The 72089-nt window shown below is 37.4% G+C and overlaps 3 protein-coding genes across 3 annotated transcripts in view; 1 reads left to right on the top strand and 2 right to left on the bottom strand.

Moving 5' to 3' along the window:
- Positions 1-38592, bottom strand: part of LOC127864087 (spectrin alpha chain, non-erythrocytic 1-like) — a 54141-nt gene extending 15549 nt beyond the window's left edge. The window contains 30 exon segments of the mRNA XM_052403784.1: positions 1-136; positions 2827-2991; positions 4636-4752; positions 5276-5512; positions 6119-6226; positions 6913-7111; positions 7619-7764; positions 8803-8937; positions 9509-9751; positions 10148-10338; positions 12245-12371; positions 13361-13477; positions 14625-14693; positions 18482-18496; positions 21403-21577; positions 22187-22329; positions 22933-23088; positions 23558-23746; positions 24325-24462; positions 25701-25802; positions 26122-26295; positions 27009-27125; positions 27391-27535; positions 28776-28948; positions 29878-29985; positions 30252-30392; positions 32818-32943; positions 33603-33705; positions 34314-34468; positions 38438-38592. The exon segment at positions 1-136 is cut by the window's left edge and continues 56 nt beyond it. Of these exon segments, the coding sequence (XP_052259744.1) occupies positions 1-136; positions 2827-2991; positions 4636-4752; positions 5276-5512; positions 6119-6226; positions 6913-7111; positions 7619-7764; positions 8803-8937; positions 9509-9751; positions 10148-10338; positions 12245-12371; positions 13361-13477; positions 14625-14693; positions 18482-18496; positions 21403-21577; positions 22187-22329; positions 22933-23088; positions 23558-23746; positions 24325-24462; positions 25701-25802; positions 26122-26295; positions 27009-27125; positions 27391-27535; positions 28776-28948; positions 29878-29985; positions 30252-30392; positions 32818-32943; positions 33603-33705; positions 34314-34456 (4138 nt within the window). The 5' untranslated portion in view covers positions 34457-34468; positions 38438-38592.
- Positions 38593-59770: 21178 nt separating this feature from the next.
- Positions 59771-65082, top strand: LOC127864089 (uncharacterized). Its single transcript, XM_052403786.1, has 3 exons — positions 59771-59975; positions 61183-61481; positions 62617-65082. Exons 2-3 carry the CDS (start codon positions 61208-61210, stop codon positions 64287-64289), a joined length of 1947 nt encoding a protein of 648 aa, XP_052259746.1. The 5' UTR covers positions 59771-59975; positions 61183-61207; the 3' UTR covers positions 64290-65082.
- Positions 65083-67432: 2350 nt separating this feature from the next.
- LOC127864088 (ribosome-recycling factor, mitochondrial-like) lies at positions 67433-71223 on the bottom strand. Its single transcript, XM_052403785.1, has 3 exons — positions 71132-71223; positions 69806-69956; positions 67433-68017 (listed from the first exon to the last, which is right to left on the bottom strand). Exons 1-3 carry the CDS (start codon positions 71185-71187, stop codon positions 67925-67927), a joined length of 300 nt encoding a protein of 99 aa, XP_052259745.1. The 5' UTR covers positions 71188-71223; the 3' UTR covers positions 67433-67924.
- Positions 71224-72089: the final 866 nt, after the last annotated feature.

The following is a 72089-nucleotide window of genomic DNA, read 5'->3' as shown; positions in this document are numbered from 1 at the left end:
GCAACTGAGTAATGCCGTAATGGCTAACGATCTCCGAGCTAAACATCTGTAAATTTAACGTAGGTTGTGAAGCAGAGGTCGCCTTTCGCAATTCGATACTCTCACACACGGGCAGAGGTGGGGTAGCTCCTAAATCCTGGAAAGTGGGTCAGTGGGGGCGTGTCAGTTCAAATATAACTTGGAATACAGTCGTCCCTGAATGCTCTCACAGAGCATATTAGACACTCTGTTGTATATCTCATGTACACAAAGCTTTACTATGCGTACGCCACGTGTATGCAACAAATACACAGTTACGAGGAACAGACATCCAGCAAATGTGTACGCTTGATTTGACACCACATAATATCTTTGAAAAGGTCACTCTACGTGACCATACATAGATAGGAGTTGGGACAACCAGCAGAATATGGTGCCTTCACATGACTACACAGATTTTAGTGTTAAGATATCCTGCATAAAGGTAGTGTAAGCATCTACGCACAGATAGAGGGGTGACAACAGTAAGTGTTATGCAGCCTTCCACCAGGGAAGGGGTGGATCTCTAGAGGTCAAGAGACTACATTGTGTCGGACACTCAGACAAACCTAACACTGAACATACAGCATTTAGACACAGAACTTGCAGAGAACATTTTAAGTGGCTTCTTTTAAACAGGATAGTATTACTGTGTAATACATATTCATTTGTTGTTTCTTTGTTTGACATTTAAGTTGAACTTGAAGAGTGTGTCTATATAATTTTTTGCAACTTTATTTGTTTAAGGTTCACATGACGGACGGACGAATGAAAATAAACAGATATATTACACTTTGCAAAAGCTTTGGGAGTGAACAACATCAATTTTTGGGTACAGCAAACATAAAGTACAACATCGCGAGATGTCTTGCAGGGGTATACAGTTGAGAATCACAATACCAACAAACCAGCAGGTCTAGTCATCAAAGGTACAAGAAATATGAACCTTCACTTAACCATTTCTCAGCATTTTACAAAAATAAACCTATTATGGCCAAAACTGTTATAGTTTTCACAAGTCAACATACAGCATATTGATACCCTAAAGGAAAACAGCTTATAAACATGTGGAAACTTGTCTCTGTATGCTCATGCACCGTTCTCAAGTAATCGCACTACACATTTAATGTGCATCTACCAACAACAGATGAAAAACATACAGATTATGAGATATCTGCATTTATTTCAAACTGGAGACTTTAAGTTTAATGGTTTCACCCTAAGACATTGTGGTTATCAACAAATTGTATATAAATCCAAGTGATTTGCCAATTTTGGGGGCCATGAATGATACATTCGTATAACAGATAACAATGTTTAAGTTCTTAAATGAACAAGAGACTTTCTCATTATGTAATTGTGAGATGGAGAATTTCGAAAGGCCGACCTCAGTTTCATGTAGTATCTGGCACAAACATCAGTGCCAGACCAACAACAGCAATTCAAGGAAAGCAAGTTAGGGTGTAGTAGCCACAAAACTTCAAAACAAAACACAAGGCCTAATACACTGCAGAGCACAGCAACATGAAGAAGGTACTGTCAAATACACCAGGGCACATTCTCAATCCTCAATGAATAGGGCCAAGGATCTTTCAGGTGAGAATTTGTTTGTACCGTATTACGTAAAAATAAAGAAAACACTAACTGATATTAATTAATTTAAGCACAAAATTCTTAACTGAAATACATTAATATCAAAATACTTTAAATATATATATTTTTGAAAAAAAGTATTAGATATTTTTTCTTTCTGAGACTAACTTTAATAATTTTGACAATGGTTTCCTCTGGAATCGGTATTCAATAAGTCTGTTTTTTTTAAAACTTCATGGTGAGTATTTTTTTATTTCCAGGGCCATATATTCTTTTGACTGGTGAGAATGATACCCAATTAATTGAAATATGAAACTAAGGTGACTAGAATAGAAAATAAAATATTTCACAAGAAAATGAATAGCTAAATAGGCATTGTTATTTGATAATTGGGGTTTCTATTCTACTGGAATGTAACAAATGGTGGTTATGTTCAATCTAATCTATTCAGTTATTAAACATGTATACAAAGTGTGTAACTACATAATACATATTATAAACACTTTTTATACATCAAATAAGCAGAACTATTCATATTACTAACTGGTATTATAAAGGAAACTTCAACTTATTCCACCAACAAGTTAAACATTTTTAAAACCTCAATGACAAATATTTATTGACAAAATTAAAGATATACGACTTGAATACCTTATGGAGTCTTGCTTTAAAGCATGATCTTAAACCCAAACGATAATAACATCCTTTTAAGATTTTTTTTTATTTCTCAGGAATAAATTCTGAAAAGGCACACATTAAATACTGGCCAACATATTTCATTACTTAACTAACTTACCAGACAAAAAAGACACAAGTGACAAGAAGGCTTCCAGCTACAGTTTAATAAATATTTATCATTTTTCCAATCACTTAAATGATATTTGTGAGTTTTTTAACAATGTTATCAAATTACCAGTTCAATTAGTGCACACTGGTAAACATATGACAACCTTTTACTTATGTACTCCAGAATTTACTAAAACAAGAATCATATCACACTAAACCTAAGATCAAATTGATTCTGTTTTGTCAAACTATGCATAAAAACATTTTAATTCAATCTTTGAATATTAAAATCTATCAAATTAGGGGATTTTTTAAAATTTCCCAGATTTTGGTGCATTTTCTTTGCAGATTCACAAATAACACATATGGAATGACACAGTCCCCTACGTGAGCTAGTTTGGCCCCTACTTGAGCCCCTATCCTGCTCACCTGGTGTCTCTCCAGCAGAGCCTCGGCCCCGGTGACGTCCCTGGCGAGCTCGTCAGACGAGACCAGCGCCATCATGCTGTTGATCCAGGATGTGAGGTCGCGGTAGTCGCTGAGGAAGCGCTGTAGGTCGTAGCTGTCCAGGAGCTTGGCCTTCCTGTTGTTGGCCTGAAACGAGGAACATAGCATTCAGTTTGGCTGAGGATTTGTTTTGATTGTTTGTGGTATTTAGCAGTATTACAGTCATTTAAAGGCAGTCTTTTAATTTATTCCCCCTACTTATTTATCTATGAAAAATACACTGTTTAAAGTGGACAATACACACATCTGATCTCTATAATAATGTTTGTTGGACATTTCTTCAGACAAATTTGTTATCTTCACAATTGGCACATAAGAACTGTAACCAACAAAAAGGAATGTGTTTGTTTTTGAGCAAGATACAAACTGATTATCACCAAACACACTGCCATAAAGACATCATTGGATATACAAGATTGTATCATTTGAGCTCTGGAAGATAGGCTTGATGCATGTGCGTAAAATGGAATGTACAACATGCACAGGCTAATCAGGGACAACACTTTCCACTTTAACTGGATTTTAGTTTAGAGAAGACATCCTTCACACACAAAAATCGATAAAAGCGAAACATGTCATCCCTGATTAATCAGAGCCGACTACACATGTTAATCTGGGAAGACACTTTACGCAAATGCATTAAGCCCAGTTTTGTTTCTATATTTAACTAGAGCTTTGTCACAGACGTGACGTATACCCCCATGTGCCGCATTGACACATACTATTTTGCATGCTGTCTTCACAAAACAAGAGAATCTAATTTATGGCGATTTTTTAAGAATTATTATGCCATTATCATTTATGGCCATTTTTTACCTTTGAACTCAAAGTGTGACCTTGACCTTGAAAATATCGACATAATTCTTTTGTGCGACACACCGTCCAATGATGGTGAACAAATGATTTTAAAATGTCACAAAAAAGTTATGGCCCAGACAAGCTCATTTATGGCCATTTTTTACCTTTGAACTCAGTGTGACCTTGACCTTGGAGATATTGACGTAATTCTTTCGCTCAGCACACCGTCCAATGATGATGAACAAATGTGCCAAATGATTTGAAAATCTCGAAATGAACGACATAGTTATAGCCCGGACAAGCTCATTTAGGGCAATTTTTGACCTTTGAACTCAAAGTGTGACCTTGACCTTGGAGATATCGATGTAATTCTTTCGCGCAACATACTGTCCAGTGATGGTGAACAAATGTGCCAAATGATTTTAAAATCTCACAATGAACGACATAGTTATGGCCCGGACAAGCTCATGTTTTGCCTTTATTGACCTTTGAACTCGAAGTGTGACCTTGACCTTGGGGATATCGACATAATTCTTTCGCGCGACACACTGTCCAATAATGGTGAACAAACGTGCCAAATGATTTTAAAATCAAACCATGAGCAACAAAGTTATGGCCAGGGCAAGCTCATGTATGGCCATTTTTAACCTTTGAACTCAAAGTGCGACCTTGACCTTGGAGATATCGACATAATTCTTTCGCGCGACACACCGTCCAATTATGGTGAACAAATGTGCCACATGATTTGAAAATCTCACAATGGTAATGGGGGTATAATTATATCACCAAGCAGACAGCCTAGTTGTTACAGACCGCGGCTCATATCAACACACTGTGAGAGGCCTACCTTAGCAGTGAGAGCGTTCCACATCTCCAGGATCTCAGTCTGGTGTTCATAGATCTGCTCATATCAACACACTGTGAGAGGCCTACCTTAGCAGTGAGAGCGTTCCACATCTCCAGGATCTCAGTCTGGTGTTCATAGATCTGCTCCCCCTGGTCAGGGTGGGTCATCATCAGTCGCTTGGCAGTCTCATCCAAGTCTCGCACCTGCAACCATGGACATGGTCACGTAACACTGCACACAATTAAAAACCTTGAGGATACAGTGCACACTTTAACAAAAACTTAGTATTGAAACAATGTAATCATCTGGTCAGGGTGGGTCATCAGCCACTTGTCCAATTCTCATTCCTGCATACTTCTTTTTTTGTGAAGCATACACACAATAAGCTTTCTCCAACTTATATAGTTTGAAACTTATTTAAACTCTGAACTTCCTCATAGAACCAGATATAGGCCCGTATTCACCAATCAAATCAAGGCTCAAGTCTACAAAAAAATAGAATATTCTTAAACACGAAATGTTCTTTAACTACTTGGAAGTTAGGTCAGGCATGGCACTTAACACCTATAATTATACTTTTTTTATTTGGAACAAGATATTAATGATATACACTTTTTGTAGTCTGTATATAAGCAAACTTGCAGGTATTTGCATTGAGTCTAAGACTATTTTTTATCCTTAAGTCTAAGAATGGGTTGATGATTGCAGGCCTAGATCTGGTCATACCTTGGTGTTGAGTGCGGCCAGGTCCCTCTCTAGGCCCTCATGTTTCCTCTGTAGAGCCTGCACGCTGGCCAGGTCATGCCCGTAGTTGTCGTTGTTCAGAGCCTGGTTCTTCTCGTTGATCCAGTCCTTGGTCTCGTCCACATCGCGGTGGAAGCGCTGCACCTCGTGGGCACTGCCCAGGGTCTGGGCGCGGTCTGCAGTCACCTGCTGTAAGGTCGCCCAGCGAGTGTTCAGTGTCTGAAGTGGAAATGTGTTGTCATTGTTAAACTGAGTATCAGTTTCTGCTTTAACAGGTCTACTATGCAACATATATGCAATCAGCTCTTTTTCTTCTTCATAGTACCTTTGAAAGGCACTTCTTCAATCAAGTAAAAATTACAATATTTTTAATGGCCATCCTAAAAATTCTCAAATGGAAGGAAAGTTGCATAAATGTTGTTCCAAAAGCCCATAATCTGCAAGTAAACAAATAAAATGAGCACTTAATCTGAACACTTCAGCAAAAAGGCATGTACAAGAATATTTAGATGAGTTTGTGCAGTTATGTACCAAGCAATTGTGAAGACAAGCTATTCACCATCTGAAGATTTATTTATTAACCCTTCACTACTTAGAAACGTATTTTGACGCATTTGTAGTCCATTAGAAAGTTACATTTAATTAAATACCTTTCTTACTAAATTCAAGTTTTAAAGGCTTCATTTCTAACCCTTAGAAACTGATGAGCAGCAAACAGCATAATACCTGAACAGACTGTGAGTTACTCGCAGGCTGTTCTGGTTTTATGCTGGTTGCACATAGCCATTTTCACCTTGCTTCTTATGCAGGAAAAGGTTAACTCACAATGATTTGTTCCCTGATCTTCTCAGCAGCCTCTGTCTTGCCCATGGCTGTCAGGCGGTCAGCAATGCTGTTCAATTCTTGCAGCCTGGCCTCGTTGGTCTTCAGGTCCTGTGGGAGGCGGTGGTGACAGAATGTAAAAGTGTGTGGGCCATAGGGAATAAATAGTACACAAAATGAAAGTGTATGGTTACATTTTGGTAACAAGTGGACTAGTGGAGAAATGTTGAGGTTTATTGTACACACATGTGTAAAGTTATGACTCAAATTTGATGACAAATTAGAATGAAACAACATTATTTGAGCATAAAGCCAAATTGTAGTTGTTAATCGTTAAAATTATCTTTTCTTTTCAACTACAAAAATCAAAAGGGAGCTGTTTCATCAATGGTTTCCTAACATATGATCCTCCCTCTGGGACAACTGGGCTTAATTCATGTGTGTAAAGTGCCATCCCAGATAAGCCTGTGGAGATAGACAACACTTTACACTTTTATGGATTTTTCCTTTAAACCACAACCCTTCTAAACAAAACTAAAGTATAGGCAGCAAGTGTTGTCCCGGAGTAGCCTGTGCGAACTGCACAGGCTTATCTTTTGCAACGCTACACACATGACTTTAGGCTCATATTGTAAATGGTTCTAAGGACACAGCTTTCCCCGCAGCAATTATAAACTTCTGCATTATTTTCTTGATGTCTGGGACAAACACAACGCACATGCATTAAGCCCCATTTTCCCATAGTGAGGGTCATTTGATGACAATGGTTTCAATGACAAACAATGAAAGCCCATTACCTTCTGGAAGTCGTGGAACTTCTTCTGCATCTCCTCGACCTGCTCCAGGTCATCTCCCACGTCCTCCCCCACCATGATGCCCTCCTTCTCCGTGATCCAGGCCGCCAGCTCCGCTGCCTCACGCACCAGCTGGTACGCCTTGCACGACTCCTGGATCTTTTCACGGCGCTGGTTGCCCAGGTCCAACAGGTTGGCATACCTACAACAACAGAGTAGACAATAGTACAACTCAGATACACAATTGTAGGTGTTTAACAGTCGCTAAGAAAATAAAATTTAAAATTCAAGTTGTAAAGGCTTCATTTCCAACCCTACAATACCGATTACCAAGGTCCAATTAGTTGGCATACCTACAACACCAGAGTGGACAATTGAGCAACTTTTTGGGAACACTGGGCTTAATGCATTTGGGTACAGGCTGTCCTAAATCAGCTGATCAGGGACAAACAACACTTTCAGTTTTATGGATTTTTTTGTTTAAAGGAAGTCTCTTCTTAACCAAGGTCCAACAAGTCGGCATATCTAGAACGCCTGAGTAAAGAATAGTACACAAGTTTAATTATCCCTTTACCAATCAGATACTTGCATTTGAAGACCCTTTGAAATCAAATCTAATTTCAGAGAATACTTAACGTGCATGACTAAGTCCAGTTTTCCCACAACAAGGCTCAAATAATGGAAGGGACCGTTCCCACTGAGTACTTACTGAGTCTCAATCTGGTTCTGCCTGACTGAGATGGTGAACTCATCCATCAGGTTGTTCCTGCTGGCAGACAGGCTCGGGTCCAGCTTCTTCACGTAGGCCGCGGGAACGAACCCCTGACGGTCGTTCACCTCCACCTTCCACCAGTCCTGCAATACAAAAATTACACATACACCTTCCACCAGTCCAGCAATACAACAATCATACTCACACCTTCCACCAGTTCAGCGAAACCTTTACACATTTTTAAAAGTGCAAAACTTACACTTAAGTTTACATTTAGGGGTACGATTTTAGAAACACCTGATGGGACGAAAATTCCCCAAACAATTACAAGGTTCACCATAAGTCATCACATTAAAATTAAGAACTACTGTTAAATCATTTATATTCGACAACTTTTAATTGAATGGTTTTTGAAAATGACTTTCATGTTAGGAAAAATTGGCCATGATCATTTCCCAGATTTTTTATTAAATTCAAGGTCAACACCCGAAATCAACAATTTCACAATAAATTTCCCAATAAAAACAATAAGTTAATGGTATTTGCAAAGAACTCTTAGCATTCAAATGAAGGCAAACAGCTGCAAAGAGCAGAAATCACATACCTGTGCATACAGAATCATATTAAACACAAGATTTAACGTTAAAAATCTAGAATCAAAATGTTTCCCACAAGAACATGACTCCTCCACAGTGCATTTATGAGCTGTGCTATAGGAAAGTTGGCTATATTTATTTGAGTAAAGTGTTGTCCCAGATTAGCCAATGACGTCTGCACAAGCTAATCAGGGAACACATTTCTGTCTAGACTGAAATTTTGTTAACCCTTCCAGCGCTGGAACCGAATTGTAAAGGCCTTTGCAAACAGTTTGGATCCAGATGAGACGCCACAGAACGTGGCGTCTCATCAGGATCCAAACTGTTTGCTATTCTGATAGAATTCTCTGGAAAAAAATCGAAGAAAGTGCTTATTTTAGAAATTTAGCAGACGACAATTTAGCAGACAACAAATTTCCCACCATGCAAAGGGTTAAGCAAAGTCTTCCGTAAAACACAAAATTCCATAAAAGCGGAAAGTGTTGTCCCTGATTAGCCTGTGCAGCCTGCGCTGACACTTGACACACAGACATGAAGCCCTGTTTTCCTACAACCATTCTCATACTTGTAACCCCTACCCCGTACCTTGTTGGTGCTGTTAAGGAGAGTGAGAACGTCTCCCTTCTTGATGGACGTCTCACGGGGAGACTTCTCCAAGTAGTCATACAGGGCCATCACCTTCTCCGTGCCAAGGTCGTCTATAACCGGCGCTTCTTGTTGCTGAAAATAGGGGAAAGGGTTCTCAAAGAAGGAACAGAAACTGTTCTATAGATCAAGCTCTGTTATAGATTAAAGTCCTTGAGCTGAAGTGTACACCTATGGAGCAAATCAAGCATGGTCAAATTATCACAAACAATGTCTCTGTCTTTGCTGGCATTTAGGCCAACAATCTTAATTAAGAGGCTATCTTTAAGAATAATGGCAAGTGGCGGCTTTTGCTTTTAAAAATGGCAATGCTGCGCTTCAAAATGGCGCTGCACATTCCACCGCAAAAAGGCCTTGGTAAAACACTTATCTTGACTGGGAAACAAACGTAGGACGTGAGCGTGGATTACCATGAATATAAATGTCTTTCATCCTTGTGCAAATCCATCATAATAATTAAAACATATGGCAAAACTATTTGCATGGACCTTTGATTCATTGATATGTCTACCCAAGAAATCAACCCAAATTTATGTCCCACATTTAACAATGATATTGCAATAAAGCATTAAAACATCCTATAACATCACCGAACTAAATGCAGTATGACCCTGATCCAACCATAGTCACAGTCACACTTCCCTACCTTGCAGGCCTGCGCCTGTTCATGGAGCCCCTCTATCACAGTCCTGTAGGCCTCAAGGTCAGACATGAACGCGTCGTGTTTTTTCAGTAAAGCCTCAGCGGAGTCCTCATCTTTCCCGTAGTCTGCGTTCGAGGCTATAGGCTCCTTCTCCCGCATCCATGACTCAGCCTCGTTAGCATCTGCAAAGTACTGCTGGGCCTGTAGGGAGTCCTCTAGGTCCTGCTTGCGCTGACCGGCCTTGTCCTGCAGGGGTCAAACAGTAGGGGTCAATTAGTGGTAAATGAGGGAGCTAAATTAAGGTTGTATCTGATCCAGGTCCAGCAGACTGTATTGTCATGTTTGTGTACCAAACTATCCTGGAGATGATTGTCTGTTATGACTTGTAAGCTTGTGATATTTGTTTTAATCTCAAAACAATTGAGCCTAGCACTGAGAAAACAGGGTTTAATGCATGTGGTAAAGTGTCGTCCCACAAACTTTCTGCCTAAACTTGATTTCATTTGGAATGAAAGCATCGTCCCTGATAAGCTTGTACACATTGCACAGGCTTATCTGGGACGAAACTTTAAGCATATGTATTAAGCCCTATTTTTTTAGAGCAAGGTTCATATGTATTATCTTATTACAAAAACTAATCACCTTGAGAGTCTGCCATCGGTCCTCCAGTTCGGAGATCTTTCCCTGTATCTCGTCTGCAGCAAAGTGTCCCTCCTTGATCATTGCGGTCCCCTGCTGGCTGACATTGTTGATGCGAGGCTCGTGGCCAGCAAGCTCGGCCTGAAGGGCCTGGTGCTTCTTCATCAGGTTCTGAACGCCAATCAGGTCTCGACCTGCAATGAATTGGGTTGAAAGAGGAATTGAGTTGGATGGGAAATTGCGTTGAAAGAGGAATTGGGTGTAAAGTGTTTTTATCATTAAAAATCGGGTCCAGTAATCGGCTCTGTTCCCAATGAAAAAAAGTATATATTTTTCCCAAATGGGAATGGGAGCTAAAAATTCTCAATAGAAGGTTTCCAAAAGATTTTTTTTTTTTAGATCTCAATATTTTGTTAATCTACCATCCATTTAAGTTCAACCTTAGTAAATATAATACTTAAAACTAGGGATGGCAAAATTATTCGAATAATCGAATATTCGATTGAATGATCAGCATTCGAATAATAAAAATGATATTCGCATTTTTTTTTCAAACATAATTTCACCAATATTTAAAGACCTGCGAACCGCTTACTAAAAAGCAACCGAAATCACTTGGGAGTAACATGTTTGACGTGACGTTCTTCGTGTCAAACTGATAACGCGGCCCGTATCAGTGTTGATTGCGCAATGCAATATACACGTTCTAAGAAAGGCCCCGACTGTTGTTTGCCAATGGGGTGCCAATTAACGGTTTCAATTGACTGGCGAATAATTATAAAGTTTTGTGATCACAGTATGTACAGGCATTAAAATGTGTGAATTACTCAAATCGAGCAATGCAATATACTTACTATAAGAAAGGGCCCGAACTGTTGTTTGTCAATTAGGTACCAATTAAGGGCTTCACATTACTTGCGAATAATAATTTAGTTTTTGTGATCACAGTTTGAACAGACATTTAAATATATGAATTACTCAAAAGTAACAGATGATATAAATTAAACAATCATCAAAGAATCATAATTCAAATGTTAAAATGCCACCAGCCCCTTCTGCAGTATGGAATACTTTACACGGTCTGTGGATAAGAAGACCGCAACGTGTAATGTGTGTAAACTTAGTTTTACATATGCGCGGTCTGCTACAAATCTGTGGAATCATTAAAAAATAAAATTCTATGACACGATTTGTTACATTCTAGTTGTGCCCGATCACAGTATCGGTCATAGTATTAGTCGACAGCGATAGCAACGTTAATTAACAGCCTCGTATTTAGCAAACGGATATAACTTGCAAACCAATGGAAATTAACACATAACAAGGTAAAATCAATCCAGCCGTTTTATGCGAATATTCGAATATTCGATTGAATGAATTTGCGAACATTCGAATACCGATATTGGTATTCGATGCCATCCCTACTTAAAACACTTGTATTCTCAATTTTGAAGCATTTTTTAGCAAAACAATAACAACACTAATTTCACAATTTCAGTCATAATGCCGATAATTTTCCCAATTCAAAGGGACCTGGCCCATTACCAAAGGAAGTGGGTTGAAAGAGGAAGTGGATTGCAAGAGGAAGTGGTTTGAGGTCGAAAGAGAATTGGTTGAATGAGGAATTAAAATGAAAGAGATATTGGATTGAAAGAGTTGAAAGGGGAATCGGGTTGAAAGAGGAATTGGGTTGAAAGAGAAATAGAGTTGAAAGAGGAATTGGGTGTAAAGTGGAAAAAGATAAGAGCCGCTCTCTAGGAAAACTGGGCTTAATGAACGTGCGTTAGATTTTGCCCAGGCAAATAAGGGATAACACTTTCCGCTTGTATTGACTTTTAGTTAAAAAGAAGTCTCAACCTGCAATGGATTGGTTTGAAAGAGTAACAAGATAAGAGGCGTAAGAAGTCTCAACCTGCCATGGATAGTAACAAGATAAGAGCCGTGCTCTGGGGAAAACAAGACAAAATGCATGTGCAGTAAGTGTCGTCAAAGATTAGCCTGTGCACTCCGCATAGGTTTATCAGGGACAATGCTTTTCACTTTAAGGCATTTTTTTTGTTTTAAGGAGGTCTCTTCTTAAATAACTTAAAGAACACGTACCTCTGTTAGTAGAGGCTGCTATGGGCTCCTTCTCCCGTATCCAGTCTTCCTCGTCTTCCACGTCTCTCAGGAACTGCTGCAGCTTCAGGGCGTCTTCAAGTTTCTGGTGGCGGGCTACCATAGGATCCTAGAGAAATAGACCATACATGGTTACCATGGTTACAGAATATACTGGTGGCAGGCTACCATAGGCATGGACCATACATGGTTACCATGGTTACAGAATATACTGGTGGCAGGCTACCATAGGCTCCTAGAGACATAGACCATACATGGTTACCATGGTTACAGAATATACTGGTGGCGGGCTACCATAGGCTCCAAGAGGCATGGACCATATATGATTACCATGGTTACATAATATACTGGTGGCGGGCTACCAAAGGCTCCTAGAGACATAGACCATACATGGTTACCATGGTTACAGAATATACTGGAGGCGGGCTACCATAGGCTCCTAGAGGCATGGACCATACATGGTTACCATGGTTACATAATATACTGGTGGCAGGCTACCAAAGGCTCCTAGAGACATAGACCATACATGGTTACCATGGTTACAGAATATACTGGTGGCGGGCTACCATAGGCTCCTAGAGGCATAGACCATACATGGTTACCATGGTTACAGAATATACTGGTGGCGGGCTACCATAGGCTCCTAGAGACATAGGCCATACATGGTTACCAGGGTTACATAATATACTGGTGGCGGGCTATCATAGGCTCCTAGGGACATAGACCATACATGGTTACCATGGTTACAGAATATACTGGTGGAGGGCTACTGTAGGCTCCTAGAGACATAAACCATACATGGTTACCATGGTTATAGAATATACCGGTGGCAGGCTACCATAGGCTCCAAGAGACATAGACCATACATGGTTACCATAGTTACATAATATAACTTATATATTCTGATTGGCTAATATTTTTAATATACCCCAAGTGTGAGCTGAACATAGTAGCACAGGTTTTCTGAAAATTAGCTTCAAACTAAGTATTGGTACAGGTTTCTTGAAATGTATTAAACAAATCCATGTTGATGAGCCTTTTCTATTCGTGTTTATGTTCTTTTCTGTGGGTTCTCACCACTCATGGAGGCAGTCCTACCTTGAGGGCCTTGTATCTGTTGTGGAGTTGGGTCTGCTTAGCCTTGATGTTGTCTGAGTCGAAATGGCCAGACTCCACGAAAGATTTGGCCTGCACTGCTATGTTCTCAATACGGTCCTGAAAAAGACATTAAGGGGCAATTGTCAGACACTAGGTCTTTAAGTGTATGTTGGAATGGGGGGCGGGGGGATCTTTACAGGTTGTTTTTGAACAAACGCTCCCCCGACATATAATTTCTAAAGACTACAGTTAGTTTATTCTTTATTATATCATTGTTATTAAAGTATAATTTTCCCGTTAAGTGAATTATAAGCTAAATGTTGCTATTTATAACCATTGGAACAAGTGCCTTATCAGACCAATCAAAGAAAGCAAGCATTGCACTGGTAAATTCTCATCCGATCTTGCTCAGATTCTCTGTTTTATCTAAGGGAGATTGAAACATTTTCTGAATCTCAAGTTAACCCTTTCCGCATCAGAAGCAAAGTGAAAATGGCTTTTGCAACCAGCATAAAACCAGAACAGCCTGCGAGTAACTCGCAGTCTGTTCAGGTTTTAAGCTATTTGCTGCTCATCATTATCTTAGTGTTGGAAATGAAGCCTTTCAAACTTAAATATATTAAAAAAGGACTTAAATTTAATCTGATTTTCTTAAGAACTTCAAATGCTTTAACATGCGTTTATAAGAGGTAAAGAGTTAAAATATACAACAGCTATTCCGGCTCTCTCGGTCACACTGCTTTATTCTATGACTGCTATGTCACTGGATAGACCAATAAGACTCTGAATATTGCTTGTTTTGTTTCACAAACAAAGTTGTTATGATAGAAGCCTTGTTCCAGCAAACTGGACTTAATGCATGTGTGAAAAATGACGTCCCATTTAAGCCTGTGCAGTCAGGTTCGACACTTTCTGCTCTTTTTTTTTCGTTTTAAGGAAGTCCCTTCTTAACGCTGTCAGTGCGGGAACCCAATGTTAAAGGCCTCTGCAAACAGTTTGGATCCAGATGAGACGTCACAGAACGTGGCGTCTCATCAGGATCCAAACTGTTTGCTATTCTGATAGTATTCTTTGAAAAAAAATCGAAGAAAATGCTAATCTTAGAAATTCAGCAGACGACATTTTAGCAGACGACAAATTTCCCAGCATGCAAAGGGTTAACAAAAATCATTGAAAATTAAGTTAAGGCAGAAAGTGTCGTCCCTGATTTGCCAGTGAACACTCCATTAGGTCCTGTTTTATCAGAATGAGGCTGATAGCATACCTGGTGTGCAGCCACATCTGCCTCCAGGAGGGCATGTTTCTTCTGTAGATTCTGTACACTGGTCAGGTCCTGGAATACATGTACACATGTGAATACACATCTCACATATGATTGCCCTACTGCCATACACAACAACTGTCCACTGTAAGCAGATATGACAATAATCAGAGCTAAACAACAATAAATGTATCGTGCAGATATACAATTTATGTTAGTATGCATTTTGTGACTTATTTACAGATATGGGATTATACATAATAGTAATACACTGGAGGTATACACCTTAATTTCTGGATAACATATAATTTTGTTTTATGTAATTATTAGTTTTTATTGTAAAGAAATCGGTTCTCCGATTAGTTGTTACATTTTTTAATCATGTTTGAATAATTATTAATTATTTAATTATAAATCATTTGTTGTAAAAATTGTAGTGAAATACAAATAACAGAGTTTGTTCCCTATTTATGATAAGTGGAAAACATTTGCATAGCTGAACCCAGCACCAGCTGTGTACAGAAGTAGCCTAGCCCTGTCACAGTATTTGCTATCTATGTGAGTCTTGCTAATAGAACAAGGGGCTTAATCCATGTGCATAGTGTCGTCCCAGATCAGCCTGTGCAGTTTGCACAGGCTTATCAGGGATAACACTCTTTGCTTATATGGTATTTATGTTTAAAGGAAGTCTCTTAGCGTAAATCCAGTTTAGGCCGAAAGTGACGTCCCTGATTAGCCTGTGCAAACTGCACAAGCTGAACAGGGACGACACTTTACGCACATGCATTAAGCCCCGCCACAGTATCTGCAATCTATATGTCACAGGCCAACTCTCATAATGCTCCTTCAACACTGCATACAGCGATTTCTTAGACCAGAACCTCTGAATAAACTTAACATACACCTTACACAGAAATTGGAACATTGATAAAAAGGCTAGAAAGATATCACAACACAGATTGAGCCTAGCTCTAAGAAAAGGGGGGGGGGTTAATACATGTGTGTGTCTTCCCTGATAAGCCTGTGCGGACTGCACAGGCTAATCTGGTATGACATTTTACCCGCATGCATTAAGCCCCGTTTTCCCAGATTATGGATTATTTAAATTGAAAGTGTTTTCTCACATATATCTCTATTTTGTTAAACACGCATGTTAAGATAACACCAGGCTCATGTTAATTACTGCAGAGCAGTACTTAGTAAATGAAATAAGCAACAAAACAAAATGTCAGAGAACAAAATGTCACAGAGCGCAGAGAACAGTAAATGTAGCCAGTGTCCATGTTTCCCACATCACTCCTTGTTGTGCTGCTCAGTTTACTCACCATGTGTAGCTGTACTCAAACAGAAGAAATCTCCTACTGTTAAAACACTTGCACACATTGTACTTTTAAATTACTATAATAGCTATACAAAGAAAAAGTTTTATGCAGAAAGATGTAATTTAGCTAAAAAAAAAAACATGCCACAATTTCACAGCACGCCACACTGGCACAGACTGGCATCAAGAACATCTAGAACAACTATGGATTATGAATGCAAGTTACAGAATACTAGCAAGCAATTAAAAGTGAAACCATATTGGATTGTGTCATGCAAAAATGGGTCCTACCCCATATGAGGCCAGCGTAGCCCCAGATCAGCCAGCTCATAAGCAAACACTGGTCAGTTATTAAGTCAAGCAAGAATTCAGTGTCTCAATAAAGGACATGGTAACTTCCGCCATTCTGTTCAAAGGCGCAGGCTGGTCCAGAGGTATGTTTACCACATATAGTTAAGACCCATTTTTGCAAGATGCAGCTTATTTAAATGGCACAAACTGTCACTCATTCAAACCATAAATACCATATGCACAAAGTAAAGTCTGCCCTTTAAACAACAGCATATTCATCAACAAGGTTTGATACATACAACAAACATTTTGTGCAAAATTATACGGAAGGCATGATTCTTAAATTAAATGTTAACTTAATCAGAGAAAATTTTCAAAAAAGGCTTATATAACCATTTCAGTGATGTCCATAGCAAGATTCCATTTAAACTGTTTTAACACCAACAACATATTCTATTTCAAAGAAAATGAGCTAAGCTAAAAAAAGTGCTCAATATTTTGAGTGAATGAAATAATTTTTCTCGAAGGATCAAATGTGATTACGGTTGTAAAAAGAAATGAGCCATGGTCTGTGAAAAAGGGGTTTAATGCATGTGTGTAAAGTGTCTGCGGACTGCACAGGCTAATCTGGGACAACACTTTACGCACATGCATTAAACCTACTTTTCACAGAGCACAACCCAAATATAAAATGTAATGAAAAAATATTTGAAGATAAAACAAAACAAGCGCTCACATAGATATTGTCAAGATAAAACTTGTGAAAGTTTCCTAAAGATTGAGTTTTAATGTGGTCTCAATGTGGTAGCTAGGTTTTTCTAAGATTTGACCTTTAAGACTTTATTTTTGGAATAATGTTACCCACATTCCGACTCATTCTATATATTGTTAAGTTTCATCAAGATTGACTGATAACTGTGACTTCTTGAGTGGTAGTGCGGTTTTTCTAAGACTACCTGGTAACCTTGTTTTCAGACAAACGTGACCCCGATTCAATCTCCAGCTCTATGGGGTCAAGATAAACATGGGGACCAAGTTTCATCAAGATTGTCTAGAGTGGAAACAAGGTTTTTCTAAAATTTGACCTGGTGACCAAGTTTTATGACGCATGTGACCCATATTTTAACTTGGTCTTAATATCGTCAAGATAAACATTAGGACCAAGTGTCATTTAGACTGAGCCATAAATATGGCCTCTATAGAGGTAAGTAGGTTTTTCTAAGATTTGACCAAGTGACCTAGTTTTTGGAAACACGTGAACCTGATTAAGACTTTGGCCTACATAATGTCAAGATAAACATTCAGACAAATATTCATCAATACTGAGTCATAAATGTGGCCTCTGGAGAGGTGAGTAGGTTTTCCTAAGTTTTGACCAGGTGACCTAGTTTTTTAATACACATAAACCTGATTCAAACTTTGCCATTCTGACCAAGTTTCATCGAGACTGGATAAAAAATGTCACCTATAGAGAAGAAACATTTTCAGATGAGGTTAAAAATGATTATTTGAATTACCAATCATTAAAATAACTAATGTACATATGTATCTATATTTAAAAGTCCAACAAAATCTCAAAATGTCACAAGTACAAGACATTATTTCTATAGTAAATTTCTTGAGTCAAATATAATCTACAAATAAAGTGCAAGATATTTTGTGTGTGAGCATTTTATATTGCATGTGAAGGCTTCACTTAATTCATGTGTAGGCACACTTATTTTGCGAAATGTCTAGATCTAAGCTTTTCACTCTATTGACAGCAGAAAGCAAAAGCTGAACTTTGGCCTGATTTCAAGAAAAGCTTTCACCATGTCCGATTTGTGCTTGGACAATGTCAAAATGATTCTCTTTGCAGTCATAATTCAGCTACCAAATCGTATTCTAATGTGTAATAATTAAGTTCATTTAACATTATTTTTTTGAAAAAAGTGTACATCTTTTAAGCTAGCTATTGGCTTTTGCAAATTAACACACAATTAATAAAATCCTCTAAGAGGCTTTTTAAAATAAGTTGAAAGTAAAATGTATTAGTTACACAATTTATGGTACGGATCAAAATGAAGTACATTTTCCTGTGCAAAAAGTGACTGATAAAACTGGATGCAAGAAGAGGCACAAAGATGCATCTTTTAAACAGGTTTTTATCAACGTTTGTGCGAGATAAGGATAAGTGTAAGATCTACAAGATTGGAGGGCCGTGATGGAGCACACACACACACAAAGCAAATCATAAAACAGAACTTACTTGACGTCTCAGAAGCTATCAAATCAACCAGAATAACACGTAAACAAGGCATAAATAAGATAAGAAGCCATGCCACTGAAGCTAACAGTACAATTATTAAGATAACCAGGGATTATACAGTTTGAGCCTTGCTATGAAATACGAGACTTAATGCATGTGCGTAAAGTGTCTTCCCAGATTAGCCTATGCAGACTGCGCAGGCTCATCAGGGACAACAAATTCCCCCTCAACTGGATTTTGGCTAAGAGAAGACTTCTTTTAAATGAAAAGTACCATTAAAGTGGAAAATGATGACACTATGCACTTGCATTAAGCCCTGTTTTCCATAAGCAATACTCATTACTATTCTATGTTTAAGGATACAACAAGTTTATGGGGCACCAAAAAAATAATTGAAAGCAATATTTTATTGTGTTTTTATGTTGTTTCCATGTTTTCCAAAACTTGCCAGGCACCCAACCACAGAGCTCCAGATAAGCATAGTTTTATCGTTATTACGATTTGTTTCAAAAGAATAACGAAAAGAAAATCAAAATCCATCGTTTAAAAACTAATTGAGACAGACGGATCCGAATAATGACCGGCCGTTTGATCGTACTGAATTTCCGAGTTTTGCGCAGCGAAAGTTAAATAATAACGAGGTTTCTGATACCATTTCAGTGAATAAGTTGATTGTCTCCAATAATATTCGCATTTCCGTTTCCGCTCTTCTGTTAACAAAATTAAACATGTCGGCTGCAAAGCGTGGACGAGTTCAAAAGAAACTTCATTTCGCGACAGCGCCAAGTATACTTGGTTTCATTTCGTATCGAGAACAAAGTCCAGTTTATTGTTGGCAGTATATTATATAGTGTCAAAAGCGGTTGATGAGGTGGTATCGACGATCTCAAAACCCAAACATCGCGGTGTCATGCAAAAACAGATCTCGGCACGGAAAAATGACTTTCCCTGGTTACAGATTGAAGGCTTTGATGCCGATATTCATTTGAAATGTTCTTCTTGTATTAAACACAATCTGGCGAGAGAGCTTTTAAATCCAGAAAGGGACCGGTATGCACACAGTAGCTCATGCAAAGGTCAATGGAGTTAAAAGTTCAGTTTGTTATTATATATTTTTCATTGTAAGAAAAAAACTAATTGAAAATGATGAACTTTGGAAAAAAACTAATTGCGAAAAAAATCTTGTAGTGAAAACTAATTGACCCGAAACCTTATCTGGAGCTCTGCAGCCAGGTATCAATTAGCATTATGTATGTATGCAGTTATACTAGAAACTTTCTATAGTCTGTTTCCACAGAAATATATGATTCAGGCATTTTGAAACAGATTCTTTTTTAATTCGAACATCCACTGATTAATTTGTTTTATGACCAGGAGTGCTCAAATAAACCCTCAAATAGCCAGAACAAAAAAATATAAGTGTTTTAACCTTTAAATTATATATTTGATGTGAAATTGCACTTAAAAATACATAAAATATTTTTTATCACTATAACACAATTTTTATCCTCTTCTGAAAACATCAAATATGTTATAAACAACTCCATGCCATCATCTCATCAAAGTTCACTAGACGATGTTATGCAAATGATATAAATGAAGCATCACAGAAAGTATTTCATGCACCTAAACATTCTCAATATCAATTATAATGTATCACCTCAAAACTTCAAAAAAAAGTATTCAGCACATACATGATTCTGTTTTATACTGCCCCAATCTATTATAATACTGCTGAAATGTATTAAATTATTATGCATTCACCGAATTTATTATACTACTAGTGCTGAAACTTGAAACAAAATGTTCAGTTGTTTGCTTTTGTTCTTTTTAGAGTTAATACCATTTTTCTCCTGGGACATGTATAAATCTATAATATGAACCTTTAAAAAATCTGACCTTGACCTGTCAATTATCTATTACTGCCTTATTACCTGTATTGTTTTGCAAATGAATCAACAAACATAGTGATATAATTAACATAAATAAGACATGTCTTTATGATGACAAGACATTGCAAAACAGAAAAGACATGAAACTACACACAATAGTCAACAAAATGCAGCATACACATCTTTCCACACTTAATACAGTGGTCTACTGGTAACTAGTTTTACAACAAACTTCAACCCTTGCCACCACATACATGATGGATCCAGCACACAGTGGGTCCACAGGATGAATTATAGCACCTATATGGTTCCATCATTATGGTAAATATTCATTGAAAACATATAACTGTTTAGAAAATTGAATCTATCAATATGTATATTGTGAAGAAATAAGTAACCATTGTGGTTTCTTGCAAAACAGGTCACACACAACTTTATCTTCTGTTCTGCTCACCACTGCAGAGCAAGGGTTCAATACAAAGATCTTGCCATCGAGGGTGAGTCATGTAACCCATATTTAACACAACCACACCTGAGAAGTGGGTAGGGCTTTATCTCCTCACCTTGCAATAGTCCTCAGACATGGGATGACCCTCCACATTTCCCAGCCATGACTCTATGGCCCCCCAACCCACAGATAGGTCCCTATCTCCTCACCTTGCCATAGTCCTCTGACATAAGCTGTCCCTCCTATTCCCCAGCCCTGACTCAATCTCCACCCACCCACAGATCGGTCCCTATCTCCTCACCTTGCTATAGTCCTCTGACATAAGCTGTCCCTCCTATTCCCCAGCCCTGACTCAATCTCCACCCACTCACAGATAGGTCCCTATCTCCTCACCTTGCCATAGTCCTCAGACATAAGCTGTTCCTCCTATTCCCCAGCCCTGACTCAATCTCCACCCACCCACAGATAGGTCCCTATCTCCTCACCTTGCCATAGTCCTCTGACATAAGCTGTTTCTCCTATTCCCCAGCCCTGACTCAATCTCCACCCAACCCACAGATAGGTCCCTATCTCCTCCTCACCTTGCCATAGTCCTCAGACATGAGTTGTCCCTCCACGTCTCCCAGCCAGGACTCCACATCCTCCACACTCCTGTTGAACTGCTGCTGCTGACTGGCCTCTCTCAGCTTGTTGCCCTTGAACTCTGTGGCCTTCTGAAGGGATGCCCACAGCTCCAGTATCTCCTCCATACGCTCCCTGAAATACACATTTACCCATTTATGCCTAGTGGACTCTCTCATCCTTCTAAATTGGATTAATTTATTTACAAAATAAGGGATGTCTAGTATATTTATTTCTATATTGAGAATATTTCTAACAATAATTCTTGTAAGCAAACAGCACAAACCCTGATGAGATGCCACATCATGCGGCGTCTCATCAGGGTCTATGCTGTTTGCCAAGGCCTTTTTTATAGACGCTAGGCATAAATGGGTTAGCAACACAATGATGATAGGCTATGGTCATGAAATATCTTAAATTTCAATTCAATTGTTCGAGAAAACATGGATGCAGTTTGCACAATACACTTTAAACATTTTGTGCTTAAGACTAACAAACAGAGTGGCTCTTTTGTTTACTTTTTCATGAACTTTGTTTTCAAAAGTCAAACACTGGATCAAATGTTTCGCTGCATTATTTAGAGTGTGATTTAAGAACCACCTTAGGGGTTCAATTTAACTCTGAACTTGTACATAGATCCAGCAAATACATTAATTGTTTGTAAAATAAGTCTGACATAGAAAGAGAAGAAATAAGCTCAAAGGGGTAGAAACCACACCCCTGATTATATGCTTGCACATTGACCTGATTGTTTCCGAGGCGTAGTGTTCCTCCATCAGAAGTTGCTCTCCAGAGGTCTGTATAGCCCCAATGCGACCTTTGTTAGCCTCGACCTCAGCCTCGAAATTCTGGTGCTTTTGAACCTTTGTCTGCAGGTTGGTCGGGTCCTAAAAACACCACACACATAAGTGATTTCAGCTCATGCAGAATTATGCATTTTGATGCAAGCTAATGATGTTTTTTTCCTATTTTTTACTAGAGTTAATGATTATACTTGCATTATTTCAATACACTTCAAACCAGTTTGTATGATTCATTGTGTGTATTTCTTAAGTAATAAATTTTTATTAACAGAAGAAAATGTACAATACATTCAGCTCATTTCAGCTATTTTGTAATTTTAAACATCTTTACGTATTTACTTTCCTTAATAAATTTACATACTATGGGCAATTAATAATATCTATAGTAACTTAGTTTTTCACACTTTCCCACTGAAAAGCAAAGTGACAATAGCTATATGCAACCAGAATAAAACCGCAACAGCCTGCAAGAAACTCGCTGTCTGTTCATGTTTTATGCTGTTTGGTGCTCATCAGTTCTTAAGAGTTGGAATTAAATCATTTAAAACTGGAATCTAGCAAGAAAGATCTTATAAACTTTAATAGGATTTTCTAAGGGACTAACAACGCATCAAAGTGCGTATCTGAGCAGTTAAAGGTTAATCATGGTGATTTGGCCCCAAATAAGATCCTATTTCCCACAATTACCAGGTAGTTGGCGTCGGATGCAGTCTTGAGTTTCTCGTTGATCCAGCTCTTGGTCTCGTCACAGTCTCGCTGGAACGTCTGGAACTTGTATGACTCCTCCAGCAGGTGGCGCCGCAGCTGAGACGCATCGTACAGGCTGTCCCTGCGTCTCAACAACTGAAATAGGAAAAATCATTGTATGGTAAATGTTCTATGGAGTAATATGTTTTTTCAGATCATAAATCAAACTGTTTAAGTATATGATACTCATGTGTATGCAATTTTTTTATGGAGTTTAAGAATTGTTTCATACAATATTCAGACATAAAACATTGATACACATGTGAATTCCATTTTATGGCAATGAATGGGACTTTTATCAAATAATACATATATATAATCATGATTCATCGGTTCATACAAGAACTCTCTAGATGAGACAATGCCTTCCACCCTACATTGGATTATATTTTAAAAGATACTACCTATAAACGAAAAAAGAAAGTATTTCAAGCAGAAAGTGTTGACCCAGATAAGCCTGTGAAGACTGCACAGGCTAATCAGGGATGACATTTTTCGCACAAACATTTTGACCAGGTTTTTCATAACAAGGATCAAATTATGATGTTATTAACATATCCCCAACCTGGTCACGCCTGGCAGCCACATCATCGGCAGCGTAGTGCTCGTTCTCGATGAGTTTTGTTGCAAACTCGTCCAGGGCCTTGATCTTCTCCTCCTGGGCTGCCAGGGACATCTCAAAGTCATCGTGCTTCTTGAACAACGCCTCCACAGAGTCCAGTGAGTCACCCAGGTCCTCATTGGCCAGGAACGCCTGGGGGCACAAAGAAATAAGCTCATTAAAAATATTGTTGGGTATGGTTCTTCTCATTGATATCTATCCACCCATACATACAGATTGGAGTGAGTAACCCAGGTCCTCATTGGCCAGGAACACCTGGGTGCACAGAGAAATAAGGAAACCACCATTTATACAGTCATTAGTAGGTGTTTTTTTTTAATTGGTGCACAGGGAAATAAAGGAGTCACCATTTATACTGTCATGAGTATTTTGTTGTTGTTTTGTTGCCTTTGTTAATTGGGTCACAGCCTAGCTGAGTTCTGAACACTTTAAGAACTTGATCTGTAACATCATATGTTGCAATTAATAATTCTAACTTATGTCTGCAATCCTTATGTCAATCTACTTCTTTGGTTGTAAGAAGTGAAGTGCAATACAGGCTCAACATTATTTATCGACATTCAAATAAAAATGGTTGCATGCCAGGAAATATGGGCTTAATGCATGTGGAGAAAGAGCCTTCCCCAAATACTATACACACATGCATAAAGCACAGATTTCACGCGTCTCAGCTCAAATAAAAGACTCCCAACTGTTCCACTTCACATTACCTCCTGTTTGGTCATCCAGGCGTCGGCCTGCTCTGTATCCCTCAGGAAGAGCTGCAGGTCCATGCACTGCTCATACAGGATCCTCCTCTCCTCCCACAGCTCATGCAAGCTGGACTTCTCAGAGGACAGGGTGTGCAGCTGAAACACACAGGCCCATGGGTCAGGCAAAATCGTTGTACGTAACATGTGCTGTTGTTTTTTTTTTTTACATTTTTCTGATAATGTGTATTTCTTTTGACCTTGCAGTGAAGGATAACCCATGAAAGTGCTAGCACTTATTTCCAATGGAGTCCTTTGTTTTTTGCTGAAGAGACAGCAAGCAGAAGAGACAGTATTGAGATACAAGGAATCTGGTGCGATACCCTAGCTCTTTGCGAATAGATCCCTTGGTTCTTTTACGTTCTCAGTGTATAGCTCAGATACACGCGAGAAGTACCTGGGTTTCATACCAGTACATCTCTAGTTAGGTGGGAAACACTTTAAGCATTTCTGAAATTTCCAGTGCCCCGGCCAGGAATTGAACCAAGGACCTCTGGAATGGTAGACCAGTGTGTTACCACTCGACTACCGCACCACCCTATCATATTACATATGTGTTGTATTCTTTACTTTTTTCTTTTGGTCATTGCAAATGTAATTTGTTGTGTCCTTTCATTTTTTGTTTTTGTGCTAAGTCAGACTGTTTGGCAATTTGTTGCAGGCAATAAGTAAAGGACAACCTTCTATACAAAAGGTTTCTCTCCTGCTGGTGCAGCTGAAGTTTCATTTTGTGTATATTTGAGGATATTATAGTGGTTTCCTGTGTGATTATGCTTATCAATAGAATAGGACACAATGCTTCCACTAAGGCATGTGCTAGTACTTGTGTCTGAAATATCTCCGATTGAAGAGATGATATTAGGCAACGAAGTAATGGTATTTTGTTTTAAAAATCCTGAATATCATCAAATAAATTGTTTTCTACCATACTGACAAAGAACAACAACAATTATGTCCACCTATTTTATAACTTATATCGTGTTATTATAGTTGCAAAGGCAATATGATAAATATGTGCAAATTTAGTGTTGTTATATTATCAAACATAGATGTATATTTGGGCTGTGCTCTGTGAAAAGGGGGTTAAATGCATGTGCATACAGTGTTATCCCAGATTAGCCTGTGCAATCCGCACTGGCTAATCAGGGATGACACTTTCCACTTTAGTGATATTTTCTGTTTACAGAAAGTCTCTTCTTAGCAAAAATCTAGTTTAGTCGGAAACTGTCGGACTGCACAGGCTAATCTGGGACGACACTTAAACGCAAATGCATTAAACGCCTTTTTCACAGAGCACGGCCCAGATATATATACATTATGCTTCACCAAAGGCGTACCTTTTCCTTGACCTCCTCTGCAGCGTAGTGGTTGGTCTCCACCAGTCTCTTGCCTGCCTCCATGGTTGACTTGTAGCTGTCTTCTCGGGCATCTATCTCACCCTGTAATACATGGTCAGAGGTTCAAACCTTGAACTTTGAGTAAGGGACACTATGTTACATGTGACATGTCTTCACAAGATGTCGTACATGTATTGTAAGTTTTTTTTTTAAATATCAAAATGAAGGACAAATTTATCAAAATCACATCAGAAAATGACCATTACAAATTCCTTTTTCTCCAAAATCAGACATCAACTAATTTACTTGTCAAACGAACACATTTTATTAAAGCACAAAATTGAATGCAGACAAACATTAAGATTTCACAATACACCATACGTATATGATACTGTAAGGACACTCAGATATATTGTCTTGCCTTGTGTTCCTGGTGCCTCTCCAGCAGGGCCTCAGCCCCCGCCACGTCCTTGGCGAGGTCGTCTGCAGAGATGATGGCCTTCATGTCGTGTATCCAGGAAACGAGGTCACGAAAGTCTGCCAGGAACCGGTGCAGGTTGTACGAGTCGTCCAGGCGCGCCTTCCTCTCCGCACCCTACGGAACATACATTGAGATTCTGTTAAGCCTTCAACACTCATATAACCAATATTGACGCAATAGTAGTTCATTATAATATCTAATTCATTTTAAGACATATCTTACTAGATTCAAGTTTAAAAGGCTTAATTTCAAACCCTAATATACTGATAAGCAGCAAACAGCATAAAACATAAACAGTTTTTTCAAGGCTGTTCTGGTTTTATGCTGTTGCATACAGCCATTTTCACCCTACATAACATATATTTTGCCACTGTTTGGCATTTACAGCAGCATAGATTGGGGGTGGACGGGACGCAAAAACAATATTTCAAGACGCTCGTCCGATAGAACAAGTGTCTGTAATGTTTGTCCTAATCCCAGTCCCTATAATTAGTGTCCTCCAAAAAACTTGCAGCCGACGTTTTCACCGGTTACATTGAATCTAGACGCTGGCTACTTTTCCCCAAAATATAAATAGCTAAAAAAAATAATGTTTTATTGCTTAGTTGCCGGCTACTTTAATAATATAACTAGCTGCTCATTTTTTTCTGGAGAACACTGCTATAATGTATAACTCAGGTTTATTTTATTGACATTTAAACTGCATTGTTTCTCATTTCACACATGAACGAATTATGTACATAATTTTTTTTACGACACATGCATCAATCCCAATCATTCCAGAGCACTGCTCATATAAAAGTCTGAACTTCTCATATATGTTTCACCTTCTCCTTGAGTTGCATCCAGTTGTCCTCTATCTCTGTCTGCTTGGCATTGATGGCATCCTCGTGGTCCGGGTGGATGTCCTGGAGACGCTTGGACTCCGCACCCAGCTGGGAAACCTGCGGAACAGAAACCAGAGGGGATTGGTTACACCAGCCTCGGGCATTACAGAAAAATTTTACAAACTTAAATCATGATTATTTTCTAATGTCTGATGTGAGTTCATCATGACCTTTATTATCGTTTGTTATACAATACATTCAAATAATCTTTTCACCAAACAAACAATTTGAAATGACCTGGGTGTTTAAAACATTTATTACAGACAAAATAGCATTTAACTAAAGGGTTACAAAGTAACAAGGCCTCAATTGCCATGGTTACCTTCTCATTGAGAGCCGCCAGGTCCCTCTCAACTCCCTCATGTTTACGCCTCAATGCCTGCACACTGGCGAGGTCTCTCCCGTAGTCATCTGTAGACAAGATGGCGTCCTTCTCCATGATCCAGGCAATTGTCTCATCAGCATCTCTGTAACACAAGGGACATGAATGGATGGATTACACCATTATTTTAGAAAAACAATGTTTACTGCATGTACATGAAGCTTTGTCCCAGATGAGCCTATGCAGTCACCACAGGCTAATCTGCAACCACACATTCCAGTTGCTTGGAATTGATTGTTTATAGGAAGTATCTTCTTAAGGAAAAACTAGTTTAAGTGGAAAGTGTAATCCCTGTTAAGCCTCTTCGAACTGCAAAGGATAATCTGGGATGACACTGTGTCTTGTTCTGAGAAAATTGGGCTTAATTCATGTGCGTAAAGTGCCGTCCCAGATGAGCCTATGCTCAGGCTAATCAGGGACGACACTTTCCGCTTTTATGGTATTTTTAGTTTCAAGGAAGTCCCTCCTTGCCGAAAATCAAGTTTAGGCGGAAAGTGTCGTCCCTGATTAGCCTGTGCGGACTGTACAGGCTAATCTGGGATGACACTTTACGCACATGCATTATGCCCAGTTATGCATAAAGCTCAATTTTCCCAGAGCGAGGCTCAATTGTTTGTCTTTTTATTTTAAAAATTCACCGTTTTCAACACTAGGTCATATTTCAGTGTATATCACGGCAGTCGGCATTAACTGCATTAACCTACTTACATCCCCTGGGTTAGCTGACTGACAAGTAATAAGTATTAATTACTAGTAATTGTTTTGTAAGAGTGGGCCACATTTATTATGTCAACAACAGTTACCGCAATCAGGTTCATTATGTACACAATAGACACACAATAAATGCTAAAAGGTCTGAGGAACGCATCAAACAATGCGGATTGATTTGCAAGTTAACCGGTCCAACATTGGAATAACTTATTATGACAGCTTAACAGTGGAAAAATGATTTTCGTTTTCAAATATATTTGCTGCTTGACGTATACAGCATTTGACCATTTAATTCAGATGTCAAATCTCTATATGGATCGATAAATGAGCAGCATGCTGCAAAAACTGGGCTTAAGGCATAAGCATCAAGTGTTGTCCCAGATTGGCCTGTGAAGTCCTCAAAAGCTAATCAAATACTAAACTATACGCTTTTAAAGCATTTTTTTAAAAAGTTTTTTGTTTTTCTTCCAAACAAAAATCCACTTCAGGTAAAAAGTGTCGTCCCTGAATAGCCTGTGCATACCGGGATGACACTACACCCATGCATTAAGCCCTGTTTTCCAAAGCGCATCTCTTATTATTATAACTATCATAAACTCTGCAAAGTGTCTCACCTGTTGAACCTCTGTATCTCGTGAGCCCCGAAGAGCCTCTCCTGTCTGAGCAGTGAGAGCTGTTTGAGGCGGGCCCAGGCCTCGTTGACCTCGTCACGTTTCTGGTTGATCGTGTCCTCGTCTGGGTGGCCGTCCTCCAGCAGCTGCTGGGACAGCGTGTTCACCTCCGTCACCTGAAACATGGTTGTGTGTAGCCTACTAGTGAAAAATGGTTTGTGTGTAGCCTTCTAGTAAAACATGGTGGAATTAAGCCCACTGAGTCATGGTGGTTTGTAGTCTACTGAAATGGGCTTGTGTGTAGTCTACAACTAAAACATAGTGGTATTAAGCCAATTGAAACTTGGTGGTTTGTAGACTGCAGAAATATGATGGTAAGAAGTCCAATGAAACATGGTGGTGTGTAGACTACTACTGAGACATGGTTGTATTAAGCATATTAAAACATGGTGGTATGAAGCCTATTGGGTCATGGTGGTGTGTAGCCTACTGGAACATGGAGGATTGTAGCCTAATAAAGCCTAGAAGACACAAACTGTTTTAGGTACTTTCATAAGTACTTATTTCTCTGAATGTTTACACATAAAACTCTTACAGTCTGCTGCTTTTGTTGATTTAGAATAAACTTTAACAATAAACACACATTAAACTAATAGCTTTTTAATTCACTTAAGTGATGTGTTTACATTTTGGAAAGGAATACATTTTATAACAACCCGAAAAACAAAATCTCAGATAAATCTACCGGTCAATTTTGTGATTATCATCTCAATTATCCAATCAAAAAAGATTTTCAATTTCCACATTCTTTACCATAAAATAACATATGAGCAGTGTCCTGCAAAACCTGCGTTTAATGCATGTACGTAAAGTGTCGTCCCAAGTTAGCCTGTGCAGTCTGCACAAGCCAATCAGGGATGAAACTTTATGCCTTTATGGTATTTTTTTGTTAAAAGGATGGCTCTTCTTAGCAAACATCCAGATCAGGTGGAAAATGTTGTCCCTGATAAGCCTGTGTAGACTGCACAGGCTAATCAGGGACAACACTTCACACACATGCATTAAGCCCCATTTTTCCAAAGTGAAGATCATGTAGAGTCCCTACCTTGTCTTCATGGTTCTGCAGATCTTTTTGGAACTCATCAAACTTCTTCTGCAGCACTTCCACATGTTCCAGGTCCTGACCAAACTCCTCTGAGGTCACAAACGCTTCCTGAAACATAGTGCAGTGTTGCCATGAGACTATAGGTTACAAATGATGCCTGACACATAGTGCAGTGTAGCCATGAGACTATTGATCACAAATGCATCCTTTAACATAGTGCAATGTAGCCATGAGACTATAGGTCACACATGCTTCCTGAAACATAGTGAAAAGTAGCCATGAGCACTTCCATTTTACAGAACAGTTGAATTCTTTGTAAATTCTTCCATAATTTAATCTTATGCAAGTTTTTTTCTCCACAAAACTATTCATACCTTGTCGTGTATCCAGAACATGACCTCGTTGCACTCCCTCATGAACTGTACCAGCTTGAGAGCCTGCTGCAGCTTGAGTCCCTTGTCCTTGAGCTTGGAGAGCAGCAGCTCCCAGAGTCTGTGCAGCTCGTCAAGTCTCTCCTAGGTAAACATATAGCATACATGAAAACTGGGCTAATTGGAGAGCAGCAGCTCCCAGAGTCTGTGCAGCTCATCAAGTCTCTCCTAGGTAAACATACAACATACATGAAAACTGGGCTAATTGGAGAGCAGCAGCTCCCAGAGTCTGTGCAGCTCATCAAGTCTCTCCTAGGTAAACATACAACATACATGAAAACTGGGCTAATTGGAGAGCAGCAGCTCCGAGAGTCTGTGCAGCTCATCAAGTCTCTCCTAGGTAAACATACAACATACATGAAAACTGGGCTAATTGGAGAGCAGCAGCTCCCAGAGTCTGTGCAGCTCGTCAAGTCTCTCCTAGGTAAACATACAACATACATGAAAACTGGGCTAATTGGAGAGCAGCAGCTCCCAGGGTCTGTGCAGCTCATCAAGTCTCTCCGGGGTAAACATACAACATACATGAAAACTGGGCTAATTGGAGAGCAGCAGCTCCCAGAGTCTGTGCAGCTCGTCAAGTCTCTCCTGGGTAAACATATAGCATACATGAAAACTGGGCTAATTGGGGAGCAGCAGCTCCCAGAGTCTGTGCAGCTCATCAAGTCTCTCCTGGGTAAACATACAACATACATGAAAACTGGGCTAATTGGAGAGCAGCAGCTCCCACAGTCTGTGCAGCTCGTCAAGTCTCTCCTGGGTAAACATACAACATACATGAAAACTGGGCTAATTGGGGAGCAGCAGCTCCCACAGTCTGTGCAGCTCATCAAGTCTCTCCTGGGTAAACATACAACATACAAGAAAACTGGGCTAATTGGATAGCAGCAGCTCCCAGGGTCTGTGCAGCTCATCAAGTCTCTCCGGGGTAAACATACAACATACATGAAAACTGGGCTAATTGGAGAGCAGCAGCTCCCAGGGTCTGTGCAGCTCATCAAGTCTCTCCTAGGTAAACATACAACATACATGAAAACTGGGCTAATTGGAGAGCAGCAGCTCCCAGAGTCTGTGCAGCTCATCAAGTCTCTCCGGGGTAAACATACAACATACAAGAAAACTGGGCTAATTGGAGAGCAGCAGCTCCCAGAGTCTGTGCAGCTCATCAAGTCTCTCCGGGGTAAACATACAACATACATGAAAACTGGGCTAATTGGAGAGCAGCAGCTCCCAGAGTCTGTGCAGCTCATCAAGTCTCTCCTAGGTAAACATACAACATACATGAAAACTGGGCTAATTGGAGAGCAGCAGCTCCCAGAGTCTGTGCAGCTCATCAAGTCTCTCCTGGGTAAACATACAACATACATGAAAACTGGGCTAATTGGAGAGCAGCAGCTCCCAGAGTCTGTGCAGCTCATCAAGTCTCTCCTGGGTAAACATACAACATACATGAAAACTGGGCTAATTGGAGAGCAGCAGCTCCCAGGGTCTGTGCAGCTCATCAAGTCTCTCCTAGGTAAACATACAACATACATGAAAACTGGGCTAATTGGAGAGCAGCAGCTCCGAGAGTCTGTGCAGCTCATCAAGTCTCTCCGGGGTAAACATACAACATACATGAAAACTGGGCTAATTGGAGAGCAGCAGCTCCCAGAGTCTGTGCAGCTCATCAAGTCTCTCCTAGGTAAACATACAACATACATGAAAACTGGGCTAATTGGAGAGCAGCAGCTCCCAGAGTCTGTGCAGCTCATCAAGTCTCTTCAGGTAAACATATAGCATACATGAAAACTGGGCTATTTGGAGAGCAGCAGCTCCCAGAGTCTGTGCAGCTCATCAAGTCTCTCCTAGGTAAACATATAGCATACATGAAAACTGGGCTCATTGCATGTGCGTACAGTGTCGTCCCAGATTAGCCTTTGCAGCCCGCACAGGCTAATCAGGGACAATACTTTCCATCTAGCCTGGATTTTCATTTAAAAAAGACTTCCTTTAAAAGAAAAATTCAATAGTGCGGAAATTGTCATCCCTGAATAGTATGTGCAGACTGCACAGGCTAATCTGGGACGATACTTAACACACATGACCTAATTCTGTTTTTCCTTGAGAAGAGCTCAAATATTGGTAAACTAAGAGGCCGGCAATAAAGCCCTAGGTTGCTAAACAAAGATGACAATGACATATTTTGGGTAAGTTTCAAGAAGATTTGGCTTATGTGACCTTAGCAGTGTTTACAAGCTTTTTCTTATGACAATTATTTTATTCAACATGTTTTTTAAAATATATTTTAATATCATTGGGTAATTTGCAATATAAACATTTATTTATGTTTTCCTTTTTCTACACGTAAATGGCACTGCTACAAGGAAGCCACAACTGCCTTCTAAACTATTTTGCTGTTTTTTTCTAGCAGTGGTATCAATGACCCTTATGTTCTCAACACAAACTGTAAAACACTTGTCCAAACAAGTCACACACAAAATTGTCAAGTGATAGAAGACCATGCTACCTTGATGGTTTCAGAAGCAAAGTGTCCCTGGTCTATCATCTCCGTTCCAATGTTGTCAAGGGTAACGATTGCGTTAGCGTGGGCGGCCACCTCTGCCTCGAAAGCCTGGTGCTTCTGGATCTTTGCCTGTGAATTGTTAGAGACTCGGCTTGTAAGACTGGCAACAAACAAGGCCTACCAAATGAGCCTTGTTCTGGGAAAACAGGGCTTAATGCATTTGGGTATTGTCCTCCCAGATGAGCCTGTGAAGTCTGCACAGGCTAATTAGGGACAACACTTTCCGCCAACACTGGATTGCCAATTAAAAGACATCTCCATGAAACAAAAATATCCATACAAGCAGAAAGTTACGTCACTGATTAGCCTGTGCAAGGCTTATATGGGATGACACTTTATTAAATATCAATTAAGTCCAGTTTTCCAAGAACGCAGAACAAGTGATGATGATAACGTTTGTATTTTTCACTGCATTCACTCAGTACTCTTTTAATACCAGCAGTTTCTGTTCTCTGTTTTTAAATTAAGTTTTAACCTGGTTTATATGGATAAACTATTGCACTATTTATTGAAATGTGATTATGTATAAATCTGCTTTTCAATAGCTTGAACAAATTCACAGACAACTTATCTGTATGCTGAGTCACATTATTGATGAATGAACTAATAATTACGTGTTCGCACACATTAATTTAGAAGTTGCCTTTCAATAGCTTATAACTATGGCACAATCTGGATTTCCCCAAGAATGTTAACTCTGTGCCCAAAGAAGGCAACTCTTAACTGACCTGCAGGTTAGTTGGGTCTTTGTAGCTCTCATCTGAGGCTGTCTGCAGTTTCTCCAGAATCCAGCTCTCCAGCTCATCTGCATCGCGCTTGAAATACTGGTACCTGAAACACAGAGCAGAAATATGATTAACTCAAACACAGAGCATACGTGTAACTTAAATATACACAGAGCATATGTGTAACTTAAACAAAAAGATAGAATAGAGCATATGGGACACTCCCTAACAGATGAATACTGGTTCATCACACACAAGAGTAGTAAGACAAATACATACTCGTAGAACACACAGCCAAACTACTGGTAAATGGTAACACAGAAAAGAAACAAGAGCACATAATCACTTTCCACATAGCAGTAAACTCCTCTAAATAATCATCCCTGAATCAAGATTCATTTAATAATTTTTTTTTTTAATGCAAAACCTCAAAATACTAAACTTATATCATTTGCCTCAGCTGGCACAATGCACCTTGTAAATAAGCAAAAAACAAAGTATCTAAAAAGTGCTGCCTCAGGCTTACACGGCCATTTGACAAATTAGCAACGGCTACAAATTTACTAATTTTTTGAGTCAAGTAAAGAAAATCCTACTTGGCTACAATTTTTCCTCATAAAAACAAAACACATTAAATACTCAAAAATTATGAGAACTTTACAAAAGCAAGGTACATATCTGTTCTGTTAAGAGAATTTTGAAAGCCCTGCTCACCGTCTGGAGTCTTCAAGTTTGTTGCGTCTGTCAGCGATGGCCTGTTTGAAGGCCGAGTATCTACCAAGCACCTCCTCTCTGCGCTGCTGAATGTCCTCAGCAGTCTCGAGGATCTTGATCTCTCGAGGCTGAACCTCGGTCATGGTGAACACTCACTGAAACACACACACAACATTGAAGTGTTAGTGATTAGACTTGCATTCGTTGAGAAAAAGACCAATACAATTTCGATGACTCACTGGAACTACAAACAACGTTTAATTTTTCAAATTGTGATTGGTGATTATCCATAAACAAGCAGATAAACATTTTTCTTAGTCAAAAATGTTTTTTGCTTTTGCTTATATAATACATACATTCTTTCTTGAATCTATGATAGTTTTTCAGAAAATTTTCATTTTGCTTAACTGTGCTAGTCATTTAAACTGACAGAATAAATTTGCGCTTTGTTGCCCCTTTCTAATTATGCTCTAAATTGGTGTAATGTCAAATTGCCATAAAAAAACACCCCTGTTCTTATTACCATTGCACAAGACAAGATAGGTACCACTAATTGGACTGTCTGTAGAAACACTGGTGTTTTGAACCTACGGATTATTCCGCTAATTGGATCTTTCAGTAGGCTTTTGAGACCACCGTATCGCAATATTTAAAGGATACAAATTGGAAACTGTCGATAATTGACGTATAGATTGTTTTAGTGTATGTTAAGTGAGCATTAGGTGTGTAAAATCGACCAAATCACATAGAAAATGTAATAACAAGTTTTTTGCAAAACTCCATTAATTTATTATTTATTATCAAATCCATAAGGCTGATTTAACCAATCCACAAATTTGACAAAAACTGTCATCTCAATGCAAATAAATAAAACCACATTATTATCCTCAATTAATAAAAATAAAGAATGCTAACTAACAAACCTTTTTATCCAGTCAAAACAGTTAATTATATCTTTATTTTATTTTCCAAATATGTTTCTCAACTATAGCTTTACCTATAGAAAATATTTAGTATACAAACACACTTCATTCAATAAGGATCAATCTATCAGATCAATGCAGTTACACATGTACATAGTCTACTTTCATTATGTTTATTTCCCCAGGGCATAAAGATGTCATAATATTCCCATCTGGTGAAAGGTTATCTTACACACAGAAAAGATTATTACCAGATAGATGGATATTCCACAGCATACCCACTTCACATGGAAACAATTAGCCATGAGATGAGTAATCAGTTACATGTACATCAGATAAAGCAGAAGTCATGAACACAGTCAGAGGTTATACCATCCTAATACATCACTGAAAAGTTATTTTCTCAAATTATGATCACAACAAAAACATTGAAATGTGTTTTTCCCTAGTTTGTGATTGCTGTAAAAAGTTCACATGTTTCATTTTGAAATAATGTAACTGGTGCTCAACAATATAACAAGTTTGGCCCTCAAAACACCAGCAATAACTTATAGTGCCTAACTTATATTAGCAACAAAATGTTACTTGCCAACCTTGTATAACTCTTTCAGTGCGGGAACCGATTTTTGAAGGTCTTTGCAAACAGTTTGGATCCAGATGATCAGGATCCAAAATGTTTGCTTTTCGGATAGTATTCTTTGAAAATAATCAAAGAAAATGCTAATTTTAGAAATTGAGCAGACGACATTTTAGCAGACGACAAATTTCCCAGCATGCAAAGGGATAAAGCACTGAGACTGTAAACATTGTCCTGGATCTATTTTCACACACGTACATGTATGAGCCAGTCTCTGGGGACACCAGGCTTCATGCATGTGAGTTAATCCTTTTATGCCTAGTGGACTCTCCCATCCTTCTAAATTGGATCAATTTATTTCTAAAATTAGGGATGTCTAGTATATTTGTTTCTATATTTAGAATATTTCTTACAGAAATTCCTTTAAGCAAACAGCGAAGACCCAGATGAGACGCCGCATTATGCGGCGTCTCATCTGGGTCTACGCTGTTTGCAACGTCCTTTTTTCAGGACGCTAGGCATAAATGGGTTAAGTGTCATCCAAGATTAGCAGGTGCCATCCCAGAAAGCTAATCAGGGCGCCATTTTCAGCTTTGATGCAATAATTTGTTTGAAGGAAGTCTCTTCTAAACAGAAATCCAGCCTATACATTTAGTGTCGACCCTGATCATTAGGACATAGAAAATAAATAACTAGATTCTCATCCAAATTTTGGGGAAAATTGGGGCGGGCGGGTGGGTGGGTTTTATTTTTACTTTTTATTTTATATGTTGGACCTATATATTAAGTAATGAAATGTTCACAAATTTGTTAGTTTATATGCATAATGCCTATATGTATGTATGTAAAATTATATAGAATAAAAGAAATACATTATCAAAATTTGACTATTGTGTTTTATTTCACCCTTTTAATATCATGTTAAACATATTCTGACATTCAATAAAACATTGACTACACAAAGTATTAAAGAAAATACAAATCTAAAACAGAACCCTTTACATTATTTTTTCAGTATGACTAGATATTATTGATTAAAACTTGGTATGCATGGAGATTTATGGGAAGTTTCAAGGGTGTCTCCAATACTAAAGTAAATAAAATTTCATAGAAAGCCGACAGCTTGACTAACTGTAACATCGGGTGACACCTGTGTCAATTCTAATTTATTTCGACCGACTAAGGCACAGACGATTTTCGGGTGGTCAACTTTCAACAATGGGGCTTGATCATACGAACCACAGATGAACTCAAACTACAGGTCCGCGAGAGTTAAAGTTTCTGCACATTTTGACACCCCGTACCAATCTTTTACGGTTGTAACGCCGTTTCTACACGTCAAAATAAAAAACATTTTGTTGTTGTATTCGCTCGATCACTTAAATTTCAGACGACGCTCGTGCGCAGTTAAAAATCAATAATCGTCTCGGAGACATTGAGTTGCCGATTTGCACTTCGCAATTTTCATACTCATTCAGCCGTTTCGTCCTCAGTATTTTGCGGCTCGATTTTTTTACGGATTTTTTTTTTCAAAATAAAAAACGTTCGGGCAGGAGGATTTTTGATGGGCGGGCGGGGATGAGAATCTAGGAATTTATTTCTATTGCCTAAGCCTGTGCAGACTGCACATGCTTATCTGGAAATATACTTTATGCACATGTATTAAGCCCGGTTTTCCCAGAGACCTACTCATGTCTGAAACTTACAATGTAAACAAATACATGTACTACTCAAATGTCAATGGGTTCACTTAAGATTTCTCTAAGTTACAAATAAAAAGGCAAGGTTTGTAGCAAAACGGTAAGCCTTTGGATCCTATTCTTGAGTCTAAGTCTGAAATTAAGATGAGTCAAATGTACCAAGCTGGTTGTACAATCAATAACTTATGAATACAATTGCTGTAAATGACAAATTCAAAGCATGTTTAATTGAATGGAACCAAATGAACATCACAAAATTGTAGTTAATATATCTGCCCCTACAGACGTTTTTGTAGTAAAGACATTTATCATCTAATTAAGGCAAAGTGTAATTAGGTATCCTAATTATGCACAGACAGTAGCAAGATGTATCTAACCTGTAAATAAACCGAACAAAATCTGTATAATTCCACATTTAACATATAACAAGCATAATAATGCATACCATTATTGTAAAGTTGGTCACATAATCTGGTGTATACTTGTCAATTCTCATTTTAACCAGTAGGAGACAATGTTGATTACTTAGGCTGATAGTAATTATTTCGTCTTAAAACCACTTATACCGGTAATTTATATGCAGGAGAGTTTATTGTTGTAATATTGTATCCTGTACTGAGACCAGAATTAATTACGCATTTATGCAAATATATTTAGCACCTAAAATTCATTCAGTTGCTTTAAGAGCTAACCAGAGATCCACACCGTTTCAATCTCACTTCTATGTCCTGGCAGTGATAATACTATTCAAGATGGCTACCAGCTTCCAAAGCTGCTGGCATCAGGAGGTAAATTGAACATTAAATCTCCATAAAGAACTAATAACAAACTACATATAGACACCACCCTCATTAGACTGTGCTTTTATACAGAAAACTAGGATACTTACAATAAAAGTTTCAACAAATACAAGCCTTGAAATACCTTTTTTCCAGATTTGATATAACCCTATACAGAAGCTATCCTAGCACACAGTTCCCAGTTTCTATATTGACTGACAAATCCTCCCAGATGCTGTTGGCTGCTGGCCCAGGAATGTGAGTAATGCAATTATTGGAGATAGATTGGTACCCCGCAACAAGTACCTTGTATCAGAACTGAAGGGAGAAAATAGCGAAAATACCTTATTGCTTGCAGGGTTTTTTTCCCACATTTTGGGAAGATATCCCATGGCTTTGGAATTGGGAATTTTATCGGCATTTTCATGAAATTGGGAAAATTAATTCATTAGCCTTTTTTTTCCACACGAAAAGTCCACTAATTAGGGAAATACTAAATTTGATATAACACTTTATAATCATTAAAATTAAAAGAACAAAATCATAAAATACTTTGTGAGATGTAATTGAATTAAAATTGAGATAAAATACGCATAAGACACTTCTTTCTAAAAAAAAAAAAAAATGGTTTTTTTTTTTTTTTGGAAATTGGGATTTTTTTGCCACATTTTGGGAAAAAAGTATACTTTTTTGGATTGGGAACATAGCCGAATTTCGGCTATAAAATCGGGCCAAAAAAAACCCTGGCTTGACTAAAATTTTAAAATAAATACTGATAAAAGTTGCATAAAACAGAAAATACTGCACATAAACATATCAGTTGAATGGACATTAGAACTTCAAACTCTGGAAGTAAAGTTTGAAACAAAACAAAAACTTTTTGCCATGGAGAATATGACCCAATTACAGCGATGAAACTGGGCGGACGAAAGCCAATATATACCTGAAGAATATTTTAGACAAACAGCAGGATATGCACTTCAGTTATCTGGAGGCAACAGTGGGTGACTCATCAGGTGCACCAGTCTAGACTGAGATCAATAGCATAGCTGAGTTGTACTCATAAAATATTATCTCCCTTGACAAACATTTAGAATTACCTCCCTTCGTACAGATTTTCAACACTGGTAGAAACTGCTGTTGGTGTTTTTTAGCTAAACAAACATTATACTTATGAATTGGGGAACCAAATTAATACTGTTCATTTCAGAGAACTTAAACGTAAAATTCTTTTAAACCTACCTAAACAACCTTGCACTTCAACTTGTGTATTTTCTTATTATCCAATTATGACACACCTAGATGAAGTCAACAGTTCTCCAGAGAATTTTACCAACACAGTTGATAAATGATATTAAATGGAATGTATTAGTCTGCATGCTTGAGTGGCTTAGAAAAAAGGTAGATCAGATAACGCCCTTCTCACTGCGAGTGTGAAATTATGTCTAAATAGAACTGCTGATCAAGCATAATATTTTCTTCACCTCACTGAGCTTTGAGTCCAGGTTTCTTACTTCTTTGCGCATGTAAGATTCAATCCAAAAACTGATGGAGTCTTATAAAAAACTTTTGTTTTCAAAATTTTCCGTACAAATTTGCATAAAAAAATTGCTATTAAGATTTTATTGCATACTTGTCATATGAATCCAGTTTGCTAACTTGTTGTTTGTGAATGTGACATTTTATCCAAAAACAAATAAAAACTAGAGCTGTGTCACAGACGTGACGAATACCCCCACATGCCGCATTGACACAGGATATTGTGCATGTTGTCTTCACAAAAAACAGCGGACACCATGCTCAATGTTTAAAACGTACTAAGTGACCCCGTGACCTCGTTTTTGACCCAGCATGGTCCATGTTCAAACTTTGCGTAGATAATGTTCTGCCAGGGTGAGCCCTGTAAGTTAATAAAGTATGAGTGCTGGGGCACACTCAGTATCCTTATATATAATGCATTCAGCCTAAGGCATGGTACAACCTCACAAATCTCAAATGAAACACATGACCTGCCCACTTACAGCCCCTTCTAGTATCCAGCAGGTAAAGCACTAGACAGTAGAGCCCATAGTACAGTGTGTATGCAAACATCAGAACTCCCACTGCTGCCAGAAATAGGTCCGGATGATCTTCCAGAAATGGGCATTTATTCATCAGAGAGGCGTGGTCAGACTTGCAGGGGTAAAACCAAGCACAGCTAACACCAGAATAAACTTTATACAACACTTTTGTTTATGTTAGATTCACTGCCTGTACACTGGAAATCTTCCATAGCAGACTAGTTCACCAGCATATTTAAAAGGAAATGAGCATATCCACAGGAACACAGGAAATGGATATTAATTGTATTCTTCGAGAAGATCTGTAAAACCAATCACATACTACCACCAACGTATACAACTTGGCATCTCTTTCCCTTAAAGAGCAAGTTCACTGGAACACAAGCATTTAAGAACATATCCTAATTAAGAATAAATCACGAACATTTTATGGATCTGAGCAGTTAGTCATATGCCAGAAATGTACAAGACCCCAAACGACCATGTAAATTCCTGGACACCAGCTGTATGTCTGTCCCACGCATTCCAACAACATGAAGCTATAATAGCTTGCCAGCGCTCTTAAACTTATTGGAAATTGATAATGCATTCTTAAAGAAAATCATGATCTACTAAATATAGAAACATTTGCAAAAGAATCTCAGATGAATGTGCTTACCAGATATTGATCAAGCTGTAAGACAGACTAGCATCAGACAGAAAAAGGTTTGCTTCGATTGCAAGCCAGGTGAAGGTCACCATAATAAAGTCTCATAAAATACTTTCTGCATTCACCTTCACAGATCACATTACATCACATATCAGGAAAGTGGTCGAAGGTGAGACTGAGAGGAGGAAAATAATATAGTATAAGACTGATTTTAGACGAGATATGCGTAACCAGGAAACAAAACTTCTAAAATAGAAATAGAAATTCACACTCTGTTGAACTTTACAACAAAATCTATTTCTTAAAACGTATTTACTTCACATTCACATACTACGGATGCAACTTGAACAATATTCATAGGAGTGAATTTTTTTAGTTTTTCCATTTTGTTTCTCATTCCCTGTTAACGTTGCTAGCAAACAATTTACTTTCACAATATGGTTAGCACTTTTACAGCATCCAATGAATGACAAATTACCAAGGGATGCTTAGTTCTTGATCCCCCCCCCCAAGGATGATGAAAGACACTTCCAACCTTAACCTGCCAGGTTAGTTATCTTATCTATCTGAAAATTGGTATTGCTTTCATATTTATTTCCACAGTTTGTCCATTTTATTAGTTAACATTTAAATTCTGTATTCACTGATTTGCCAATTACCAAAATTCCTTGAGAGTAGTTTGTTCTTTCAATACTCTTCAATGACTTCACCACATCACCGACGCTAATTAAAGAAATACTAAACACATTTTTAAAGAAAATTTTCATTGGAAGATTGGAAAATAACAGCTCATTACATCACTGGGTACCAAAAGGCTACTAAAGTAACATGTGGTTTAAGCAAACAGTGCAATATGTAAAGAAGTTTAAAACTTTGATTTTTTTTTGGCTGATTCTGAAATATGCCCTATTATTAGCCTTAACCCCTAATTCCCAATTTTTTTTAAATTAATATGAATCTCAAGAATGACCCTTGTTCAATCTGATCTGTGGTAAAATCACAGCCCGTTCATTCGCGGCAATAAGTCTACCTTGGCCATAAGTCGAGGGGTATAATGTGGCTAGAAAAACTTGGTGTTTTGCCTTGACTCAATCTGATCTGTGGTAAAGTAACAACACTGCATTTATATGTATTCCACAGTATTTATAAGGCTGTTTGAACATAAGACAGGGTCCCAACTTTTTGCCACATTTTTTTATCCCCAAGCTTTTCGGAGAAAAAGTTGGGATTATGTGGTTATCTCCGCCGTCTGTCTGTCCATCCTGGCCACTATCTCCTCCTACACTATTAGCACTAGAACCTTGAAACTTACACACATGGTAGCTATGAGCAAATGTGCAACGGTGCACTATTTGGAATTTTGATCTGACCTCTGGGTCAAAAGTTATGGGGGTTGGGTTGGGGCCGGGTCAGATATTTTCCTGCGACCGCGATTCGAAAAAGGCTCATAACTACTGTGTCCCTTCAGATATTGCTTTCATATTTAATACGCATGTGTATCTGGACAACACCTTTCCATGCGCATGAATTTTTTTTTACTTGGGGTTCGCGTTCAGGTTTTGAAATCTGCGACCGCAGGGCCCTTGCTTCACAGAAAACTCTGAGCAGTCAGACCAAATGTCTGACAGAAGGCTGTTAAGTTTCAGGAAGTCTGGAATACCAACTGTTGCAGCTAAAAGACAAGCATAAATTATTGATATTTGCTGCTCATTTCGGGTATACTACACAAAATAATGTTAAATTTGTCTAAACCCAAACATACAAAACACGCGTGTTCCAGGGTCTCTAAATTAAATTGCATTTTGTAAAAATTAAGCATACAACAAGAGGGCCTGAAAGGCCCAAAGTTGCTCACCTAAGATAAAAAGAAATGACCTGTTTTTTGCAGCCCAAGATATCAATGGAACAAATGTTCTAACCAAGTTTCATGAAGAAAGATTCCCCCCCCCTCGTGGCCATGTTTTTTCCCCAATCCAAACCATTTTCGAACTCAACTGTCGTATCCAGGAAACAAATGTTCTGACCAAATTTCATGAAGATTGGGCAAAAAATGTGTCTTCTAGACTGGTAACATGTTTTCACTATATACATATAGAGAAAACTGCCCAACTCCCTGGCAGCCATGTTTTTAAACCCATCATGATCATTTTCGAACTCGTTCGAGATATCTATAAAATCGATGTTTAGAAAAAAAATTATGATGATTAGGCAAAAAATGTGACTTCGTGAGTGTTCACAAGCTTTTTTTACTATATAAATATAAGGAAAATGACCCCCCCCCTTGCGGCCATGTTTTTTTACCGATCCGAACCATTTTCGAACTCAACAGTCATATCCAGAAAACACATGTTCTGACCAAATTTCATGAAGATTAGGCCAAATATGTGACTTCTAGAGTGTTCACATGTTTTCACTATATACATATAGAGAAAACTGCCCCGCCCCCTGGCGGCCATGTTTTTTCACCGATCTGGACCATTTTCGAACTCGTCCAAGATATCAATGAAACCAATGTTTTGACCAGTTTTCATGATGATTGGGCAAAAATTGTGATTCTAGAGTGTTCACAAGGTTTCTCTATAGCCATATAAAGAATACTGCCCTGCCCCCTGGCGGCCATGTTTTCCAATGGACCGGAACCATTTTTTAACTCAACCAACATATCATTTAGACAAAGTTACATGAAGATTGGACATCTAATGCGACTTCTACAGTGTTCACAATGTTTTTCTTTTTTTTGACCTAGTTTTAGACCCAGGATGACTCAGTTTCGAACTCAGTCGAGGTATCAATGGGACAAATGTTCTGACCAAGTTTCATGAAGATCAGACAATAAATGTGGCCTCTGGAGTGTTCACAAGGCAAAATGTTGACGATGGGCCACGGACAAAAGGGGATCACAAAAAACAAGGGACAAAATTGTCACAAAACCAGGTTTTCATTGTGAAAAAAAATCTGATAAAGGGAGACAACTCAAACTGAACTTTTGAAATGAACAAAGAAAATTAACCCCCTTTGTAAGTTTGTTTTAAAATAAATCTATTTTTAGTCGTGGCGACCTTGACATTGGAGATATGCACATGAATTTTTTTTTTTTGACCTTTGACCATGAAGGATGACCTTGACCTTTCACCACTAAAAATGTGCAGCTTCATAAGATACACATGCATGGCAAATATCAAGTTGCTATCTTCAATATTGCAAAAGTTATGAGCAACGTTAAAGGGATCTTTTCACGCTTTGGTAAATTGACAAAATTGAAAAAAGTTGTTTCAGATTCGCAAATTTTCGTTTTAGTTATGATATTTGTGAGGAAACAGTAATACTGAACATTTACCATGGTCTAATATAGCCATTATATGCATCTTTTGACGATTTTAAAACCTAAAAATTATAAAGCGTTGCAACGCGAAACGATTGAATAATTTGGAGAGTTCTGTTTTTGTCGTTAAATTTTGTGAAACTACGAAGATTGCTTATATCAGGTATAAAATACGACAAGTATGTGTACTTGGCGGCATAGCTCAGTAGGCTAAAGCGTTTTTACTTCAGGACTCTGGCAGGACTCCAGGGGTCACTGGTTCGAAACCTGCTCCGGGCAATGTTCTTTTCCTTTTTTAAATTTTATTCTTGATTTTTTACTGGAGCTTTTACGATCCAATGTTTACATTTATCAATATAAAGCATTTAATGAATAAGTTAAAAAATGCCAAAATCTGTGAAAAGGCCACTTTAAAGTTTTCGGACGGACACACGGACGGACGGACGGTCAAAATTTGTGTGCGTATGGAAAGGCGTTGTCCATATACACATGCATACCAAATATGAAGGTTATATCTCAAGGGACATAGAAGTTAAGAGCATTTTTCGAAACCTAAACGCAGATTTTAAAACCTAAACGCAGACCCCTACTTCAAGGTCAAGGTCACAGGGGTCAAAATTGTTGTGCGCATGGAAAGGCCTTGTCCATATACACATGCATACCAAATATGAAGGTTATATCTCAAGGGACATTTATGGCCATTTTTGACCTTTGAACTCAAAGTGTGACCTTGACCTTGGAGATATCGACGTAATTATTTCGCGCGACACACCGTCCAATGATGGTGAACAAATGTGCCAAATGATTTTAAAATCTGACAATGAACGACATAGTTATGGCTCGGACAAGCTCATTTATGGCCATATTTGACCTTTGAACTCAAAGTGTGACCTTGACCTTGGAGATATCGACGTAATTATTTCGCGCGACACACCGTCCAATGATGGTGAACAAATGTGCCAAATGATTTTAAAATCTGACAATGAACGACATAGTTATGGCCCGGACAAGCTTGTTCCGCCCGCCCGCCAGCCAGCCCGCCCGCCCGCCCGCATTCGCCAATCTAATAACCAGTTTTTTCCTTCGGAAAACCTGGTTAAAAATCCCAATTTCTGACCGAAATAATTGAAGCCGAAAAATGCGTTTCCCAGTAGGTACCGTGTTTTAAATAAGCGGGCGCCGTGTTCTAGCGTGCCAATGGGAATTCTGCGTAGAACGTCATCGTATCGAGTGTTCCATAATGCAATTTGGCGATCTTGACACTTCAGACAAAATGGCGGCCGCTTGTGTCTATGCATTTCTTAAGACACATTAACGGTCATTTTTCGGTCAGAATTAGCTTTTAAATATTGAAGTGCTGGATTATTCAGAATTTTCAGGTATGTGTACAACAAGTGATAACCATGTGTATGCTTTAAAAATTGTAAATTGGTTGAGAATCGATATTGATGGTCTGAGGTAAATAAATGTGGACTGGTTTCACTTTAAATGTTACTGTGGTTCGAAATAAATTTTTGTAAAAATTACGGAAATAGGACCCAGTCTCAAACATGTTGCATAATTCAAAGTACTATCGAGGTAAAATACAAAAATTTGACTCGAAAGGCACACCCAAACTGAATGTTTTGTGGGGAAATACTACCGCCAGTCAGTCTATGGTTAACCCAGAATCTGACTCGCCCATTAACTAGGGCTGCAACGGGTACCCCAAATATCCGATGATATCGGATCCAACTTCAGATTCGCGGGTACGGATCCACCCCTGGATATCTCGGTTCCGAATAATTTTTTTCATAGTTGTATGTAACCTAGCGCTGTTTTTACAAGTATTGTTTTTTATACAGACTGGTTCTGTTTAAAAGATAAAAGATACGTATAATAGTCTATATTTATCAACGTGTGACAGTCAAATAGCAGATCATTCGAGATCCTTCAGCTTTTATTGTATAAGAGTGTCATTTGACATTGAGCACCGAAAGCAAAACAAATTCGAAATCATGGAGGATTTACACATTACAAATGCAAAACCTAATGGCAATAAGTAAGTTTTCAATCCTTATTGTCTTTCTAAGTTGTATTAAAAACAACGGTAGTGGATCCAGTGTGGCTGGAATGTTATTCAGGTAAATTTTGCATAATTTCGCGACCTGTCAAATTGTGTTCCTGTATAATGTATTGTATTGAAAGCATATTTCGTCATATACTAAGTTTATATGCTATCGTGTGATGCAAGGAACCTCAGTGCCCAGTGAGAGAATCTTCCCCACAGCAGGAGACCTCATCAGTGCTCATAGGGCTTGCCTGGACCCATACAATGTTGATATGTTAATTTTTGTGAAAACAAACATCAAACTGTATGAACAGTAAAAAGTGTATGTTAACGAGCAAACTATTAAGTGAATAAGTGTTATGGTTTCGATTTATTTTGACATTGCTACAATGTTAAATGAGAAAATTGGTATGCTTTTTGTTAATAAATGTTTAATGTTTTTTAGTCAAATTATACTTCTAAAACATTGATTTCTTTAATTTAGACAGATAATTCTCATTTTCTCTTATCTGAGGGATCCGGATCCGAAACTGTGTAATAAACCATATTTGGATTCGGATCTGAACAAATTTTTTGGATTCGTTGCAGCCCTACCATTAACATTCCCAGTAGTCCAAGTCAAAATGCCAGTTTGTGTTCCCCAGAATTGGTTTCTGAGCAAGCAAGTGATGAACATTTTACACTGCAGGATTCAGAGTCACTACCCTTTGTAGCTTCTTAACATTTTAATACTGTACATTTATGATGTTCAGCTTGACTTTTGTGTTTCAAAAAATGGTTGCCTTCAGACATTTGGCAACTTGAATTTTGAATAAAAATATGTTGAATGCAGGTCCTTCGACTGTGAATATCGTCGACTCACCTAAATTCGCGACTAACCTAGATTCGCGGATTTTGTTTTCGTCACGTAACCGGTACCAATATTTGTTTCTGTGCATGCGTGATCGTGGCGATATGCAAATGAATGTTTACTCGATTGGAACGATTGAAGATTTGTGAAAAATAATGTGTTTTAAACAAGTAAAAAGTGTGAATTAGAATCAATTAGCAAAAATACCATATTTTCTTTACACCAATAATACCCGACCATCGAATTTCATATATATTAAGTAAAAATCAGATATCACGATTTTTTGTTGTCGTCTGCTGTTGTAGTAGCATTGCCATATATGGAAATGTTACGCTTCGAAAACATGAGTAATTCCAACACACAATTTATTGAGTGTTTCTTAGACCATGACAATAAAGCTAATTTCTATTTATTTTTTGTTTTTTTAAGGCCATCCCTAAGCATTGTCGCAAGAAGTATAGGCTTTATTCACCGACTTCCTTGATAAATGCTTACAAAGCTGTTAAGGAGAAGAATAAGTCCGTTCTTAGAGCCTCAAAATTATACAGATAGCCTGAAAATACATTACCTCACAGGGTCTTTGAAAAAATCCACCCACACACAGTTGTTATGTGAGCTGCTCCCACAGGGCTTACGCTGGGCTCAAATTTTAGGGAGAAGTGACTTCTCCCTGGACACTGATTAAGGGAGAAGTGAGGAGACTCTAGGGAGAAGTGGAGAGACTCGGACACAAGGGTTTGCATGTAGGGCGTTACAACACACATATATGTGTATCACATTATTGAAGTATACCACTGTAGTACACATGATTATATTTCTTTTGTGTATCTTATTTTTCCAGCAGTTCTAATTAACCAAGTAATAATAGACACAACAGATAAATAACTAAAATTTTACTAGCTCTATATTCAATCCATTTTGATGTCAATATCATATTATACAGACTAAAGTATTTCGAAGATAATATCTTTATGAAGCAGTAGATAACATAAGCTTAATAAAACTGTCAGACCAGATAAATATTTATGTTTGAAATATGACATTTAACATATGCTTTCTTAATAATTATTTGTTATTTTTTATAGTCTTTCCAATTGCAATTTCATGTGAATGCAATTCGAAATATGATAAACCACACCGTCCGCATCACCCCATCTGTATTCTTCATTCTATTTCTTCTTTAAAGAACTTCGAAATTAAATTATAATGGACGAAAAATAATGTATCCGAAAACGACAGTCAGAAAAATTGTACGCGTTACGCACATGAAACAAATTGTGCATATCGTTTGACAGCAAAAAAAAGAAAATCCGAAATCTAGCAAATACGTATTTAATATACAATTTAATCGACATATTACTTTACAATAGCATAGTTTGTGGGTAAAAAACAACTTAATTATCACCTTTTAATTTCAAACGATAATCGGCAGAAGGGTGTAACATCATCGACATAGATCTAATTATTTAATTATCATCCTTTTGTTAATTCAGATCGATAGTGGGTAGAAATGTAAAGTGATCAACTAAGGAATAATTTTTTTTTATTGTTAGGCTCCTTTTTATTTGTTTATCTTTAAATACGACGTTTGCCATCGGCCGCTATAGTGTTGGCAGACGACAATATCAACTGTGTATTTCCAAGTATACAGTGTCTGTGCATGAATGACCCAATATTATGTGTGAGCAAACTCAATGTTGATTGGCCAGCTACCATGTGACTTGAATGCTGACTTGACCAATATCGATCGCCGATTAGATAAGTTCAGAGGTTGAGAGAATCGGGGCAGGGTTTTCCTCAAATTAGCTGTCGCTCAATTGCGACACGCTCCGGGCTGCGACAGTGTGTATTGGAAAATTGAGTCAGACCTTCACATCGAGAAAACCGGATGTAAACAAATTCCGATAAGAGGGAGACTGGAAGTCGCTTATTATCTACAATTTCTTAAATTTTAGGCAACGTTTGGCGTAAAAAAGCGACTTAGTCGCTCACGTCGCCCCCTAGCGCGAGCCCTGTCCCATTTTCCATGCTATTTACCCTGTTCATATGTTAATATTTTATTGTTATTTCGTGTTTGACTTTTTTGTTAAATGTTTCATTTGCACCAGAAAACAATTTAAACTGTAAAAAATAAGTTAGCTTGGTCTAATTACTCGACATTGCAATGAATTTTTGTATGATGTCCATACATGCCATACGTCCCGATCTCGGCGGGACAGTCCCGCTTTTGGGCCCTTTGTCCCGCCGTCCCGATATGAGACGATTTGTCCCGACATTCGTAAAAAACGATGTAAGGTCTATAGGTTCCCAATAAAATTTGCTATTCAAGCTCTGTTTCGCTAACACTTACCCCCGCTAATCCCTTTATTGCCCCCAAATAACAATCCGATTCTACTAATCGTGTGTACCAGTGTTGTTTATGACACCTTATCAGCGATTTATCGGCTAATTATTGATTTCATCAGGCATTCACACCATGGTGGTCTTCAAGATAGTGGTCGCTTATTGCTATCGATAGTTGTATTATAATGAAATAAATGTTAAAAATGTGTTTATTTTTGTATTTGTTTGAAACGGTTTACAAAACAATTGTTTTGTAAAATAAACTCTACGTCATTAATGAGTCTTTTGCATTCAATGTTTAGTTCATAAATAGCGGGAAAATCCGAATGTGCAATATACCAAAATCGCAACAAACAGTCCAATAAGTGATAACCATCCTGTCTAGTGTAATTCAGGCCTCGACACTAACGGTGGTCCGGGGACCCGAGGCCCCCAGATTTTGGCGAGGACCACCAGTTCTTTGAAGCTGGGTGGTCCTCCGGGAACCCTAAAATTATAGAACCACTTTGTCTTGATTGACCATTTGATTTTTTAAAAGTGCCTCCAATTTTAAAGAGCGGCGTATAAAAAAATCGGTAAAATCTTATCCGAAAATGTACTGCGAATCGAAAGCACGCGACTGAGCATGAGCGGCCAGCATCTGTCAGTTGTAAATATAGATTTTCGACCATGTAAGCGACCTACAGTGCAGAGAGTATATTGAAATCACTGAAGCGTGTAAGTGTTACAAACGGTGTTTTTACTGCTATTGTCAAGTTTTATGGGGGTTATTATCGGATTATCGGATTATTAATGACTCCTTTATGATATTGAGCCCCCAAAAAAGTAACACTGGGACTAACTGTCAAGACGATCAGTAATTATAATCATTATTAGAGCCGCTATTTCTTTAATCAAAACCATAGGTGATCGGGCTGGCAAAAGCATTTAATTTCTCCACAAAAACACATGCCGGTATACACTTTTTTCTACAGGTATTTGTGAGCATTTCTGTTTAATAGTTCCATTATTATAATGACCTTGGAAGGATATAATTTGATAAAGATACCAACAATTTCTGAAATAAAAAGTATATCGTTCACTTGGTGTACTATATTTCGGATATGTTAAAGTTCGGACATTTAAAGATAGTGACATGCATGTGTTTGTTTGTTGTTGATAGTTTGTAAAAAAAATATGCTTTATGTTATTTCAGGCAACTAGAATAGATGGTGGTAATTATCTGGGCCTTTCTGTCAGGAAATAGGCGTGAACAATTATAATTTAATTGATCCTGGAAATCATCCACCACTAACAGAAAACGTTTAAACAACAGAAGCTGATGTATGACATGTCCAAATGACCATATATAACTGTTTAAAGGGGCCTTTTCACAGATTTTGGCATTTTTTAACTTATTCATTAAATGCTTTATATTGATAAATGTAAACATTGGATCGTAAAAGCTCCAGTAAAAAATCAAGAATAAAATTTAAAAAAGGAAAAGAACATTGCCCGGAGCAGGTTTCGAACCAGTGACCCCTGGAGTCCTGCCAGAGTCCTGAAGTAAAAACGCTTTAGCCTACTGAGCTATTCCGCCGTGTACACATGCTTGACGTATTTTATACCTTATATAAGCAATCTTCGTAGTTTCACAAAATTTAACGACAAAAACAGAACTCTCCAAATTATTCAATCGTTTCGCGTTGCAACGCTTTATAATTTTTAGGTTTTAAAATCGTCAAAAGATGCATATAATGGCTATATTAGACCATGGTAAATGTTCAGTATTACTGTTTCCTCACAAATATCATAACTAAAACGAAAATTTGCGAATCTGAAACAACTTTTTTCAATTTTGTCAATTTACCAAAGCGTGAAAAGATCCCTTTAACATATTAAGTGAGATGATTTACTTTCTGATGTTTTATATTTCTTTTCCCCTTTCAAATGATGTAAATTGGTGTGATTCTATGTTTAAATAATTAATTTTGAAACATTTAGGCAGCATACTGTTTAATACATTGAAGTTAACATTGTTATATTATTTTGGTTATCTGTGTTGTTTATCAAGTTGAAAAAAAAAGGTATTTATATACAAATAAAGCTTATTAAGACTTATGAAGGTATGACTTATGAAGGTACTTATTGTTTTTTATGTAATAATATACTTTTTAAAGTGATAATATAGGCAATGACATTAATGTAGTAAGGTTTCTTTAAATGATTGTTCTTATTAATAAGGTTGGAATAATCGACAGTTTTCACGGCGCGAAAAAGTTGCAACAAGTTGTGTTGAGCCAGTGAAACCCCTGAATGCGCGTAATTACCTTTTATTTCTTAAAAGTTTATAATAAGAACTTCCGAAACGCTAAATTCTGGCGGCGAAGGGCAATGCTGAAGATGATAATGCTGAAGATGAGTATGACAAGGATGACGATGCTGATGATATTGATGAAATACATGATATCAAAAGTTTACAAGACAAGGTTATGAGCTTTTAATGGGTCTGCTTTAAATGGCAACAGAATTGAATATAGGAAATAAAAATGTGTACAAGTATGCTTCTTGTACTTATTTGCCCTTACACCGAGAGTAGCTGTGTGTTGAAACAAGAGGACTCCCTAGTTTGGGTGAGGGCCACCAAAAGTTGAAAGTAGGGTTCCCTCCGGGTACCCTGTCAAAAAAGTTAGTGTCAAGGCCTGTAATTGGGTGTAATTGTTATAAAACAACGAGGTGCTATGCATGACAGCTTGACCCTACTCCATACTCCAATTAAGCTAAAAACAATGAGGTGCTATGCATGACAGTTTGACCCTACTCCAATTAAGCTGCGACAATTGACAAGTAACAAACTGCGCATGGATACATGCTTAAAAAAACATCGCAACAAACAGTAAAAGTCAGGGGGTTTTTGGCCCGATTTTATAGCCGAAATTCGGCTATGTTCCCAATCCCAAAAAGTATACTTTTTTCCCAAAATGTGGCAAAAAATTCCCAATTGCCAAAAAAAAAATTTTTGAAAGAAGTCTTATGTGTATTTTATCTCAATTTTAATTCCATTACATCTAACAAAGTATTATATGATTTTTTTCTTTTAATTTGAATGATTATAAAGAGTTAAATCAAAATTAGTATTTCCCTAATCAGTGGAGTTTTCCTGTGGAAAAAAAGGCTAATGAATATATTTTCCCAATTTCATGAAAATGTCGATAAAATTCCCAATTCCAAAGCCATGGGCTATCTTCCCAAAAAGTCTTGTCTTGTGTTATTGTAATAAAAACAACGTGTTGGTATTCATCACAGTTTGACACGACCCCAATAAAGCGCCTGACAATTCACAATTCAGTTTAATATGTGTATATAGGAAGAAAACAAAATATGATTATTAACATTAGAGAAAAATAATTCGAGTAAAGCATCCATAGACTTCTTTTTTATGAAAAAGAAAAAAATCCATAGACTTCTTTTGTCCTTTTGTTTTTGTTGGTGTAAAAACGGTTGAGGCGTTGTTGAGAGTTAAAATGAACACAAAGACAGTTTGCTTCCACCAAAAACCTACCTCGGAAATGTGTACGGCCGCGCATTCCGTGTGTAACTGTTCGGTAGATAGTTTACTGTAACCCGTACTTTCAGTGTACAGTACAGGCAACGTGTACTTTGACAAACGCCACTCGTTGCGGTGTTCATTTTACGGTGTTCGCTTACCAAACGACCCCCGCGATGGGTGTTCAGATCAAATATTCGCGGGGGCCGTTTTCCATAAGGTGGACACCGCGAATCACCTCGGACCCATAATATCTACCGCAGTGTTCATCGTGTTCGCTAGAAATAAAATAATTGAACATAAACATAGGTCGGTACCAATTTGCAGAAAGAATCTACTGTGCGTTTGAATGTTATAGGTGTCATTTGGTGTCTAAAAAATTAACAAAGATTACAAACAATCACAATCGATTACCGCATACATGCAAAAATTCCCGTCTCTGTCCATTACCCAATAATCCCGAGATTTCCGATTTCATGCAAATTCTGGTCAATGTTGACGATAAAAGTGTGATAGAAATGCAAAAATCACAAACGTTCGCCATATCTCTAAACTATCAAATAAATTTCTGCATATGTTTCTATTTAAAGATTTGATGAAATAAGCGCCCAATCAGAACAGGTGTATTCCAACATTCGTAAATCACCTGACGCCTAGTGTGCGCGTTGTGTAGAGTTCATGTTCTGTTACAAATTGTAGCCACAAATCAATACATGTATACATGCCCATGATATTTTCATTTTCTTTGTTCTGAACCATAAAAAGCGCGCGAAAAATTGCGTGGGTGTATTTATTTTTGACATAAAATCTTCGTAGCGCAGACAGCATTGGGATCTTTTAATTTCGATTTAAAGTTTCGTAGTTAATTTCTTCTCAAGTACCGGGGTAGCTCTCGAATGATTTGGAATTGACATTTCATCCGAATAAAATAAAAATCAAACACGCTGTAACACGCTATATTTAGATTTCATGCAACATGTACAAGTCATTTTCTGGAAATCGGGAAAATGAAACCCAATTTTGTAAAAACAAAAAGGGCAATTGCATTGATTAACACCATAAAAGTTAATTGTATTGATCATCTAAACACTTAGTTTTAGTTTCCGACTTAACGTACTGCTCGAGTTTAAGTACGCATAAATATGCACATAATATCTACATGTACATGAAGTATATGAATTTATTTTGTACATGTACATTTAAAACGTGTGAATGACCCTCGCAGACAGGTGTTTACGGTGGCTGCGCAGCATCGCGGTGATCACGGGTGTTCCCGTTAACGATAGCACGCAATTGCGACGATTTCAGGTGTTCGCCAAACACCGCGGTCAGTAGCGTGTCCGCCCCCGCGAAATGTCACCCATCGGGAAAATTGAACACCGCGGACACGCGTTTTTGTCAAAGTACACGTTGCCTGTACTGTACTGGATAGCCTCCCCTGCGTTAATGTTTGCCATTGAAATTAATATAATGAGTATTGTTTTCGTAATGTTCTAGATTTTGTACTCTAAAAGATTAATATTATCCTCGTTGTTTGCTATTGTATTATTTTATAAAACTGTTATTGTTATGTTTTAGATTCCATGCTTCATATCAGATGTTTTATGTCTTGAATAAAAGTATCAAGAGTATTTGTTAGTACTATACTGACTACAGTAAAGGTGAAATGATAGATCGTTTTAGGTGTCCCGCTTTTTGGTCAAATGTCCCGACAATTTTTAATGTAATGTCCCGCTTTGGACCTAAAAAATTATGGCATGTATGATGATGTCATATCCGCGAATCAAGGGTAGTAAAACAAAATGGCTGATGCTTTACACTTATGTCAACAATATTGACATTTAATAGCTTTAAAAACATAGTTTGGAAATCACAATGGAACAAATCAGCGAAGAATGAATTTATTTTTAAAGGTTAATGTTTGTTTTCGTTGTTTTTTATGCGTTATCATTTTAATATTGACATTAAATGTTAAGGTCGCGAATTTACGGTAATCAAGGATATTCATAAAAAATCCTTAATGACATATCAAGCATTGTATTTTATTTGAACTTCAAGCATAACAAAGTCTGTGTTGTTTTTTATCATACACATACTTATTTTAGCAGTGGACAATGACTGTTGAATGGTAAAAAAACAGTTTAATACTTTCTTAGCATTTTTGGGCAACACCTATGTATGAAAACATTAGATTTAATAAGAAAAAATCAGAAAAATAATTTCCCAAATAATGCTTTTGTGGATGAAAATTCTTCCCAATTTGGTAGATTTCCCAATTTTGCTTGGTACTTTTTCCCAAAAAAAGACAGAAAAAGGCCTGTTCCTAGACAAAAATGGTTTTAGTCAAAGAAAGGTTTAGAATACCACCACAGAAAATTCGACAAGCACGTCAAAATGCATTAAGGTCGAGTGGAGCCTATGCAAAGTTCGGCCCTTTAGGAACCTCATAATAATGCTGGGGAGATGTTTTATCAGTACTACACAGTAGAATTCGGAAAAAATGGGCGCGGTCGAACGCTGCCGGTGATGTCTGTCTACGGTATATTTCTTTACAATCCAGCAATCAAACAATGTCCTAGCTCGCCATTCGAATGTTTCTGTCAAAATGATGCAGAAGTGCATATAACCAAATGCATAACTTACCAGTAGACAACAAAATAATAGATTAAAATTGCTGATTTCTCAAGGCCAAATCACACAATATGGCGGCTTATGAAAGGTTACACCGCAAAGGTTACACCGCATTTGTTCAACGCAGGTCAAAGTCAACACTTATTTGGGAATGTTCAACGCAACAGCTTTCGGCTTCGACACAAAATAAATGAAAAATATACAATTGTATACAGTAAAAATTCCCAGATTATTTAGTTAAATAAATGACTAAATTTACTGCATTTTCCTTATTGCTAAATTTATTACAAAACTGTAAGTTTTTATTTTTATTTTTGGAGGTTTCAAAATAAACTACTGCGGTCCGATATCGGAGAATTCGTACGACAACTACGTCGTGCCACTTCAATATCGTAGTATTTTAAAACTTCTTTTCAGTTCATATGGATATGCATTGTGCATGACAACTTTCTGAAAAAAAAAGTAAATTGTCTGATATCAGCTGATAATGACATTTTCGATTTGTATTTCATACTGTTGATGACACAAGTTATCAAATTTTGTTGACATATAAAATACTAAATGGTTACATATACATAAACCTAAATCGTGTTTTATGCTGTTACATTTAATATTTTTCAATTTACATGGAAAAATGGAATCAGAAAATCATTTCGAATCACTAGTTTATTTAATTTTTTAATAGCACTTATATACATGTCAGATTTATCACACTATACTGATTATAAAAATGTAATTCAATATTGGACACCGTGATAAGAGAAACAATAATTAAGTTAAACTTAACTTAAAGATATGATTTATGTTATTGAAATGCCATGAAACGCGGGCTCAACCCATACATTAGATTAAAATCTTCCTGGGTGCAAGTACGTATCTTTGATAAACCAGTGTAACAGAAGCTGTTATTAGTCACATCGCAGTTAATTGCATCAGCAATGGGAAATCAACAGAAGAAGTTTTCGTCCACAAAGACGGGGCTCGACCACACAAAGTTTAGAGAATTAGGATTGATTTTATACTTCATTAATTGCGCAATCAATTGAATGGAATTGACAGTACGGACAGCTGGTTAGGTAATACCGTTATAGTGAAGGAACAAGAAAGTAATATATATGCAATATAAACAATAACACACGGTAGAGCTTGGCCGGACGTCATTAATCTGTCCTAGCCGTATAATGACCATCATGCCATAGGCATCCGTTCCGTTATGTCGGCAGCGGGCCGATTATAAACTTCCGACACAGGTCTGCCGTGTGTTATTGTCTTAATAGAATATAAAGAAGTAAAACTCCAGCTGCTGGAGCAGTATTGAATTATTATTGTAAACAATTAGTTGGTCCTAAAACCGGTTTAAACCCACCATGCTTTGCATTGAACGTTCCAAGGCGGTGACCCCAGCTTTATTTTTTTTGTGTTTATGTTGTTTTGTATTGTGCTGTTTTGTGCTGTTTTGTACTGTTTGTCACTTGCATTAAATAAAGGACAAACTAATTGTATATAATGAGAATTCAATACTGCTCCAGCAGCTGGAGTTTCACTTCTTTATATTTAGTTTAAGAACAGTTCTCAAACTCAGCTAACGTCACATCAAGCGTCCCTAAGGACTCTGTCCTTGAATCACTGCTCTTTCTGGTGTACCTTAACGAACTAGCAGGTACTACAACCTAAAACAAACTCCGGCTCTTTAACGACGACATTTTTTTACAGATTGATCAAGACAGCAGAGGATGCAACACAATTCCAGTTTAACATGGACGCCCTACAGAAACGGGGAAAAAACTGGCAGATGTCATTCAATCCGACAAGGCGTGAAGTCTTGCAGATCTCCAAAACGCGCAACCCAATAAAGTCAGAGTATATAATTTTCGGGCCGAAGCTTGCAGCTGTTAAGGAAGGGTTTTTCATCGGAGTGACGATCTCGGACAACATGTCTCGGATTTATATATAACGGCCTTTCCCCAAATATCACATGTTTCGTTCAGTGCATTGAAGTACCTTAAAGGGATCTTTTCACGTTTTGGTAAATTGACAAAATTGAAAAAAGTTGTTTCAGATTCGCAAATTTCCGTTTTAGTTATGATATTTGTTAGGAAACAGTAATACTGAACATTTACCATGGTCTAATATAGCCATTATATGCATCTTTTGAAGATTAAAAAACCTGAAAATTATAAAGCGTTGCCAAGCGAAACGATTGAATAATATGGAGAGTTCTGTTGTTGTCGTTTAATTTTGTGAAACTACGAAGATTGCTTTTATAAAGTATAAAATACGTCCGTCTTATACACTTGGCAGGATGGCCGAGCGGTCAAATTGGTTTTTACTCCAGGACTCCGGGGGTCACTGGTTCGAGCTCTGATGCGGTCTACTTTTTTCCCTTTTTTAAATGTTATTCTTGATTTTTTTACTGGAGCTTTTTAGATCCAATGTTTACATTTATCAATATAAAGCATTTAATGACAAACTTTAAAACATGCCAAAATCTGTGAAAAGGCCCCTTTAATAAACTGCATACTGTACAATGATACTTTGTCGCACACGTATATTTGAAGAAAAAAATTGATTAAACGTAAACTTCCTATTGTACCAAGGATTAATAAACATAATAAAGAAATACATGGACAATTTTGAAGACCTGCCAAATTTTGACAAAAATACCCAAGGACCTTTATTACCAACTTACATAAAAACAATAGTAACCAGCCCTAAAGAAGAGAAACATATTTATAAAACATTAATTAAAAACAATGACATTCCAGCTTGTAATACTAAATGGAATTCAGAATTTTTAAATATTGAATGGAAAAAAGTACATGCACTTAATTTGTATTCAATCTAACTAAAGAAATTTATATCAGATGGCTCCAGTTCAGAATAGTCCACAGAATATTGGGGACAAATTCCCTATTGTTCAAAATGAAAATTGTCGCAAATAATTTATGTACATTCTGTAATTTGGAAGTTAAAAATATAATGCACTTGTTCTGGTACTGTCCATATACACAAGAAATTATTAAATTTGTTCATGATATTGTTTGTAGAAGTAGACCAAGCATACATATTCACATACATGTCAGGATCAAGTACTTGGAATTATTAATCCAAAAATGAATGATTTAAATATAATATGCCTAGAGCTTAAACGGTATATCTTTTATTGTCAAAGAAAAAACAGAATTCCTTCAAAATACGGACTTGTAATCAGTATGAAACAAACTTTTGAAATTTACAAAAATACAATTAAATCAGAAGAAGAATTAAAAATATGGTCTCTGGTTAAAATATTTACTGACATCTCATATAATGACATAACCAATCATAACACATAATATAAATAATGCTTATAACATATTTATTTGTTGTCGTTGTTGTAAACGCTGCATTATCAGTTTTCGTATACAATACAATTCAGCACTTACTATTTAATTTTCTTATGTGCAATATTTTATGTTAAATGATATACATACTTATATTCAACAATAATTTCGTTTGTATTGTACAAACTTGTGTTTTTTGTGTTGTTGTAAAATACTTGAACTTTAACACAATTATTATATGATATGAATGTATGTTGAATGTACTACACTTATATTTATTATATTACATTTATGTACCCATCAAAAAGTCTGTACATGAAATACTCTGTGTTATGTTTTTTTGTTGTTGTTAAGTACTTTAACTATAACACAATTATAATATAAAATGAATGTATGTTCAATGTACTACAATTAAGTATATTTATTATATTATTATGTATGTATGTAATATCCTACGGAGTGAAAAAATCTGATTAAGCATTAAAGTACACAACTTTTCAGTTGATGCACATTTTATCACATAAAACTTCAATAGCGATACATCGACTATCTCCGGGATCCACCGTAAAATAGGTCTGAATTATGCAATAAATCGTCATCTGATCCCGAGAGATATAACTTGGGTCTATTTAAAATCTTGATTCTGACCTATACGCGCAACCTCCGCGCAGAGACTAGACTGGAACCAGCAACGCTCGATAAATGCTAAGAACGACAACTCTGATTGGTGCACATTAACCCGGAAGTATTACGTCATAGCGTCAATACACATTCAATACACAACACTTAATCGATACCAATGATAACAAAAAAGTACATGAGAGAAAATTACCTGTGTGGAATATATACCAAGAGACTAATGTATACCAAGAGACACTTGTGACGAAGAGTTCGTGGATCGAGGATACCAACAGCTGGTTATGATGCAGGTTAGTTGTTTGCAATATTTTGTATGTGCTTATGCATTTGCGATCGAAATATTGTATTCAGTTATAACTAAGAGGCAAAAGAGAAAACTGAATATTTATAAAAAAAATCAGATAATTCCTGACAAAAGCGTTACGATCCGTCAATTGCTTTAAAATGTATAGCTGTTTCGATTGGTGGTTATCTACTAGAAACTTAAAATTAGAAAGGAACTTTAAAAAAAAAGTAAATTGGTGTTTTTCGGTTTCTGATTAAACTCAAGTCAAAAACCTTGCCATCAGCCTTAACTCTTACCGTAACTGCTTTCAGGAAAAAATAGTAGTTCTTGCATCAAGTTTAATAACTTTTTATTTATTATTTGAACAACATAAACATGTTTTGTCAGTAGGAGATTGCGGTGGTGTAGTGGATTAGGTGTCCGCCTAGCGATCAGGAGTTCGTGGGTTCGCTCCCTACTCTGGGAGCGTTCTCATTATCTTCTCCAAAGACACCAAGTACTGGTTCTTCCCAGGAAACGGACTCGATAATGTCCCTCTCTATAATGCTCTTAAGGGCGCTTGGCAGTATATATAGATAGATAGATACAATAAACCCTGCTACCGCTAGCTGATGTTTCTTTAGCTAGCTATATTGCCCAAGCCGTATTAGCCTTAGACATAATAAGCCCATCCCGTGAGTCTGCTAAACTACTCGCAAAATTTATCCCCACTTTGGGTTCAATGATATACACTGCATTGACAAGTTAAGTCCTTCCACAATCATGACAAGTTTGATGGCACAGGAGGGAATCCCATATATATATATTTTTTTTATATGTTTATAGAGAAACTTTAAGCATATATATGTATAAAAAAAATTAAAATGCGGGATTTGTGTTTGATGGTGGCGGTGGTATGTTTTTGTTAGTGAATAATGATGAAACATGGTCAATCAATTTAGTACAATTATTTGGACTACAAGTGACACATGCATGTTATTGATTTCTATTTTAAATGAAGTTGTCTGCATCTATCCGTATTTTCTTATTTTTGTCACTAATATTGACTTATATACATGTTAATAATTCCCATTGTGAATATAGTTGTCCGAATCTACAGGCATTTGATAAAAGTTAAGTTATGATCATATGATTTGGAGATTTTTTACTTGAGCTTAGCAAGATCAGGTATAAGTATTTTCCCACTGTTTCTTACCTCTTGTTTGCTTCAGAAATAAATACTTGGAGTTCTGAAGTATGGCTGTAACAGGGGATGCAACTGTCTTGGTCTCAGGGGAGACAACCTTGATGGACTCGGAGGACACAATTCCAAAGATAGCCACTTATGTCTTCTTTGATCTTGAAAGCACGGATCTCCTGCATGCGAGGACCCGGATCACAGAGTTGTGCCTGTTTGCTGTGAACAGATTTGATATGCAGGCAGCAGGGATGTTCCCAAGAGTGACAAACAAACTGACCCTCTGTTTTGACCCTTTGAAGCCTATCTCGGCCTCATCTAGTTCCATCACAGGTTTGTTCCAACTTGCTTAGTCTAAAGTAATGTTTATTGTCCAAATGCCAAATGTCAAGTTTATTTATTTATCAAAGGTTGGTCTTATTCACATAATTACTTCTGAGGAGCATAAACAGAAATTATGGTAAAATGTATTATAATAAACTTTTACAGAGATAAAGCTTATTCACAAACGGAACATTGTGTTGTTCTTTTGCACATAAATCACATGTTAACATTCAGAACGTATGTTATTCTTTTTTTCAAGTCTAAAATTCTTTCCATGAAAAACATCTCTATTGCAAAATACAAAAAAGACAATTTTTGATTAAGTATAAATTTCAGATTTACACCACTGTAGTCTAAATTATCTAGATACATATACATGGGCCGTGCTTTGTGAAAAAGGGGTTTAATGCATGTGCGTAGTGTCATCCCAGATTAGCCTGTGAAGTCCGCTAAAGAGACTTTCTTTAAACAAAAATATCATACAAGGGGAAAGTGTCATCCCTGATAAGCCTGTACAGACTGCACAGGCTAATCTGGGACAACACTTTACGCACATGCATTAAAGGGATCTTTTCACGCTTTGGTAAATTGACAAAATTGAAAAAAGTTGTTTCAGTTTCGCAAATTTTCGTTTTAGTTATGATATTTGTGAGGAAACAGTAATACTGAACATTTACCATGGTCTAATATAGCCATTATATGCATCTTTTGACGATTTTAAAACCTAAAAATTATAAAGCGTTGCAACGCGAAACGATTGAATAATTTGGAGAGTTCTGTTTTTGTCGTTAAATTTTGTGAAACTACGAAGATTGCTTATATGAGGTATAAAATACGTTAAGTTTGTGTACTCGGCGGAATAGCTCAGTAGGCTAAAGCGTTTTTACTTCAGGACTCTGGCAGGACTCCAGGGGTCACTGGTTCGAAACCTGGTCCGGGCAATGTTCTTTTCCTTTTTTTATTTTATTCTTGATTTTTTACTGGAGCTTTTACGATCCAATGTTTACATTTATCGATATAAAGCATTTAATGAATAAGTTAAAAAAATGCCAAAATCTGTGAAAAGGCCCCTTTAAACCCCCTTTTCACTGAGCGCGGCTTATATACATGAATTAGTTTTAAATCTCATTATTTGATTATTCAGGTCTCTACAATGACTCCCTGGAAAGTCAGAAACCCTTCACAGCTAGCACAGTTCAGCTGCTACAGAACTTCCTGGGGCATCTGCAGCCACCAGTCTGTCTCCTGGCTCACTATGGCAACGGGTTCGACTTCCCGTTGCTCAAACAAGAGCTACAGCGCATCAACCAGTCTTTGGACAGCTCCATATTGTGTGCGGACACCCTGGAGGCTTTTCGCTCTCTAGATGGAGTGGAGCCTGGCCACGAGTTGCCGCTGTGCCTTTGTGCCATGTGTTCAGAGTTACGTGATTCCCACAACTATACTCCAGTCAGAAACCATACAATTCCTCCTACCCCTCAAACTCCCATAAAGAGAAAACTTGACAAAGAATCAGATGACACAACGAATCTTAAGAAACTTCACCAGTATAAGGAGACTAATGGTTGTGGAATAGTAAGACAAGGTGCTGCTGTTAAAAAGCGCCTGGATTTTCAGGCCAGTGAGTCACACAATGATATCCACCAGAAAACATCAAACAATGCGGAAAGTGATACAACTAATACTGGGGCATGTTCTGTAAAAAAACGTCTGTTTGTTGACTCAAACCAAGCAGTTTGTATTGAGAATTTAGAAGAGCAAGATGAAGATGTAAACTCAGAATTCTCAGCCAGTCAAGACCTAGTGTGCTTAGAAGCCCTTGAGGAAATAGAAAACACACTCACTGGAGACATTGAAGATATCAGTGAGTCAAAGGACCCCATGATATCAGAGGACCAAGTGAGCAAAAGCAGTGACTATATAAATCATAAGGACCAAAATAGCAAAAGTACAGACTCTGCACAACAAGCAAACAATAGAGATATAATGGAGTCCAAATCTTCAGTAATTCCTAATGACCCAGTTAGCAGCAGTACTGGTTATTTAATGAAGTCTAAGGGTGAAGTACTTGATTCTACTGGTACGAGGAGTACATCTGTGGACAAACGCTCGCCTGTCAAATCGTGCCATCCCCTTGACACTATATTCACGACACCAAGAGTGTTCAATGCACCAGCAGCAAGCACGGGACAAAAGCTTACGGAAACTGATCTCAAACAGTCAACTGATATAAAATTGTCAACAGATGTGAGAAGCAAATGCTTAACACCCATTGAACAGAATATCAGCAGTTCAAATTTGGCGGATGACAAAAGCAGCTTTTGTAAAAGCAGTATTTCTAGTGCAAGTGATTCAACTTTACAAACAGTTAATGGGTCCCATGCAGATATAAACAACTCATGTGCAAGTATTTCTGCAGAACTTGTCACCTGTGACAGTCATATGATGAATGTAGATAATACGTCACCAAAGACCTCCTGTAATTCCAATCCATTACTTAGTGCTTGTGGAGAGAGTGGGGCTAAGAACAACTCTTCTCCGGCTAACAACAACTCTTCTCCAGCAAACAACAACTCTTCTCCGGCTAACAACAACTCTACTCCAGCTAACAACAACTCTTCTAGGGCTAACAACTACTCTGTACCAAAGCGGCACTCCTACAAACTGGAGGAAATACACAAGCGTGTGCTGGGTGAGAAGCCAACGAGGTCTCATTACGCGGAAGATGACTGTGTTGCTATGGTGAAGATTGCTAAATGTACACGCGGCTTTATGGAATGGGTGGACAGACATGCTAGACCCCTGTCTTCCATATGAAATGACTTTGTTGGGTAGATGTGTGTACAAGAATGTATGCCTACGCATGGAAACTGTCATCCATAGGAAATGTTTCAGTCTATATTAGGTACATGTAGTTGTGTTGTACAAGACAGTATGCCTATAGATCAAAACTGCATGTATCGTCCATATGAAATGACCATACATGTACATGTATTAGAAGTTGTGATGTACAAGACTGAATAACTCTGCACTACCACATCTGCGTATTGTTGTTAGGCATTTGGTGTGGTAGGATTGCTTTATCTTTTAGATGTCTATATACATATGTTACTTGTTAATTGTTAGGAGCATATTAGTGATACTGCCTTTTTTTGTTTCTGAGTTTTTAACAATTAATGATATCTTTTTACAATATTTGTTAGTGATACATATTTTAATATATTACATACATCTACAGGTAATTAAATTTTGATTTTAAATTTCACCAGAATGTTTTGTATATAATTTATAAAATTATTTAAAACAAAAACACATAGATTATTTTTTTCCTTTAAATCTACTAAGAGCATGGATTAATTGGAATTGTATTGAATGAACTTCAAATCATTTCTTTTATGTTCTGAATGTTCAATGCACCTTATACATGCATTGCACATTTATCCAAAGATAAATTAATTACACAAGGTTTGAGAGGGTTTTTATTGATTTAAATAGTGGATTGCTCTTTTATTCAGCCTTCAGAAAATATGTTGTTGAAGTATTTTTGTAATATATTATGTGTATTTAATGTATGTTTTATCTTATATTTTGATAAAGTTTCATAATTGTTTTGCATGCTTGTTGTAATATAACCTAGATTAGAGAATAAAGTTGTTATACACTTCCGAGTACTTATTTATGCCTGCCTTGGGAGAAGCAGGATTCTATAGATTTCCACCTATCAGTCCGTTGGTCCCGTTATTGGTCAGAAGGATCCTTTCCCGCCATAATATCTAGAGAACCCTTTGAATTACGATAATGCAAATTGGTAGGATAGTTGCTTGGGTTGAAAGGAAAATGCCTTTTGACTTTGAGGTCATTAGGTCAAAGACTTGTGGGATTGTTCCAAAAAGGGACCATTTTGTTTCTGCACCATATTTAGCATGGAAGTTATTGGTTTGGAAAGAAAATGCTTCAAATATCAAATCAATTTTGAGATTTACTGATCATATGTCAGAGTGTATTGTGACTTGAAATTCATTGCTGTGTGGCATCATAAATTGCTCTTTGGTTGAATGAAAACCCCACCCTGTTTTTTTTTATTCTTGTTTTTTTTTCAAAAATAAAATGTGTTAGTGCATGTGCGTAAAGTGTTGTCACAGATGTAAAGTAAAGCGAAGAAATCACTTTTTGCTTTTATAATATGTTTTCTTTGAAGTTAGTCTCTTATTCACGAAAATCCAGTTTAGGCAAAAAGTGTCATCCCTGATAAGCTTGTGTCAGGCAAATGTATGCATTTGGAAAATGGAATCAAGTTAAAATGTATTACTCTGAAAATACAGTTAGGGTATTTTTAACCATGAAGACATGTGCCTTAACAAAAATGACTATAAATAGCTGAACAATTTGAACTTGTTATTTATACCTAAAAGGGTCAATTGGTTCATTTATTATAAAGATTCAATTTAATTTCTTTTCCTGAAAAATGACAGCATCTGAATCAAAGGTTCGAGTTTTATAATGAATACCATATAAATTTTAAAAATTACTGCGGCTAGTGTTATAACCACAGAACCTGACACCAAAAGTCCAAGGCGACTTGTTTAATCATCTGTGCATGATTTCCTCTATGTTTATAATTTTAAGATTGAAATATATCAAATAGGCACAGGTCCTTTTAATATTCTGAACAAACATGCTGTAGATTCATTTATTTTCAGTTTCATGGATGCATAAAATCTGACAGTTTCATTTGATCTTAAATTCATTATTTTTTTTAATATATAACACTTAAGAATTGAACGTTTATTGGGGATCTGATTTTGTGGTTGAGAAGACCCACTAAAATCCACTAAAATTAGAGTCGAATGAATAATTTGAGCCGTGCTCTGTGAAAAGTGGGTTTAATGCATATGCGTAAAGTGTCGTCCCAGATTAGCCTGTGCAGTCCACAGAGAAGACACTTTCTTTAAACGAAACATATCATAAAAGCAGAAAGTGCCGTCCCAGATTAGCCTGTGAAGACTGCACAGGCTAATCTGGGATTACACTTTATGCACATGCATTAAATCCCCTTCTTACAGAGCACGGCTCATTTTTGTTTAACAGAAGTTAAAAAAGTGCTTCAATCATCATTGTTTTCATATATCTAGAGGCATTCTTAAATATATGTATTCACAGACATCCTTGGATTTAAGTACATTTTTAACCAGGTTTTCCGAAGGAAAAAACTGGTTATTAGATTGGCGAATGCAGGCGGGCGGGCTGGCTGGCTGGCTGGCGGGCGGAACAAGCTTGTCCGGGCCAAAACTTTGTCGTTCATTGTGAGATTTTAAAATCATTTGGCACATTTGTTAACCATCATTAGACGGTGTGTCGCGCGAAAAAATTACGTCAATATCTCCAAGGTCAAGGTCACACTTTGAGTTCAAAGGTAAAAAATAGCCATAAATGAGCTTGTCTGGGCTATAACTATGTCATTCATTATGAGATTTTAAAATCATTTGGCACATTTGTTCACCATCATGGGACGGTGTGTCGCATGAAAGAATCACGTTAATATCTCCAATGTCAAGGTCGCCACGACCAAAAATAGATTTATTTTAAAACAAACTTAAAAAGGGGGTTAATTTTGTTTGTTCATTTAAAAAGTTCAGTTTGAGTTGTCTCCCTTAATCAGATTTTTTTTCACAATGGAAACCTGGTTTTGTGACAATTTTGTCCCTTGTTTAAACATAGATTCAAGGTAGTTTTGGCATTTAATATAACTTAACTTGGCTGGTTGTAAGGCTATCAGATAAAATACTGGTTGATCTTAAACCCCAGCCGTGTGTATAATAGAAAGTTGGAGAAGCCCATATTCCACTTCTCAATATTTCTACAATTGTTATTTAAATTGAATAGTCGAAAAATTCATGTCAAATACATGAACTTAAGTGGAACATAACAAACACAACTTTTGAATTGCATTGAAAATTAAATACCAAGTGTACAATCTCTTTCATCACAAAACAATGTATGGCATTACAAAAATTCTATTGCATTTCAAGACAATGCCAAAGGTAATGAATCTACACAAATAGACAACACATCCAGCTATTTTTCTTCAACCATCTGACCCGTCTGACCCTATACATGTAATACCAACTCATTCTTATATCAGGCAAATTGTTCAAACTTAGAAGTTGTTATAGTATATTAATGTATCCTCATTCTGCAAAAGCTGGGCCTTATTGCATGTGCATAGAGTAGAACTGAATTCTTGCGAAGATAAAAAGTGGAAAGTGTTATCCCTGATTAAGCGGTGTGGACTGCACAGGCTAATCTGGGACTACACTTTATGCACATTCATTTAAGCCCCATTTTCCCAGATATAGACTCATATTTATATATATATATATATATACAATGCACACATGTCTAGATATGCGGGGAAAAACTGCCCAGCCCCTGGGGTCTATTAAACAGTGAGATCAGGTCAGTCTAGGGTCTTCAAGAGTTCTTTCTGTCTTGGCTTTTAGTTGCTTCTCAGCTGCCACCTGGGCCGCATTCTTCATGGCCAACAGCTGCAACAAGTAGCAGAAGGACCACATAGTTTCAAACTTAACTCTTTTAGTGCTGGCACCAAATTTTGCAAACAGTTTACATCCAGATGAGACGCCACAGAACGTGGCGTCTCATCAGGATCCAAACTGTTTGCTTTTCTGATAGTATTCTTTGAAAAAAATCAAAAGAAAATGCCAATTTTAGAAAATCAGTAGACAACATTTTAGCTGATGACAAATTTCCCAGCATGCAAAGGGTTAATATTTCTTATTTAAGGAATTCTTACTATAATCCCTTACTTTTGTATCGTTGTGATATTTATGCTTTTTTTATTTACATAAATATTCACTGTTAACTCAAATTTTCTTTTAAAAATTAATTTTTATGCAAAAAAAAATGTCGGCAAAAAACGATTTAGTTCACATCTTATCATCAGTGATTATGTTAAAGTGTAACTAAGACAATGCTGCCTTTCAAAGTAGTGATGAATAGACTGTTATCATGTTTCATATTGTTTTCTGGCATACCACTTCAGTGCTGACTGGCAAATGGGTAACTAATCAGCACTTTGAACTGCTTATCCTTTTAGTGCTCAATGCTGATATTTCACTTCTACTTCTAAATATATTTGCATAATATGATTTGAGTTTATAGATTTTTAAAATCTTTTTGAAAAAGCCATTTTTTTAAGTCACCCTGAAGTGTTATTCAGACCTGTTTGTTAAACCCTTTCCAAGTGTTGTTTAGACCAGTTTGTCAAACCCCCAGCCTTAAGTGTCATTCAGAACTGTTTTAAAAATCCTCACCCCTCAAGTGTTATTCAGACCTGTTTTTTAAAGCCTCAACCTCAAGTGTTATTCAGACCTATTTGTCAAAGCCTCAACCTCAAGTGTTATTCAGACCTATTTGTCAAAGCCTAAACCTCAAGTGTTATTCAGACCTATTTGTCAAGCCTCAACCTTAAGTGTTATTCAGACCTGATTATCAACCCTCACCCTCAAGCACAGGTACTTGAAAAAAAAGTGATCCTTATATATATAATAAGAGAAAAGGTATTCGACAATGATTTCACAGGTTAAATGATTAAACACCGTTTAATTGATGAAAATCCACCAAGTATGTCCAAAACAGCTAAGAGTTTCACAACATATAACCCCAAAATCGCCATGTGTAGTTCTTGATGTCCAAACCTACGTGGACTTTATAGCAAAGTTCTTGTTTAATTGTAAAAAAATGGACCCAAAAATTGCCTTCCATCATAACTGACATCTGGACGTCGAGAATTACAATACTTCGGTTTTGGGGATCATATTTGTGAACCTTTCTGCTGTTTTGGACATACTTGGTGGGATTTTCATCAAATAAATGGTGTTTAATCATAGATGGACACTTCCTCCTGGCAACCACGACCACATATATGTGTGCATTGTTTGATCTTTGATGCTGTTGCATAGTGCTATTCAATACACCTGTACAATCATCCTGGGTACCATTTCTCTTTTATATATATAAGGACCCAACAAGTACCTGTGCCCTCAAGTGTCATTCAGACCTGTTAATCAAAAACCCACACACTCAAGTCTATTTAGACCTGTTTTGAGTTTATCAAGCCTCACCCCCAAGTGTTATTAAGACCTATTTATCACCCCTCATCCCCAAGTGTTATTTAGACCTATTTAGCACCCCTCACCCTAAGTGTCATTCTGACCTGTTTATCAACCCTCACCCTAAAGTGTAATTCAGACCTGTTTATTAAACCCACACCCCTAAAGATTCATTCAGACCTGTATGTCAAACCCTCACTGAACCTTTTTGTCAGCGAGTTGTTTCTCATCCTCCCTGTTTATGCTGGATGTTTTCTTGGAGAACTTTGAGTAGACTTTGTTGAGTGAGTCCTTGGTCTTGTTGAAGATGGCCTTGGCATTCTTGGCTAGCTGCTCCCTGTGCTCTCTGGACACCCTGCAATGGGAAATAGGAGAATTGGGAGCCTCATTCTCTGGACACCCCTGCAATGGGAAATAGGAGAAATGGAGCCTCATTCTCCTGGACACCCTGCATGGGAAATAGGAGAATAAGAGCCTCATTCTCTGCACACCCTGCAATGGGAAATAGGAGAATTGGAGCCTCATTCTCTGGACACCCTGCAATGGGAAATAGGAGAATTGTAGCCTCATTCTCTGCACATCCTGCAATGGGAAATAGGAGAATGGGAGCCTCATTCTCTGCACACCCTGCAATGGGAAATAGGAGAATTGGAGCCTCATTCCCTGCACACCCTGCAATGGGAAATAGGAGAATTGGAGCCTCATTCTCAGGACATCCTGCAATGGGAAATATGCGAATTGGAGCCTCATTCTCTGCACACCCTGCAATGGGAAATAGGAGAATTGGAGCCTCATTCTCTGCACACCCTGCAATGGGAAATAGGAGAATTGGAGCCTCATTCTCTGCACACCCTGCAATGGGAAATAGGAGAATTGGAGCCTCATTCTCTGCACACCCTGCAATGGGAAATAGGAGAATTGGAGCCTCATTCTCTGCACACCCTGCAATGGGAAATAGGAGAATTGGAGCCTCATTCTCTGGACACCCTGCAATGGGAAATAGGAGAATTGGAGCCTCATTCCATGCACACCCTGCAATGGGAAATAGGAGGATTGGAGCCTCATTCTCTGCACACCCTGCAATGGCCATATGATAATTTGAGCCTTATTCTCTGGGCTTTGTGCATGTGAGTTAAGTGTCCCAAATTAGCCTAATTTGGGACAACACTTAAAGTTTTTCTGGATTTGTTTGTTTAAAGAAGGTCCCTTCAAAAGATAAATCCAATTTAGATGGAAAGGACATTCCTGATTAGCTTTACACCAAATGCATTAAGCCAGTTTTCACAGATGGAGTTAATTTTATAAACGATGATATTTGCAACATTATAGGTTTCGTGGTTTAGAGAAACTAGTAAACTGCTCATGTAAAGCAAAATCATTGATTTTTACATGTATAAGCCTAAAAAACCATGGACATGCCCCTAAAACTTCAGCAATAAGGATAATAAATTTCCATTGTTACAACTGTTCTTAAAAATAAGGCGAATATACCATGTATGTAAATTCCTATTTCTATTTTCTGGGACCTACTTAGGAATAGTGAGGTAGACAAGAGACTGGCCTTCTTGCTGAGGGTTCAAATTCATCCCAGAGTTTCTCAATGTGGAAAGAACTTCAGCAATATACTGAAAAATATCATATGGTTAAAGTTATCTTTTAATATCTGTTCCTTCCATATTGGATGATGAAATAAGGCTTATATTACATAGCAAATCATGTTTCACACAAAAGATGGTCACACTTCCACATTGACAAATATCATTTTTATCAAATTAAATGTGATATAATCCAATCATTTCATGTGGACATCATATGTTGAGTATAACACTATTAAATACAAAAGAACAATTTCATTTTGTTTGTGATTTTCATAAGTGCACACCACAATGTTTGGGATTTCAGATAAACAGAAACTGATTCTTTAATAATAATTGCCGATGTGTTAGAATTTTGGTAGCACATTGTGTATATGTTTATGGTTTAATTTGAACTTATAATGTCTTATTGTGCTTGCTTTACTTAAAGAGTTACCGTAAGCATCTTGAAATAATGTAAACAGTGACAAATCATTTTAATTGAAATTTATAAATATGGAGATGACTGAGGACCATTAATATGGAGATGACCTTTACCATAAATATGGAGATGACCTTGACCATTAATATGGAGATGCCCCTGACCATTAATATGGAGATGACCTTGACCATTAATATGGAGATGACCTGGACCATTAATATGGAGATGACCATGACCATTTATATGCAGATGACATTGACCATTAATATGGAGATGACCTTGACCATTTATATGGAGATGACCCTTAACCATTAATATGGAGATGACCTTGACCATAAATATGGAGATGACCCTTGACCATTAATATGGAGATAACCTTGACCATTTATATGCAGATTGGACATTGACCATCATATGGGGATGACCTTGACCATTAATATGGAGATGACCTTGACCATTAATATGGAGATGA

This window comes from Dreissena polymorpha, unplaced genomic scaffold, assembly GCF_020536995.1.
Source record: "Dreissena polymorpha isolate Duluth1 unplaced genomic scaffold, UMN_Dpol_1.0 chrUn107, whole genome shotgun sequence".
NCBI lineage: Eukaryota > Metazoa > Mollusca > Bivalvia > Myida > Dreissenidae > Dreissena > Dreissena polymorpha.
This window is presented reverse-complemented; position numbering and strand designations above follow the sequence as displayed.

Excerpts from the sequence above, each read along its gene's own strand:
- LOC127864089 (XM_052403786.1), top strand. The coding sequence starts at position 61,208 with ATGGCTGTAACAGGGGATGCAACTGTCTTGGTCTCAGGGGAGACAACC. Across the intron at positions 61,482-62,616 it reads CTCATCTAGTTCCATCACAG|GTCTCTACAATGACTCCCTG; the intron begins GTTTGTTCCAAC and ends TTGATTATTCAG.
- LOC127864088 (XM_052403785.1), bottom strand. The coding sequence starts at position 71,187 with ATGAATTTGAACCCTCAGCAAGAAGGCCAGTCTCTTGTCTACCTCACT. Across the intron at positions 69,957-71,131 it reads GTCTACCTCACTATTCCTAA|GGTGTCCAGAGAGCACAGGG; the intron begins GTAGGTCCCAGA and ends TTCCCATTGCAG. Across the intron at positions 68,018-69,805 it reads AACAACTCGCTGACAAAAAG|CTGTTGGCCATGAAGAATGC; the intron begins GTTCAGTGAGGG and ends TACTTGTTGCAG.